The sequence below is a fragment of the Lissotriton vulgaris genome, chromosome 1_1 (assembly GCF_964263255.1).
Source record: "Lissotriton vulgaris chromosome 1_1, aLisVul1.2, whole genome shotgun sequence".
NCBI lineage: Eukaryota > Metazoa > Chordata > Amphibia > Caudata > Salamandridae > Lissotriton > Lissotriton vulgaris.
In genome coordinates, this window is record NC_141685.1 from 1282975572 (window position 1) to 1283047660 (window position 72089).

A 72089-nucleotide genomic window follows, 5' to 3' on the forward strand; every position below is an offset into this window, starting at 1 on the left:
GCAATCATCACTCTGATACTCAAGAAACATAATGCGGATCCTAACAATATGAAAACTGTCCACCCCATCTCCCCGTTGCCAGCCCCCGCCAAGATCCTAGGAAAATGTATTAATCAAGAATTGGTCAAATTCATTGATAGCCATGATATCCTCAACCCATCTCAAAATGGGTTTAGGGGTGGCCACAGCACAGAGACTGCCCTTATTGTGGTGGCAGACAGTATCCGCCGCCAAGCTGATCAAGGTGGGGTGGCTATCTTGGTAATGCTCGATTTGTCTGCAGCATCCAATACCGTCTCACCCATGAGGATGGTCCAATGTCTGAAGCAAGCTGGTGTTGAGGGGTCAGCCCTGAAGCTAATCTCCACTCTTTTCTTTCTAATAGAGTACTTATTGTCAGCTATGGTGGTTTCAAGGCGAAGGAGTTCAGCCTTTCCAGTGGGGTGCCTCATGGCTCGTCTTTAAGCCCGACCCTCTTAAACCTGTATGTGGCCCCTCTGGCCGAATTGGTGTGTTTGTTTGGATTTCAAGTCCTATCATATGCTGACAACACATAAATTATTGTGTCTATTTTTAACAACCTGACATCTATGATGGAGAAGTTTAACCTGTGTATGTCGAGCATTAGTAGTTGGATGAGAGACAACTCCTTTAAAACCTTAATGTGGACAAGACTGAGGTATAACTGTTAGGTACTCAGCGTTCCATCTGAACCAATATTTGGTGGCTGGCTGCTTGTTGACCCCTCCCCATTACAGTCAAGTCAGCAAACAATCTTGGTGTCATCTTTGACAAGACCCTGAGTTTTGACACACAGGTCAGTCAAACTACTTGCTTCCACATTATAGGGACTCTGAAAAAGATTTTCCCTTTTACTCTCTTGAAACTACACCAATCAGGAATTATTGCTCGTCACCTTGCGTTTGGATAATTGCAGTGCATTGTATCTTAACATCAAAATCTCCTCCCTGAATAAACTACAGGTTGCACAGAATGTAGCTGCCTGTCTCATCCTTAACATCTCCAAAAGCCTCTCGGTCAGAGATGGGATCCACTCCCTTCACTGGCTCCCACTAAGAAAATGGAGCACCTTCAAGGCTCTGTGTATGGTCTTTTTATGTCTGCACCAGAAAGGCCCTAGTTAATTAAACACACTTTTCCACTGGTACGCTCCCAGCAAGATTCATAGATCTTCTTGTGACAAGGAGTTGATGATTACCAGATTCCGGGAGGCTATATGGGGAGGGTGCTCCATTTTGGTTGCTGCGGCCAAACTGTGAAAAACCTTGCCTACTCACATCTCAGAAGAGGACTCTTTCTAGTTTTTAAAAAACATCTGAAGATTTGGCTCTTTTCATTATAGATTCTTCCATTTATAGCCACACTGCCCCTGACTGACTTAGACTGTGTTGTTCCAGTGTTTGACACCTGTGGGTTTAGTGCGCACTACAAATTAGTTTAATTTCATTTAATTTTTCAGCAATAGGTTGTAATTGGTCCCATCGTCAGACTTATTTACATATTCACCATTAAATATCCGGGCCCCATGAGCACAATATTTTACAACCTCATCAGCATGTCGTTTGTCAATTGTCACATAGTCAGCTCAGCTTCTACGGGCCGAACGCGTCACAACTGCATTTTTGGTAGGCAATTACAATGCCTCCAACAATCTAATGACATGTGCTCCATTTCAAATAGGGGATCCTTATGACGTCATGATTCCTTCAAACCATAACTAACCAAAGTCAAGAACGACACCACAGCCATACTGACTATCAGCACTAATCATCACTTTCAGCTGTTCAGAAACACAGCAAGCTCCGGGATTAGCAATCAATGCAGCTCACTGTGCTGAAGACATCCCTTGAAGCCAAAAGGCTTCATTTACCCCCGTGACTGTGCAGATTGTGTAAGCTGCTCTTAGGGTTCCTCCATCATCTCTCTCGCAGGAGGACTTATCAAGAAACAGTCTTAAATCGGAATCTGTCATTGGCTCATCTTGTATATCTGGTCTTGCTTGGTGCATGGTTCAGTTTCATTGAGGTAGTCACGTTGTACTTTCCCTTCATCATTTGCCATTTCAGGTAAAGGTAACAGTGTAGCAGGATTCAAATAAGCAAGTTGCTTCAGTGTTATATTATCTGTAGCAAGTATAATCTGTTCATATTTAGTCAACCGACTTTTAGTCAAGTGTTGGGTGCATGTATGTGTCAACAAAATCTCTAGAATGGGGAACAAACACAGTAAGGGCATCTCCCATGACAATGCCTTCACATCGTTCTATGCTAACACCTACTTGCGCTATATCTTTGAGGTAACCAGGCAGTCCTGCGGCTACAGGGTCAAGAATAGCAGAAAAATAAGCCACAGGTCTTCGTGCATTCCCATGCATATGTGTAACCACTGAGAACACAGACCTCCCTCTCACAGAAGAAAAATGCAAATGTTGTGTTATAATCAGGCATTCCCAGTGCCAACGCATGACAGAGACTTTCTCTCAGCTTTAGGAAGGCAACAAAGCAATCATTATCTCATGGTACCAGATTCAAAACATCTTTGTGTCTCAGCCTCTGTAAAGGTTTGGTCACTAGGGAAAAGTTTGGCATCGACTGTCGAAAGTAGCCCACCATTCCCAAAAACATCCTGACTTCTCTCTGGGTGGTTGGTGGAATCATTTTCAGGATCACTGTGATTTTCTCTTGTGACACCTTCCTCGCTCCCTTTTCAATATGATGTCTGAGATACAGAACTTCTCTTTGACAATACTAAAACTTACCCAGGATACTTTATATCCATTCTCAACCAAGTGGTTTAACAATGCAATGTTGTTTTGTTTACAAACTTCCTGGGTATCTGATGCAACCAGCAGATCTTCTATATACTGCACCAGAACAGAGTTACAGGACATCATTAGGGACTTAAGGTTCTTTTTAAGGATCTCATTAAAGGTTGAGGGACTTTTTGTATACCCTTGTGGGACTCAGCACTATGCCAAAACACAGTTCTGGAACCGAAAAGCAAAGATGTACTGGCTGATCGATTTGTGCCAAGCCTTTTTCTCTATACCCTTGTATGAGGGCACAGTAAACCACTCAGTCTCACATGGAATTTGAAATAAAATCACAGGTGGATTCGGCACCACAGAACAACACGGAACAACAATGTTATTAATCTTTCTTAGGTCCTGCACTATGCTGTACTTACTGTTAGGCATCTGCCCATAATGGGTGAGTTACATGGACTCCCCATAATCTCTTTCAAAATGCCTTGTTACATCATTGACTCATTCACCGGTGTAATCCCAGCAATCATTTCAAGAGTCAAATTGCATTGAGGAGTTCTAGGGTACTCAGCATTGGGTTTAACAATTATACGGACAGACTCAGCTTCTTTTATGAGACCTATGTCCTTTCCTGAGAAGTCCCAGACATCAGGCTTCACTGTATCTCTAAGATTCAGTGGCAAATTATCAGTTGTCATCAAAGGGTATCATCCAGTGTTTCGCCCTTGACTCACAAATTTGAAATCAACTTCTTCATCATGGATCTGAAACTCCACTTCTTTCGGCATGCAATAAATGTTGCAATGTAGTTTGCACAGCAAATCACATCTCAAAAGATTTACAGGACTAGAATCCCACAACACCACAATCTGATGGCTCTCTTCAAAAGACCCTATTTTAACAGGCACTTCTTGTTTTACTGGGTTTGTAATTTGTTCATTTGCACCTTCTACAACTTAGATTCTTTTTGCCAAGAGGTGTAGGTTTGGAACTTCCGCTGTTCTAACAGTGGGATGCGTAGCACCACTTTTGATAAAAAATGAACTGTAGTGGCCATGCACCTCACCTTTTACGAATAGACCACTCTGGTGTACCTCTGAGACTGCGAAAACCATGCAAGCTTCCTCCCCCTCAGGCACCGTCATTGTGACAGATTTGAACCTTAACCCTCAAGTGCGTCTAACATTGGAAATTGCTGGAACAGGTTTTTATTCTGGAAGGAATTCTGAATAAATTTGGTACCTGGTTAGTGTTAAATCTGGGGCCATATGGATTCTGCTTTGGGATCCGGCTTGAGGAACTTGCATCACTAGAACTTGTACATTAGGTCTCAACACATTTGTGGCTGTTTGGGGTTATTAACCTGCTTTTTCATAAACCCTACATTCTGAACCTGATTCTCATTCTTTACTCTCATTACTCTTTATAACATTCATTACTCTAATTACTCTTCATACCGTTTCTGCATCCAATGGCCTAACTTGTTACAATATGGATGTAGATTCAATTTCTTCAACGTTGCCACATCAATACCAGTGCTCGAGTCAATCAGGACACCAAGTCCTCTACCCTGTAAATATTTCCACTTTGCATCTGTTGAAGCGCAGCCTCCTCTGAGTTGAAAGGTGAAGAGAGAATAGGCTTGCAAAAATACCATCCATTTATGTGTATTTTGGGTTTGATGACAGGTAGGTGCTGCTACTGGCATGGAGTGCAGAGTGGGAAGGGAAAATACTGGTCAGATGGCCACCTTGGAGAGAGGGAATTGTAGATGATATCATGTTGAGAAGGGTGCTGGTGCTGATATGTATCTTTAACAGATGATTTTGGCTTCTGTCATTATATTAGTGTGGATTCTGGCAAAACTACCTACGTTGCTGTACAAACCAGGGAAATGTTGGCACTTTCATTATATGCAACCACCTGGGCAATATGTCTTGTCAGTATGGCTTTGTATATCAGTGCAATGTGATTTCCTGCACAACAGATGTGCTTCATATAACCCCACTTTCTGGTTTCTGACATGGAAGTGGTGTTTTACATACTGAGGTAATATAGAAACTACCCTGGCAATGTATTCATATAAGAACTAGGTACACAGAATTAGGGGAGTGCTTAAAACCTAATATCTCTACTACCTGAGTCCTGAACTTGCCTGATAAGTAAGCCGCACAAGCTATAGTATGAGGAACAACCATGAGCACCCTTCCACACAGTTTGAAGTTAATTTTCTCAAGGAATAAAACAAACCTTCTTGAGCTTCAGAGATCATCCTTTATCTGCTTGAATGTTCGAAAATACTGCGGCATAACCGAGGAGCACCCCGGAAGGCTGGCAAGATAGCTTCATATTATTAGCAGCACAGAACGTTTTGGTGGAATCTTGAATGATGCAGAAACACAGCGACACAAAAGAATTTGAAACCGGTGTAACTTCTGTCGACATCGGATTTTGTATATATATTTATACAAAGGGGCATACTGTATCACAAAGCCTCTCAATCTCCTGTAATATAAATATATCCCTGAAGTGCATTTTCTTTTTGCCTGCACTTCATTTTCAGCTCTGGAACTCACAGATACACTGGGAGATCGGACTCGGAGAAAGTAAACTATTTATTCTCCCTTCACAATGTCTTGTTTTCACACGAACTGTGCTGTAAAATTAACTATTTTTTCTGCTTTTTAACTGGGTTGTTCGCATGCTAGCTCACATGGTGCATTGGAAATTGTGCTAAGGCTTATTTTGTTTCTCAACCTTTTCACCAGAAACATAATAGGATACACGTTTCGGTGTAGAGGAGAGAGGAGCCAGCACATGATCAGAGCAAATACTTGTCCTCACCTAAGATAAAATATGGTACGTCTCTTTGCAGAGGCAGATCACACAGGAGTGCATTGAAGGAGAGCACAATGTCCACTGATTCTCCGTTTAAAATTTGAAGCAAGAAGCAAGACACCTGTCCCCGATAGCTTTCCCCTCAATCACTACCTGAGGTTTTGCACTGTGCTGCCCCCATTCTTGTTCTGGCTTTATACTGAAGTGGCAGAGTGGTGAGCATTGCTGCCTGGACTAGAGTGAGCCTCGATATTGGTTATCCCTAAAGCAGGACACCCTCCTGAAAAGTGCCCATTGTACAGACCCATATCCTTAATCCACATGGAAATGAAGATCTACGCTAAAATCCTAGCTAATAAGCTGCAACCCACTTTACCATATCTAATTCACCTCAATCAATGTGGCTTTATGCCTGGGTGCAAATTGCAAAAAACACAGTTGATGGACAGAATGTAGAACAATGTCATACATTCACCCCAGTACAAGGATCTGGGCCTAAATCCATCGTTTTTTTGCACTCCACACCACCCTGGGTTAGACACTGGCTATATGCAAATCAGCTCTGACCCTGTGCCTCATGGGAACAGTCCAGTCCGAACTACCAAGCCATGTCTTTCCCAGACCGTAATCAAGCATCCAAGGACCGGTTTCTGGCTATCAGCCTTCATCAGCCTGGATAGCTTGACTCCAGTGGTGTGGAGAGCCTGGGACTCACGTCTGAGTATACCCAGCACACTCGGGGTGAAAATTGCAAAAAACACAGTTGATGGACAGAATGTAGAACAATGTCATACATTCACCCCAGTACAAGGATCTGGGCCTAAATCCATCGTTTTATTGCACTCCACACCACCCTGGGTTAGACACTGGCTATATGCAAATCAGCTCTGACCCTGTGCCTCATGGGAACAGTCCAGTCCGAACTACCAAGCCATGTCTTTCCCAGACCGGAATCAAGCATCCAAGGACCGGTTTCTGGCTATCAGCCTTCATCAGCCTGGATAGCTTGACTCCAGTGGTGTGGAGAGCCTGGGACTCACGTCTGAGTATACCCAGCACACTCGGGGCGAAAATTGCAAAAAACACAGTTGATGGACAGAATGTAGAACAATGTCATACATTCACCCCAGTACAAGGATCTGGGCCTAAATCCATCGTTTTTTTGCACTCCACACCACCCTGGGTTAGACACTGGCTATATGCAAATCAGCTCTGACCCTGTGCCTCATGGGAACAGTCCAGTCCGAACTACCAAGCCATGTCTTTCCCAGACTGGAATCAAGCCCTTTGCACAGGTCTGGGTCATATTGGACTTCTTCCCTGTTTGTAGTAACACGCATCAGGGCTGTCCCCTGTCTCCATTACAATTCGCCCTTGTGATTGAACTCCTAGCGCGGGAGAGGAGGCAAGATGGCGGCCGCTTAGTTGTGGCTGAAACGGTGGAAGCGATGAGGACGGGTGTTTCTGAGAAGCCTGATGGAGCTCTAACCACAGCCCACATGTTGCTGAATTTTTAAAGTACGTTTGTGTACTGGAGGAGTAAGAAATATTTGGCAATACCGGATTTTGAGGGCATGCTGACGACTTTCGCCTGTCGGGGAACGGCGAGGCATCTGTCGTGGGAGCTGGCGTCCGCGCTTGCAGCTCTCACTCCCGGCTCGAAGCTCCGAAGGCCCGCAGGAGGGCGGGGTCAGGGCCGAAAGCCGCAGCAGCTGAGCTCGGGTCTCAGCGGAGTAGCGGTCACGGAGGAGGTGTACGGCTACAATCAGCGAGGATCACTTCTGTTGAAGGGATGGCCCCGAAGGTAAACCCAGCAGCAAAGCTGCTGCAGGGAAGAAGAAAGCACAACGAGAAGAACCGGCTTTGGAGGCACCGGGGGATCAAACGCCCCCGGCTGATCAAGCAAAAAAGAAGCAGCAGACGGTAGCCAGAACACACCTGGCCACTGCCTCAATTGCCGATTTGTTTGCTAAGACTGGTAAGGGGAAGGGGGCAGGACTGGTGTTGAAGGAGCCGGGGGGCACATGTTTACCGCTAGAAAGGGAGGTGGTGGCCCATTTGGATTTGGATATGGATATTGATGCTATTGACGGGTCAGTGCCCCCCCGCCCCCCTCTTGTGAACATCTCCTTAACTCCTAAATCTACGATGCACGTAGAAGTGGAGGGCTTACCTGAAGGAGTGTCCTCGGGGGTCCGGATGTAGCTTTGGAGAGGAAGGATGTGCTTCCTGAGTGCTCGAATGTTGGCGTGGGCGCTGATGGACCCAATATAGTCTTGGATTTGCGGAGTATGAAACTCCCAGAGCATGTGGCGCAGGGAATCTCTGCCGAGATCGAGACCTAAGCCTTGACTGGCTTGCTGACTGGCGCAGCCGGGGGTGGTCCCGCTGATGGTAAAGAGAGTGCCCCTAGTGAAGCCTTCTACTCGGCCTCAGACGGGGTTGGGTGGTCGGAGGAAGATGAGGTCTGCAGTTCTTATGTTGACTCCGATTGCGACCTGGAAAAAGACGTGCCCGCAACAGCATTAAAAGCCCCAGGTGCAGCGGCAGCTAAGGTGCAGGCGCAGACACAGCATGAATGGAACGGGGGTCATTATTCCTCTATGCCCTTGCAAGGTAGCCCCGATATTGAGATGGCTCAAATGTCGCTCCTGGAAATTATTCATCAGGAAATTATTGCCCACAGGGAAGAGACACGTCAGGACAATCATAAGTCTCAGGCGGCCATGAAGAAGATGCAGGGCGTGGTCAGAAATCTGTCAAAGGCCTGTGCTAACACGGGGGATAGAGTCTCAAACCTAGAAGAGAGAATAATGTCAACCGAGACCGAAGTGGCTGAGGCTGTCTCCAAAGTTAATGCGCAACACTCTCAGGTGATAGACAGACAATGGAAGCTTGAGGAGATGGAGAACAGGCTTCGGCAGAATAACCTGAGGGTATTGGGAATTCCGGAGGGAGCGGAGGGATCCGACATAAGGGCGTACATGATCAAGCTTTTTGAACAGGCATTCCCTGAGCTGTCCAGCTGGAATTGGGCTATAGAGGTACAGAGGGTGCATCGCACGCCCTTTAAGATCCGGAGGAATATGAAGGAGAGTGATAAACCGAGGGCAGTTTTGATTTTTTTGGTAACTTTAATTTGAGACAGGCTATATAGGATCTTCCCAGGCCAAATACTAAACGAAGCTGTGAAGGAGTGACATTCTTTGTCCGGCCGGACTTCTGCCACTCGACGGTCGAAAGGCGTTGGCGATTAAGGAGTATGATCAAGCCCTTTGAGGACAAAAAGTTGCAGGTTTTCCTGATTAACCCGGCACAATTAAAAATTATCAATGATGGGAGGACTCTGTTTTTTTCCTCAGAAGTTAAGGCTAAGGACTACCTGGACTCATTAGATGGTTAGGTTACTGGAATTGAAGATCCGGCTGGCAAGTTGTGGTGGGACTGTGGCAGGGGGCTAACTGTTGGATTTGTTTTGCTTTTGGCTATTTGGGATTTACTAGTGCTTTGTTTGTGTATATCTGTTGGTATTTTTTTAAGTCTTCACCGCTATCATCGTGTTTCCATCATACGCACAGACTAGGTCTGAGCGCCTCACATAGTAGGGTGGGGGGAGTTCACGGGGGGCTGGGCTCAGGGTGGAAGGGGTGCTGGAGGGAAGGAGGGGGGGAGGAGGGTCAAGGTTGGGTTGGGGAGAAAATCAGGAAAAAAGTGGAATTGGTGCATTATCGGATTAGATATAAGGTTGATTAAGAAGCAGATGATGAAAGATCAGGTTTTTGTTGAAGGAGGTTTAAGGTGGCTAAATGGCGAGCATTAGAATTTGCACAATTAATGTGGGAGGCATGAATGACTGGAAGAAAAGACAAAGATTGGCATATTTTGTGAAGTTTAATAGAATAGATGTTCTTTGTATCCAAGAGACCCATCTCCCGTGGGCCAAGAGGAATCTGCTGCTCCTTAACGGATTTGAGTTAGTGGCATGTTCATCGCAAACCTCAACCTTCAGGGGGGTTGCTATCCTTGTACGTTCGTCCCTGGGAAAGGCGAGAAGGGTTAAAGTGGATAGTAACGGTAGGTGGGCAATAGCAGATCTAGAAATGGGGTTTACGCTCAGCGTAATTTATGGTTCTATCGTTCAAATAAAGAGGACCCTGAGACTTTTGATTTCCTTGAAGCCGAGTTGGTTAGCTGGCCTACCCCCTTAGTAGTAGTGGGAGACCTCAATATCTCAGAGGATTAGAGTAATGCAGTACGGTATGTTGGTAGGAAACCTAGAGTTTTTAGTGCAGGACAGGCTGTTATTAACTCGCATGGGCTCCAGGACGTCTGGGGTGCTAAAGAACCTCACAATTATGGCTTTACATAGTTTTCAAACCTCACTCAGCGGTATACAAAGTTGGATTATGTATTTATCTCACGGTCCGAGATTGGTAGAGTAGGTATCACTAAACTCCCTAGAGTAGTCTCGGACCACAATCCTCTGGTAGTGAAGTATGATATAGGAAGGGTGGAAAGGAAAAGGACAACCGGGACCTTCGAAAGAAGGTTACTAGCAGATAAAATGTTCACGGAACATCTTACCAAATGGGTAGATGGATTCTTTTCAGCGAATAGATACAGTACTTCTCGAAATGGGGTTTGGGAGGCATTTAAAGCTGCTTTAAGGGGCGAGACCATAAGCTGTTCAGCTAGACTCAGAAGAGAAGATAGGTCTGAGGTAGAGAAGCTGATGGGGAATCTAGGCAAAGCAGAAGAACGGCATGTCAGAGATATTTCTTTAGGTGAAGATAGTAATGAAAGCCAAAATGTGTTATTAGCATTGAAGGCAGAATTACAAAAGGAGATAACTCAGAAGGTGATCAGCGAGTATCAAGCATCTAGGGCCAAAAGATATGAAACTGGAGAGCAAGCCGGAAGAGCCTTAGCTTTACGGCTAAGGCAGGAGAAAGCCAAGAATGCAATCTCCCATATAGAAGGGGGGGGGGGAGTGAGTATACGGAAGTCGAGGACATATTGAGGGTTTTTGAGACCTTTTACCAGAAGCTTTATGATTCTGAAAGTTCAGGGAATAATCAGCGGGAGGAGTTCTTGGACAGGGGTCCGTGCTTGGATGACGCAGGCAGACAAGAGCTTGATAAAGACATCACATTAAGCGAGGTTATAGGGACGTTGAGGGAATTAGCCCCGGGCAAGGCATCCGGACCAGATGGGATCCCCCTGGAAGTCTATAAAGCCTTGAAGTCTGAGATCGCCCCTCTTTTGGTTGATCTGTTTAATGGGGTTATGTATTCAGGGGTGGTCCCCGACTCCTGGAAAGAAACTAACATTGTAGTCTTTCATAAAAAGGGGAAACCCAGTGAGAAACCAGGCTCCTACCGCCCGACATCTCTGATCAACGCGGACACTAAACTATATTCCAAGATATGGGCTAAAAGACTGGGCGGGGTCATTGGTGGTCTTGTTTCCCCGTGGCAGCATGGGTTTGTCCCCGGTCGGGGTACGACGGACCATACAAGCAGAGGAATCACATTGTTTGATGCCCATGCTGCTACGGGGGGTGGAGATCGCCATGATACTGCTCGATGCGGAGAAAGCTTTTGACCGCGTTGATTGGAGATATCTCTGGGGAATTTTGGCGGGGAGAGGTTTTGGGGAGAGAACTATTAGGGCTCTTAAAGCTATGTATTTAGATCCGGTAGCAAGGGTGACGGTAATGGGCGATAAATCAGATAAAATTAACATCAGGAGAGGTACTCGCCAGGGCTGTCCCTGCTCCCCTATTCTTTTCTCCCTATATATTGATCCCCTTATCCAGAAAATACTAGAATGCGCTAAGATAATGCCTGTGATATTTAATGGCTATCCGAATAAAATTCTGGCGTATGCCGATGATTTGGCTGTTATCACCACCAACCCACAGCAGACGCTTCCTATCCTGGTTCAGATGGCCAAGGCTTTTGGTTGTGGTTCAGGGTATATACTAAATGAATCAAAAACCCAAATAATATGCTCCAAAAATATTGTTAAATCTGATTCTAGATATGTGGACTCTGCCACCTATCTGGGGGTGAAGATTAATGCGTCAGTGGATAGAATTGTTGCGGAAAATTATCTCCCCCTTATTAAGTTTATGGAGGCAGAATTGAAGAGAATAGATGTTTTGCATCTCTCATTGGTAGGGTGGATAAATGCGGTAAAAATGGTAATGTTTCAAAGAGTATTGTACTAATTTCGGGCCATTCCTTTATTTATTGAGGAAAAAATTATGAAACATTTGGAGTCTGTACTTATAAGATTCATATGGCAATACGGTAAGGTTAGGCATTCCACAAACCTAATGTCGTTACCCAGGGAAAGGGGTGGGATGGCATTTCCCAATCTTAGATTGCATCACTGGCCGTGCCTCTTGATTCAAATGTCTATCTTTTTCCAATGTGAGCAAGGGGCTGGGGTGGATAGCCCAAGGATACAGGGCCTTCCCCTGATCTTTAAGATGCTGTTGGGGGGAAAGGCAACTGGCTTACTGCTGTGTGAAGTGGAACGGAGATATTACTAAAAGGCTCGACTTAAAACTGTACTAGGGCCTTGGATGTTGTGGAAATCTATCCTGAAAAGTTCTAATGCCCCTAAACTGAATCGCTACCTACATTTGAGCAACTCTAGCCTTTTTACCCAGCTAAGAGCTGACAGTAACCTGAAAGCCTGGAAGGGATTGGGGGTTAAGATTCTTGGAGACATTATGGAGGGGGACAGGATATTGGGGGTTGATGTTGTGCAGGGAAGATTTGATATTCCTGCTAGTAATTGGCTTCTCTATGGGCAAATAACCCGAACTCTTCAGGCCTTAAAACCAAAGTTGTCCTCTACGGTGGGTCTTCCTCTGATTGAGGTATTAGCTAGAGGATGTAAAAAGATTAAAATAGACTATAATCTCCTGGTAGATAGGATCGAGGACGACATGGAGAAGATGGAACGTAAGTGGGCTACAAAATTGGGGAATGCCTATGTCGACCTTGACCAGGCCCTTAGTATGAATAAAAAGATTTTTCGGGCCTAGAATCTTCGGGCCCAGCATTATAAGACGATTTTTGATCTTTATCACCCACCGGCCAAGTTATTTGTTTGGGGTGTAAGGGGAAATGATAGCTTCCCCAGATGTAATATTGGCCAAGCTGACATAGTACACATGTTTTTTCATTGTAACTTGTACCCCAATAAAGAATGAGATAATGACGTTTTGGGAGGGGCTGCTAGGTCATAAGATCGATCTATCCCCTACCCTGATGCTGCTTGGCACGGATTCTACACTGAACCTTGTGAAGGATGAGGCGGCCTTAGTCTTTTTATCTGTTGCTGTACTTCAGGTTTTAATTTCGGCAGGCTGGAAGGATACTGCTGCTCCCTCCTTTCAGATGTGGCTTACTAGATTATTGGGTATCCATAACATTGAATCTTGTTTATATGAATTGAAGGGTGTAATAAAACGGGAGATGGGAAGATGTATATGGGCCCCGATTACAGGTTGGAGAGAAGCTAGAGTATGATTTAGTATGGATTATGATAATGATAATTATATGCTTGTTAATGTAGTAGGGGTGGCCCACGGGAATCGGCCTGTCTGCAATGCATTTTTACTTTTAATTGTGTATTTATTTTACTGATTGTTACTGCTGATTTTCTTGTATTGGTACTAAGCTTTGTTGCGCATGAGCTATGGCTCTGCTTGTTTGTATCTAATGAATTATAATGTCCTTTTAATGCACCATTTTCCAATAAAAAGAGGTAAAAAAAAATGAACTCCTAGCGCGGATGGGGGGGGGGGGTGCAGAGGCGAGGATTGCTCTCTATGCAGATGATGTTCTATTATTCTTGGCCGACGCTCAGACTGTGGGCCCGATGTCTTGGAATCCTCGCATTATTCGGGGAGGCCTCTGGCCTCCAGGCGAATATATCCAAATCGTACTGGTCCAGATCAGAGCTGACGCAAGCACCCACACATGGCAGTCTGATATCCTGACGAGGCATCTCTCCTTTAAGTACCTGGGGTTTCACATCTTTCTGCTCCCCAAACTCACAAGACCCTAACCTGACCATGTCAGTGTCGAAGATGAAAAGTGATATCCAGTAGTAGTCACAGCTTTCCCTGCATATGATGGGCTGTATCATCCTCTTCAAAATGATGATTCTCCCTTGCTTTCTGTATGTATTCCAACACTTCCCACTCCCAATTCCCCTGAGATGGTGCCACACACTCAATTCCACTCCTCGATCCTTTCTCCGGTCGGGTGGTTGCTCCCGAATTGCATTTCGCAAAGGTAGGCAAAACCCTGTAAGATGGCTGGCTAGAGATGGTGGACGTCTAATGCTACTATCTGGCATCTAAACTAATTGCATTAATGATTGGCTTAGCGTTGGGTGGGACAATCCAACCTACAGAGAAGAGCTTTCCTCCATGGAATTTGACCACATCTTAGAATGACTATACTGCGAACCAATATCCCATTTCCTACTTGACATCACTCGAGTGGTTTTCCTTTGTTGGAGATCCGTGTTAAGATTTCTGAGATGGAACCACAAATTGACTGGTATAACCACCTTTGGAGTGGGCGATGGCTCCACCACTCAGCCAGACTAGAGGGCTTCCATAAGTGGGACATGATAAGCGTTACAGCCTTTGGAGATCTGGCCGATTGGTGCCTGGGCGAGGAAACACATTATGACCTTTAGAGACTTACAGGATCACTATAATCTTAACCAAACACAGTTCCAAAAATATCTACAACTACGCCACGCCTTCACACCCAACAGCCCAACCTGACATAGAGTTCGATGAATTTAGCCTCCTAGATACTAAACTACTAACGGCCCGCATTGGTAAAGGCGCTTTATCCTAAATCTCTCAAATGTCAGAAACGTGTGTGCACGGCTCTTCTACACAATATGTAGCAACTCTTAATATTGATATGAAACATTTGAGAAATACAGCGTTTGTTGAAGAAAAATGACTTTGTCAGAGTGGAATGTACAGAAGAATACAAGATTACGTGGTGTAGATTAGATGGCTTTCAGTGAGTAACCAAATAAAATGTAGTGTGCTGTGCCTTACCTACAAGGCCTTGCATGACTCTGGTCCTTGCCATCTTAAGCAATCTCTTACCTGGTATGTACTCAGCAGAGACTTATGATCTAAGAGCACCATGATGGTCTTCCACCCCAGTTTTAAGAAACTCAAATGAGGGGCAGTTGTTTCTTCTCAGAAGCCCCCGCACTTTGGAACGGTCTGCCTATAATTATCAAAGCAGCTCCCACCTTATTGACTTTTAGGAAACTGCTCAAAACTTGGCTCTTTAACACCTAGTCCTTCTTTTCCTTGTCAAACTGCCACACCTGTCAGTGCCAAGACACCCACGGGTATTTGTGCGCTTTAGAACTTTCTTAACATAACATTACTGCATCTGCTAATAAAGTGTAGTTCTATTTAAACTCAATCCTTACAGTTTGGAATCTATATTATTATGTGACACTAAATGACACTATATGAGTGCTTTTCTTTTGTATATACATTGTGTACAGTTGGGGTCCTTTGACCTAATTTGTAAGCAGCACCGGGCTAGTAGGGTGTTGATATAGCACCATTTCCTTGGTGATTAATACTGTTACTTATAATGAACCCACAAAAAATATGCGTTTTTAATCGAGGTGCGAAAACTAAACCACTACTACTCGCTTTCATTGATTAAAATTTGAAAACATATAGGCCCAAAGAAAGCAATTGTTGAACAAATATCATATATTAATAGTAATTGAATGACAATTAATCATTTAGTAGAACCATAATGTGCTTCATAAGTGTTGAGTGCAAAAGTGCTAGTGCAGTGCAACAAAAAGTGACGGTCCATATACATAAAATCACAAGTAATTCTTTTAGCGAGCCTGCCCGTTATATCACAATTTATATTGTCTCTTCAATGGGCTGATAATCATAAGTTCATAAGTGGCCAACAAGGAAAAGTTACAATGCAGGCGACATATAGCATTGTCGACATTTCGATCCTCTTAAAGAACGCGTAATTTGATTACATCTAATAGGGTCTTCCTTATGACTGGATATGGAACAACCTGTATGCAAAGATATGTAATGTCAGGCCTCATGTATAAACAATAGACAGATGATCATGCAGAACTGTGATTCATCGGTATGACACCTAAGGTCGAAGAAGGGCGTTCTTGCAGAAACCACAGCATATCCCTCAAATGTGAACAGATGATAGCTTCCACCGAGGTCAGGAAATGATGGTAGAATATGCTTGTTTCATGTAAGGATCCCCTCAAGGGTGACTCCTACTGAAATAAAGGAACTAGTTTGCCAAAAGTATCATAACCACTAAAGATGTGTGAACACAGGATTAGAAATGACTACCAAACTCACCTAAATTCAAAGCTGGATGCGCATATGTTACATTTCTTGCAACCCGGGTGGAATTCATGAACTAAAAATAATTAGTGGGGAAGAATCTGTGGATAAGAAATAAATTATTCCCATACAGTGACGAAGTGATGGAGGTCTCACAGTGTTACCTTCAAAAGGTTTGATGTGCTTCCTCTTAGTGGGAATCTGCGTGTGCCGCGTGGCATCATCAATCCGATGGATAATGGAGTAGCAACACTCTGACATGTACGTGCTCTCTTCCCGCAGGGGCAACATATCCCACCAAAATGACGACTTGGAAGTCAGTGTTTTATGTTCCACAAGGCCACTCATTCTATTGGAAACAACGTAGCCAGCCAGAAACCAAGCGTGTGTGGATTTAGGTGGGAGCTGGTTTACTGTGCAGTGCTTTTTTGGTGGTAACAAAATATAGCTGTGGGAAGAGTTTCTCTTGGAGACATACTTCATCCATCTGTGGTTGTCAGTTCTGACTTCTGATACATTGGTCTTTACCACCAGAAAAGTGTAGATGAGAGACTGTAAAACTGATGGGACAGTCAATCTATGCAAGATCCTCTTTCAGGGTCAGTATTTGTTTGGTTCCCATTCACTGAAACTGTTGACTAAGTGATTTAAGGACACGTAGCACACTCTGCTGCTTTTGACTAGGCATCAAGTTACCTCTTGGAGAATTCAAACCTAATACAAGTATGGGGCACAAAACTCAAATTATTTAATCTAGTCATAAGAGTACAAACATTTGAATATCCTTTGCCAACCCTTAAACACCCAAGTCCTAATTATGCCAGGCTTTTAGATTGTCCCCTTTAACCAGTCAAGAGCAGAATAAACACTTATTTAAAAGATGGGAGGGGATGTAGATCAGAATGTTCCTGTTTAGTGCAGAAAAAGGGCTAATATATTGAGGTCATATGAGCTCATCCAATGTCAACCAATGCCAATTCCCTGGTCCAGGTTAAATCTTTCAAACATCAGGCAATGGATGAGGAAATATTGAAGTTAAATACTGTTAGTATGTTAGTGTCCTCTAGAAGATGGGAGCAGCAGTTTCTTCTTTATTACAGAAAAAAATGGTAAACGAAAATATCCTTTATGGGAGGGATCCAGGTTCTGGCCAGTAAAGTAGAGAGACACTCTGGTTTAAAGCAGCAGTGCATACTTGCGCCCCTTCTTTTCTCCCTTCACATCCAATGATTTACCTAGCAGAGTTGTACAGAGTAAGGGGGACCCACATGAACTAAGAATAATTAATGTTGGTTGTTTTCTCTACGCTGATGATGTTATTTAACCCCGATCGAACTACAGAAGCATCTTTCTGAGCTGGGAAAGTATGCTGATGAACATTTTAAAAAAATGAACATCTCTAAGAGCAAAGAGATGGTTTTTAGGTCTCGGGGTGCAGAGTTAGGAAGTATTTGCCATGGTTTTGGGGGAAAGACCAGCTGGAGGGGGTGAAGCTGTACCCATATCGAGGTAGAATTGTTTCTAGTAATTGCTTAAATAGTGATCATATCAGTCAGTGTTGAAGTAAGGCATTATCCCTGGCTTCAGCCATTTGCAGACTATATATGTGTTTCTGCCAAAGGCATTTTGCCCACGTTTTGGCGGAATACAAGATTCAAATTCTGCCTTCATTGAGCTATGCCTGTGAAGTAAGGGAAGAGAAAAGCCATATTGGTCCATTTTTTAGAAGGTTGAAGGGCACATCTGGTGCCAAAAATGTAATTCAAATTTTTCAGCTTTTCTTTCGGTCCTCAGGCTTGAATTTGGGTTCCTCTCTACAAATGTGTTTGCCATGGCAGCAATTCTAAGGTGGGAGAATAACATACTGAATAGTGACTCGGGTTCTGTCCGGGCTGCATGAAAATATGAAACATTTTATTGCTTGAAGGTAAGAAGTGCTGTCTCAAATTGTATGAAAGACCTGGATACGTTTGAAATTGGTCAGAGTGAGGTGGCACCCCTCCCAAAGCTTATTTTGAAAAATTTGATAAAAAAATACATGTTTGAAGTTAGTCGAAAAAGGGAACTTGTACTGTGTTTTCTGCATGCCCGTAATGAAATAGTACTGGAGAGCAGTATTTGTAAAAAAAAACAAAAAACTGTATGTTCTATGGAACCTTCCCCATGGTGTGCGTAGAACTTTTTTGTTTAAAAGGCTGAATTTGCTTCCACTACGAATTGTCACTGGAGTCTTGGAAGGATTACTTACAGACAGGCGGCTTTGTTACCTTTGCTGGAATTATGTCTAAGATCTAATTAATGTGTTAGTTGTCTGTCGTCTCCTCGATCCATTGCAACATCAACATGTTAAGACAATTGTTTTTAAAATATAATATTACATCAGTAGCGGAGACCCGGAAATGTTTTTTGCACCACCTTCGTAAATACTCTGATCAAAAATGTTTAAATTTTTTTTTAACAATTCTTAAACATTTTCTAGATATGTTTGTATATTGTAACTCTATATTACCTACACTCAGCTCCACATTTGGGGAATAGGGCTTTTAAGGTCATAAGATCTTGCAAAGTATAAATAGATTACAGTATTGGTATGATTCTGTAAATCTGATTGTGCTGCATTAAATAGAAGTACTGTATTAGCGTTGCACTATAAAACATTTTTGCAATATTTACCGTCTCCATTTTTTATGTTTGGACAGTTTACTGTATTATCTACAAATTGTTTTGTAATGTCTCATTGATTCAATTGCGCACATTAAACTGGATAAGGCGCAATCGGGATTTAATGGCCACTTCCCTGGGGTGCATTAGGACCATCTCCCAATCTATATCTTCCATGTCTCCCACCTCACTTTCCCACTGTTTCCTAAGTTTCTCTAGGTCTGCACCATGTTGTTCATCAGAGTTCTAATACGTAAGCGACACCGCTTTTTCCTGAATCTGTTCCTGCAACAATCTACCATCCAAAGGTGCGTATTCCTGTAGATCAGTCAGCTGTATCTTTTCCGCTCGCCAGGGATGTTTTAATTGAGCATATATTAAGAACTGCGTGAGTCCGAACTCCGACCTCAGAGCAGCGAAGGTTTTCCGGTCCCCTCTTGCCACTATGTCTCCCAAGGTGGAGATACCAATGTCGTCCCACCTCTGGAACCCTCTCAATTTGTTCAGTTCTGGGAGCCATCCGCAATGCCATATCGGCGTCTGTCGTGTGGGCTTCTTTCCCCAGCCCGTACGGCTCATCGCTTTGTTCCACAATTGTAAAGTAATGCTCGTAGCAGGGGAAGCTGTGGTCTTCGAGCGCCCCCATATAAATAGGACAGCAGTGGCTTAGGTGAGAGTTTATATTTCTCAAGAGCGTAGGTGGGATGGTTCGCTGGTGCATGCAGCCAGTCGTTGATCGGGACTATGTGTTCCGCCCAATAGTATTCTTCAAGATTCGGGAGTGAAATCCCACCGCTGTATTGGTGGCGCTGAAGTGTGTTCAATGCCACCCTGGGGTGTTTACCCAGCCACAGGAAGGACCGATGTTCCGCGTGTATTTTCCTAAAAACGACGTCCGAGAGGGGATAGTACTCGTCCTGGAGGGCATATAGGAATTTGGGCAACATGATCATCTTGAACATAGCCGCCCGGCCTAGGAGGGTGAGCGGGAGCTGCCTCCATCGGGCTGCGTCTTCCACGAAGTTCAGGAGTATTCATTCTACATTGCGTTGGTAGGATTGTGTGCGATCCAGGGTGACGTAAACTCCAAGGTATTTAAACCCCTCCACCGTAGTCAGCAACCGTCCCGGGAGGTCCGGCCAGCTCCCCTGTCCCTTAGGATCATAGAAGACTGACTTGTGCCAATTCACCTGGTAACCTGCGTGCCTACCATAACGCTCCAGTTCCCAAAAGATCTCCAGGGTCATGGTTTCCGGCCGTGTAATGTAAAGGAAAATGTCATCAGCGTAAAGCAATATTTTTTCCTCCGTGGAGTCCAGCTCACTCGGCCCAAACCCCCTGATGGCCCCATTCTGCCTTATCTTAGCTACTAGTACCTGTATCGTGAGTGCAAAGAGGAGGGGGGACAACGAGCAGCCCTGTCGGGTCCCCCTTTGGACTGGGAAGTCTCTTGACGTAGCCCCATTCGCTCTCACTTTCGCTCTGGTTTCAGTATAAAGCAACCGGACCCAATTACAGAATTTTGGGCCGAAGCCAAACTTCTACAGGACCCCCTCAAGGAATGGCCAATGGACCGCATCGAAAGCTTTCTCTGCGTCAAGGGAAAGAAACCAGTGTGGGTCTTCCCTGCCACTTACTTCTTGCAACCAATTATGGGTAGGCCGGAGGTTTAATCTTGTGGCCCTACTCGGGAGGAACCCTGATTGATCCAGATGTATCAGGTCAGAGATCACCGTGCGGAGGCGCAATGCAAGGATGGTTGCCAGGAGTTTCGTCTCTATATTCAGAAGCGAGATGGGGCGGTACAACGCACAATCCTCGTGTGGCTTCACTTCCTTATGGATCGGGACAATTATCGCCATACGCAGGTCTGGGGGCAGTTTCCCCTCTTGGAGTGCCTCTTCGAATAGTCCCTTCAGATGACGTGTCAGGAGGATCGCCGTGCGTTTAAAAAATTCGGCCGGGAACCCGTTCGGACCCGGAGTCTTACCCGGTCTAAGCCGAGCAAGAGCTTCAGTGACGTCGTCCAGGGTGATGTCCGCCTCTAGGCCCTGTTGGGCTTCAGGAGGCAGGAACGGTAGGTCAATCGCGTCCATATATTGTAGCGCCTCCTCAGAGGTTCCTAAATCCCTAGCCCGATAAAAGCTTTCATAATGCTTCACAAATGCCTCAGCAATGGCAGCATCCGTTCTCATCAGTGTTCCCATAGGGTCTCTGATGTGCTCCACCCATTGTGCCGCAAGCTCCTTTTTACTAAGCCACGCCAGTAGTTTGCCCGACTTATCCCCCACATCATACAGCCTGTGTAATGTGGCTAGTGCCTGGGTTTTGGCCTCCCCCGTGACCAGTTCTCGGTACCGTCTTTGTGTGTCTGTCAGTCTCCGGAGAGTTCCCGGCTGCTTCGAAGCCTGATATTCCCTCCTCAGGTCCAGAATGTTAGTTTCTAGTGCCATTGTATCCACTAGGAGTTTCCTCCTGTCCTCCGCTAGTCTATTTTGTATCCTGTCTCGCATTACCATTTTGAGAGCCTCCCAGAACATAACTTTAGATTGGACCGTCCCTTCATTTTCAGCGACATAGACCTTCAAGTCCTCCCTTAGAGCCTTCACTACATTTACGTTTTGTAAACCCCACTCCGTCAGTCTCCAGGACCCTGTGGTCCCCTTTCTTCCAAACCCCAATCTCATGAGGAGTGGGGAATGATCGGAGATCCCCGTTGCCTTATAGTCCGCCGTATCATCTATGGCCAAGTGTTGCCTGGACATAAAAATGTAATCCTGTCTCGAGTACACTTTATGGGAGCCAGAGAAGAAAGAGTAGGCCTGCTGGTCTGCGTGCAACCACCGCCATACATCCTTGAGTCCCATAGTGGCAACCATTCGCGATAGGGGGTTTGAGTCCGATCTCTGATCGTCGCCCCCGTCCGGTCCCGCCCTGAGTCCATCACATCATTGAAGTCCCCGCCTAGAATCTGTATAGTGTCTGCTGTGTCGAGGAGTATTTCTATCACCTTCTTATGTGTGTTGGCGTTCAGTTTCAGGGGGGCATACCCTGAGAGTATCGTGTACTCACGCCTATTCCAAGTCCCCTTCACCCCCACGTACGTTCCCTGTATGTCCGTCCACGTTTGAGCTATGCAGAAAGGCGTTGTCTTCTTCATAATTATGGCTACTCCCCTCAATCCTGTAGTGTACCCCGCATGCGCCAATACCCTGTACTGTCCTCTAGCTAGGAAGGTACATTTTGTCCCCTTAAGATGCGTTTCCTGGAGTAGTGTTATGTCGGGGCTCATCCTTTTAATGTAGGAATTGACCAACCCCCTTTTTAATCTTGCTGCCCAACCCATTGACATTCCATGTTAGGACGCTAAGTCCCCTTTGGTCCCTGTGAGTACCTGTATCGTCATCCGGCATCCTGGTGTATGCGTACCTTAGTGTAGTCAGATTCCTGTGTGGAGGTGTCTCCCGAAGAACCTGGGCGTGTGCTTAACATGACATGCATTGTCCCCTCCCTCCCCCCTCCCTCCTCTGCCCCCGTCTGCATTTACTCAAGGAACTGCCCCAACTTTTCCCCACTCCCCCCACCCCACCTTCCTCCCCCATCAGTCCCACCATCTTCCTCCCTCCTATGGCAGGACTTATTGGCTGGAAAAGGTCTTTCGCCCCCCCTGAGTTCTCCCGTCTATGTCAAGCTACCCCAAGTTGTTACTCCCACAATGACCAAATAACAAAAGGATATGGTCCATAGAGTCCACAATAGTGTTCGGTAGTTCGGTGCAAGAAAGGAGAAGAACTAGAACAAACAAAGAATTACTATATACCAATAAAATAACATAGGAGGCATGTAAGCCACTTGCGTGTCACCATGCGGCATGGCCGATATCTCCTCCATCCAGCTTGTGTCCTTCTCAGGTGTTCGAGTCCTAACCTTCCCCCTGAGTGGGGACTTTGTCAGCCGCGATTCACTCTCCATCTCCTGTATGGCTGCGACCAGCGGGTGGAGTGACTGGTCCTCCTCATCTTCACCTCCCGTTGCGTCATCTCCCATGTCATTCTCCCCCTCGGTGCGGTTTCCGTCTGCCAAGGCCCGGTATCGAGATCTTGCCTGAGTGTCCCGTTGTGGAGATCCGGGGTCTTGTTGTCTCCTTAGGGACCCCTTCAACGAATGGTACAGTGTCAGCTGCGTCTTCCTTGCTCCCCGCTGCCGTCGTCTCCGCTGTGGCTACACCACCTCCCAGAGGCTGCCAGCCAGAGGACCCTCCATTGTCATGCTAAGCACAGCCTCCTCTCTACTCCGGAAGGGCGGGCGCTCCTGCAGCCATTGCCATGTGTCGTCCGGGTGCGTGAAGAAATGCGTTTTGTCCTTATAAATTACTTTCAATTTGGCTGGGAAGAGGAGCATATATTGGATCTTTAAGTCCCGGAGTTTAGCCTTGACCGCGTCAAATTACCGTCTCATTTTCTGCACCTCCTGACTGTAATCAGGGAAGATCATTATTGGCGAGTTCTCGGTCCTTATGTCACCCAGCTTCCTGGCTTTGCGAAGGATGAGATCTCTGTCGGCAAAGTTGAGGAACCTCGCGTTGATCGGTCTCGGTCTTCCGCCCACCAGTAGCTTAGCCATGAGTGCCCTATGCCCCCTCTTGATGATAAAGCAATTTGAACATTTCGCCTGGGGGAGCGTTTCAAGGAGCCAGGCGCGCAGGAAGTCAGCCACATTGGATCCCTCAATCCCTTCTCTAAATCCTACAAAGCGGAGGTTATTACGTCTCGCTCTGTTTTCTGCGTCATCCACCTTCCACTGCAATTGCTTGTGGGAGTCCTTCAACTCCTTAACGTCTTTCCGCAGGGCCTGTATGACATCCTCCGTCTCGCCCAGCCGCATCTCCGCAGTGGTGACTCTCTCCGTGAGATTGCGGAAGTCCTGTCGCAGAAGGTTGACCTCCACCCCCACCTCTCCTATCTTCACCTCCAGGGCCGCTCTGGATGCCTGGATGTCCGCCCTCGAGCCTGTATCACAGCCATTAGGAGGGCCGCGTCCGAGCTTGCTCCCGCTCCCTCCGTACCTCCGGTGTGCGGCGCCACCGCAAACTTGTCCATAGGGCCTTGTTTCGGGGCTTTAGGAGCCGGATCCTTCTTGCCCATGGCGCCCTGGATCTTCCGCTGTGAAGGGGGGGCAGGGCAGCGTCCGCAGCCCCTGGAGTGGTCCTTCGCCCACTACGGCTCTCCACCTTGCCGTCCCAGCTCCAGCCTCACCGGTATCCCCCCGTCATGTGCTGGTCGGCGATTGATGTGGGCCTCGGTCTTCAGGATAACAGACTCTCACTGACGCCCTCAGGGAGGCAAAGCTCGGCGTCACCACCAGGCCCCAGAGGCCTATCAGGCCGTGTCGCAGTTCAGAGGCCCAGTGCCGCGGGGGGACCCCGCGGAGGCGGTGATGTATCTTGGCACCTCCCGATCGCCTCAGGTAAGCCCGTCGGTGCAGGTGGCAGCGCGACTCACGGCTATCCGCCCCGCCAGGCCCAACATCTCTCCCCCTGTGTTGCAGGATGTCAGAGCCGGCCCCTCTCGCCACCACCATTCCAAGTCCTTCAGGATCAGTCGCTGTTGGGGCCGCGGGGAGCGGGTGGCACCCAGGGGCGTCCTCCCTGCTCCTCCTAGCACTCACTTCCCATATTGCGGCGGGCCTATGGTCACCCGGCCCAGCTGCCACTCGCAGTGCTCCCTTGCTTATCGCAGCTACGGGCCCCTGGGCGCCTCTCACCCTCGGTCTTCAAAAGGGGAACGCCGCCTCTCACCCACGATCCGTAGCAGCGGCCGGCAAGCAATCGGCACAGGCCATCAGTGTCCCCTCGTAGCTCACAACGTCACCAGGTCACTCCCGGGGCTCCACACAATATTCCGGAGCGGGCGGCCAGCTGCAATCTACGTTCCCCCCCTCCTCAGTTGGTGCCAGGGGTCATCGTCCGCTTCACAGTGCTCCAAATCCACTCTGTGGGAGGAGATGGGGGTAGACAGCTCTCGACCCTCCGATCCGCTCCCCACTCAGTGCCACCACCCGACCGGGGCCACCCGCCGTTCCCCCCAGACTCAGATCACGGATGGAGCCTGGGACGGCGGGGGCGGTGCTCCGGTGCTTCTGGGCAGCCCGCAGTGTTCTCCTCCGGATCTCTCCTCACTGCATCACGGGCGCCGCCATCTTGTTCCGGCCTTGGGCTCCGGGGTCTCCAGGAGTTTCTGCGGTATCCCTGCCGTGCCGCCGCCAACGGAGGGGATCAAAAGCGGCCGTCGGGGTCCAGCAGGTATCCGGCGCCGTTTTGGGGGAATTAGAAGGCACTAGATGTAAAGACAGCACGGCGGATCATGTCGGCCTGCCGGAGCTGGCACTGAGTACGTCCTACTCGGCCATGCTGCAAGCCACGCCCCCTGCCTGCTCCCATTCTTTGTCTGTGAATTGTCAGCCCAAGTCATGTTTCTATTTGTGTCTGAGGGGATCTAGATTTACCGCTGCCGCAACGAGGCTACGAACCACAGCATCAGGTGTCTACCTCGTCCCAGACATGTATGTATTGCACGGTGAAGTGCGTTTGCGGCTCAGTTGCAAGGTCTCCCCATTTCACTGAGAGTGTAGTCATCAATGATCGATGGAGAAGGAATTGCCCTGCAGGGCCCTCATTGTCCACTAGTGTAGTGTAGGGAATAAGCGAGCCTTCACGATAAAGATCTCCTAGGGTTTGTATACCCGCATTGTGCCAGTGGTGCAGTTCGTCAGCTGTCAGTGTTGCCTGTTCCTTAGGGGCACCCTCCAAGGGGGAACGCAGGGGCAAAGGACGTTGTGCCCCGGGTTAAGTAGAGGCTTCTGGGGTAGCACCTGTACGCCACGTTCAGGAACTGGGGCTCAGGAGGCCGTACCCGGGTGCCGGAATGGAAAAGCGCAAGGACCTGGGGGAGTGTATACGATGGGCGTGTGATCGCCATGTCATCACACTGATGGTCTGCCATCCATCTGGCGATCCATTGAAGTTGGGCTACCAGGTAGTAGTGCTTGAAGCAAGGCACTGCCAGGCCTCCCTGGTCGAAGGGTAAATGTCGTTTTTTAATCGCCATCCTTGTCATTTGGGGCCCCAGATGAAGTCTTTGGTTATCTTTTACAGCATGGTAAAAAGGAGGCGGGCAAATAAAGGGGCATATTGGCGAAGTAATACAGGAATCTCGGCAGAGCCACCATTTTGACGAGCGCCACTCTACCCACCACAGCAAGGGGTAGTGTACTCTTGAATTGCATTTGGGATCTCATAGCCGTCAGCGCTCTGCCTAGGTTACAGTTGAAGAGGTCTAGAGGTTTGCGATACCCACACGTATGCCCAGGTAGCGGAATGTATAAGTGCTCCACTGCACTATCACTTCATTGGGTATAAGGCCTGGGTCACGGCTCTCCTCTTTAAGGGCATATAGTTTAGATTTAACAACATTAACTTTTAACCGTGATACAGTTGCGAATTCCCGGAGTCGTTCTGCCACTTGAGTGATGTCCCTTAGGTAGATTAACAGATTGTCGGCGTACAGTGACACCACTTGTGTGCCATCGCCCAGTGGTGAGCCATCATGCAATTGTGTTCTTAGTGACTCCGCCAGTCATGTCCTCCTGGCAGGGAAAAAAAGCACCTCTAAATTCACCTACAAAATAGGGAGCCACATTTTGGAAGAGGTTAAAACATTCCTATACCTTGGTGTTACATTTGATGGTGCCTTGCGGTTTGACACCTTGGTAGTGGAACGCTGTGGCAAAATGGTATCTTCTAATGGGGCAATTGCCAGTTATGGCAGGAGGCTAGGAAGATGGTCCCCGGAACAGGTGTTAAACCTGTATAGCTCTGTATCCTGCTCCAAGGTAATCTATGGGGCAGAGGTATGGGGCTTTGTTAATACCACTAGCATACAAAGAGAAGAAAACAAATACCTGAAATCAGTTCTGAGGACCCCACAATGTACTGCTGGTTTGATTGTCCACAGTGAGCTAGGGAGACCATATATAGAAGATCTGATAAAACTGAGGCCAATCATAGCATGGTTAAAAATTTGGGTGAACCCGGAGGCGGCACTAAGTAGAGAAATTTTATCAGATTGTCTGAAGAGGGACAAATGTATGCGCATCCCCTGGCTCCTTTATGTAAAGAATAGCTTAGATGAGCTAGGTTTTGGGAACCTCTTCTTTCACCCTGCATCGATTGTAGCCCAGGATAAACAGCAAGTGGGGAGAATATTCCTGGAAAAGAAAACTACGTGCAGAGAGGAGGTTGAAGGATGTAAAAAGACTGTGAGGGCCCATTGCCAAGTAAAAAGCGTTCAAGGTATGGAGCCATACTTGTTTCTCATGCACAATGCCCAGGATAGGTTCCTGATGTGCCGATTTAGGCTAAACTTACTCCCATTCATGTTGGCATCACCAGCGGGGTTTGTCACAACAATAGACCAGAAGGGGCCCTGCGGCTGCGACAATAGGTCTCCGCAGGATTCCCTTCACCTGGTCTTACTTTGCCCCCTCTACTCTATGCCCCGGTGTAAATACCTAGTGAATATTTTGAAAAAAGCTAATCTGGTCCACGCTAGGGAGGCATTAGTCTTCTTACAGAAAGCCGAGGACCCTTTGACACTGTGTAGCATCATGAATTTTATTAAAGTTGCCCTAAGACTAAGGCTCACTAGAGATGTAGATTGAAACTTTTTATTCTCTCTTTTTAATGTTAAATATGGTCATACTGCTGCAGCTATGTCTGTTAATATTTTGTACAAAGAATTCTGAAATGTTTAATGCTTTTTATTGTGTAAATTTAAATGTGCTTTTATGGTGTTTTTTAATCACCGAATAAAGATTCTTTGAATTGAATTGAATTGACTCCGCCAGTGGCTCCATTACAAACGCAAAAAGGAGAGGGGACAATGGGCAGCCTTGTTTTGCCCTCGTCGCACTGGGATCACAGCTGACATGTACGGTCCCACCTTCACTCTCACCACAGGTGTTGTGTAAAGTAGGCGGGTCCACTGTAAAAAATTGGGGCCTAATTTGTACTTTTCGTGAGTTTCAAACATATAATTCCATTTGATAGAATCAAATGCTTTCTCGGGGTCAAGAATGAGGCAGCCTGCTTTTGGCCATTCGCATATGGAGTAGGTTGCTATTCGAAAAAAGCGAAGCAGATTGAGTGAGGTGTTTCTGGACAGCACAAAGCCATTTTGGTCTACGTGCAACAGGGTGGGGACTGCCTGTGCTGATCTGTCCACTAGGAATTTCGCTAAGATTTTGTAGTCAGTGTTAAGCAGGGCAAGGGGTCTGTATGAACCTATGTCTGTCGGGTCTCTTTATGGGTTTGGGCAGTGAAATCAGGTGTGCTTCGCATAGTGAGGGAAGGAGCCATACCTCATCGGCTACATCGGCTGGATATAGGGTTTGCAGTCGTGGCACCAATGACACTTGATACACCTTGTAATATTCTGCCAGGAGTCTGCTTGGTCCCAGAGTCTTCTCCATAGCCAGGGCCATAATTGCTTCCCTAATCTGCTCTGGCGAAATCTGCGCGCCTTGTATCCCATTGTGCGCACGCGTCGCCTCAGGCAGTTGCACCTGATCCAGGAAAGCTGGAAGGGCGTGCGGTTCATAGGGGCTTTGGGATTGGTACAGCCGTTGGTAGCGTTGCGTCAGGGCTGCGTAGATGTCCTGTTGCGTGTGCACTAGAAGCCCTGCGCCATCGCCTAGCGCAACTATCGGAGTGCGGGCGTGTTCTTGACGGATCAGGCAGGCTAGGAGTTGGTCTGCACGATCAGCAGTGGTATGAGTGCAGGCTGTGTGCGCGGTGTAGTTGTGACTGCTGAGGCGTTCCATCAACTCCGCGTGCTGTGTGTGCAGTGTCTCTAGACGGTGTCTGCCCCTACCCTCACCCTCTCCCTCTGTCTCATATCGCAGTAGCTCTAGTCCTATTTTGCTCAGGCAGGAGGTGAGAGTCCTACGTATATTCCAAGTCGCTCCAATATAGTGTCCCCTTGTCATAACTTTGAAAGCTTCCAATTCCACTAGTGTGTCCCCTGCTGCTTCTTTGTTAAGTTCAAAGTATTCAAGGATCACCGTGCCCAGGGAGGAGCGAAATGGTGGATCTTCGAGTGCGGCTGTTTGGAGTCTCCACGTGGGGGCAGGGGGGGCTTAAGGGTCCCAGGTGAGTTTCAGTATTTGGGGATTGTGATCAGAGTGTGTCCGGCCTAGGTACTCTATTCGGTGGACCGGAGGGAGCAGCGCAGGGGATCCTACTATTCTATCTAAGCGTACATGTAGTCTGTGTACCGCTGAGTAGTGTGAGTAGATCCGAGCATCCGGATTGATAGCACGCCCAGTGTGCCAGCCAGTCTGTGAGAACCTGCACATTGGACATTGCTGCAGCCTTGGACAAGGGCGGGAACGATCTGTCCAAGTCTACATTAAGCACAGAATTAAAGTCCCCTCCCAGGATCCAGGGGACTCCGCTCGACCTTGCTAAAATTCTTGTTAGGCCTTCTAAAAATGTGGGTTGGCTGACATTCGGGGCATAGATAGACCCAAGGAGGATCAGTTGGCCATTGAGCCGTCCGCTCACGAGCGCATATCTGCCTTCAGTGTCAACCAGCGCCTCCATGCTTGTAAATGGGAGCTCTGCTCTCACCTAGATGAGGGCTCCTTGCACGTGTGCTGAGTAGCTGGTGCCGTGTATTTAGCCTCTCCATCTGTGTCGGAGGCGCCCCAGGACATGTGCGTTTCTTGGAGCAGCACTATGTCAGCGGCTCTGTGTTGTAGATAGGCATAGATCGAGTATCTACATGACGGCATGTGTATACCGCACACATTCCATGTGACTACGTTGACCTGTACCATGTTTCCTTCTTGCATTTACCAGGTCGGCGTAGAGGGGGCAAGTTGCTGCGACTCCTGACCCGTGGGGGCGTGCTCCAGCTCAGTGCTATTACATGCATGTATGCATGTACTGAACTATGCATAACCATGAAGGCGAGTTCTGAGTGGAAATTCATCCAAATTGTGTTGCCCAACTTAACGCTAAACTTTGTCAAACTGACGTGTGACGTGGATTGATGTGGTGTGCTGGTGGCTGGGAATGATTTGCCCCTTAATGTCACGTTGCAATTGTATATCCCCCCCAGCCAGTTCACAGCGCGGGGGAGGGGTGTGAGACGCACATGTCTCTCAACATAATGTTAGGTATGTGCTGTGCATGGCAGTGCGCAGAGCAGCGAGACGTTTTGCAAAGAACAATTATGTAATCAACATAATATTTAACACAACATTCTGCCTGCACGGCGGGTACTTTCGTGGGTTATGTTCAACAGTTCACAGGAGGCCTTGGAAAGAGTCATATGATGTCATTGGCTGTTTGTGGCTTAACTTCTGGCAGGGACGCAGTGCGCTCTTTTGACAATAAAGTGGGGAGACAGGGTGCCAGTGGGAAGCAAATCTCCAATCCAGCGCTCTGCATATTCCTCTGGCTTTCATCCTTCTTCAATCTCCGGAAGTCCCCCGACCCAGATATTGTTGCGGCGCGAGCGCCCTTCTGCATCTTCTACTTTGTCTTCTAGGTCGTACACACAGGCTGTTAGTCTTGCAGGGCTGCAGTGTGGCTTTGTGTAACTGGTTTTAGCTCTGCGAGTTTTAAGTTTAAGTTTATTATGTTTTTGGCTCTCAAATGAGGGCCACATAAAATAAACACACAATTATACAACATTAATTACAATAAAATCACAAGAAACAGAACAAAAAGGAAACACTTCATATCCACTGGTCGAACAGTCGTCTAACATTTCTCTATGTATCATTAATAAATATCTAAAAACCCTTTAAAAAAGTTAAAAATTCTGAAGCAGAACATTTCATTTGGTGGACAATAAAGTGCATGGAAAAAAGTTTTTACATTTAGGATTCCTAATTGTAGACAAATAGGTTTTAACCATTTATAGCGTAATGGGCGTAGTGCGGGACAAATAAACAAGACGTGATTACGATCCTGTACAGCATTATAACAGAGATTACATATTGGAGGCACACCATACCACTTTGCAAAAAGGAGATTTAGTGGGAGCAAATCTTGTCTTAAAAGGTACCATAACCTACGGACTCTATGGGGGATATTCCAGGTGAGGTATTGTTGGGCCAGCTTTGGTGTATATGTGTTTAACAATGATTGACTTTCTTTTTTTCCTTGTTGGGCAATCATATCCAATTTATAACAGAGTTCCCAAGATGCACATTTTAATTTAGACTTTAGTTCAGAGGGAGTAAGTAAAAACAAAGTGCTTGCATCCAACTCTAACAGAGTTACTGCTTTTCTAAAGTTTTTTACTAACAGGGAAAACTCGTTAAAATTGCCCAGGAGTTCATTTTTGATGGCTTCCCGTAAGGAACCCGATTTACCTCTAGCCAAGCAGGCTACCCACCTTACGAGGGCAATCAACCCCTGTACCCAACAACTTCGGAGTCCGAATTCCAGCCTGCATGAATATACAGAGCAAGCTGTATTAAGGGAAGAAATTCTTCTTAGTACCTTTCCTTCCATTTTTTGCAAGAATCCCCAGTGTTTTAACTCCACTAATTCTATTCCGTACAGTAGAGTTGCAGGGATCTTTGCTCTAAATACATCCAAAAATAGTGTAAAGTGTCTCTTCCCTGTAGCATTGTACAAGGAACATAACCCCATACCATGAGCCGATGCTTTACGCGAATTGTGCTCAATGTGGGGTTTCTCACTTAGGTTTGCTGAAATTACTTTACCTAAGAAGGTGTAGATTTTAACCACCTCTAGTTTCTGTTCTCCTATAGCCCATATAAAGTTTTCAGACCTACATTTTTTCTTTCCAAAAATGCACATTATTTTACTTTTCGAAGCATTGATCTTCATGTAATGTGCTTCTGCGAAATGATTTAATGCATGTAGGCGGTTAGACAAGCCCTTTGGGGTTAAATCTAAGATGAGAATATCATCTGCATACATTAGAACCGATATAGATGACCCTCCAATTATCGGGGCTAGCCCACCACAAGCTGCAATGGAAGTAGGTAAGTCTGCCGTATATAGTGAAAACAATATAGGGGCCAGTATACACCCTTGTTTCAACCCATTCGGAGAAGGGATAGATTGAGAAAGACCCCTTTCTCCGCCTTGTAGTACCTTACACCAGGTGTTCGAGTGAAGAGACTTTACAAGTTCGAGTAACTGTATTGGCATGCCTAATGCGGCAAGCTTTCTCCACAGCGTTGGACGATCTACCTTGTCAAACGCTGTGGAGAAGTCTATAAATGCTGCGTATATTCCACCACCTCGAACACATACGTATTTGTCAACAATCACCTGTAATGCTGTTAAATTATCAAGTGTGCCATGCTCTTTGCGAAATCCAGTTTGTTCCAAGGGTAAAATACCATTTAATTCTACCCATTCAGTAATTAATATTAAAAGACATTTAGCAAAAATTTTCCCTATTGAGTCCAATAGAGCTATTAAACGATAATTCGTAGGATTATCCCGCTCTCCCTTTTTAAATATGGGAATTAATATACTTCCCCTCCAAGAGTTAGGGACTGATCTCGATAGGAAGCATGCAAGAAACACTGGGAGAAGAATCCTACTCCAAGAGGTGACATCTTGCTTCATTATTGACATGGGCAACTCGTCCGGACCCATAGCTCCGGAAGAGCGCATACTCTTTATCACGGAAGCTATGGATTTCTCGGTTAGGAGCTCTATTTTATACTCACTATTCGGGGCTAGGTCCCAGTTATCACCTTCTACACCGTTAGATGCGTACAAACCAGATATAAATAATATCCAGACATCTTCAGCAATAGAGATGGGGATGGGGGTGGTTCTTGCACCACATCCCTTCCCTATTATGGACCAGAATTCTCTAGATTTATTAAAGGCCGATGCCTCTCTTAACCTAATCCAGAGGGAATCTTCTTTTTCTCTTTTTAATTTTGTTCTCAGTCTGGCCCTCCTTCTTCTTAGTAAGGCTAACTTATGCTCATTTTTCCTAGATCTACTAAGGTACTGTTGCCTCACAAGTTTATTTATTTCCTTATTTAAAGGTAGTAATATACTAGGAGGGAAGTGCAACTTCTTAGGATTTCTTGATTTCTTTGCTGTCGTGGTAAGCTTCTTCATAAAGATTTCGAAGTGTAAGAATTCCCTACTCTGCCATTGATCTAATTCTAATAAAGTTTGGGCAAGAATATTTTGTACATCCTTCATAGTGGTAGGGTCCCAGAAGCACCTTCCAGACTTACAATGAATAGAAACTCCTTTATTGATTAAAGACCAAGAGTCAGTATCTGGAGGTTGTAGTGAGACAGTTATATTGATCACATTATGGTCGCTCAAGGCAGATTGAGAGATCATTATGTCTCGAATAAAAGAGAACGTATCATAGTCCGTAATTACATAATCCAGGATGGATTCACCCCTAAATGACCTATGTGTAAAATTAGCGGGAATGTCAGAAGGCATCCTACCATTTACGATTAGCCCCTCTTAATGGCTAAGTTCTTCAAGCAATATCTTTCCTCTTTTATTAGTTTTTATTTTACTAGGAAAGATTGCTTGGGGTATATTATATGCTTCTTCCTTGGATTTATTTCTAAACATGTCTGTACTTGAATTAGACACTTTGCTATTTAAGTCACCCATAAGTAAGATATATGGGGGCTGATCAAGCTCTAATAATTGTTTTACATAGGAAAACATTCGCTTCAAAACAATGTTAAAAGTATCTTCAGGTGGAATGTATGCATTTAAAATTACAAGAGAAGACCGTCTACCTACAGACGCTAGATTATTGATAGTTATTGATTGAAAAAGATTACTAGTGTCCGTGTAATGAGAAAATTGCCATTGTAATGAATTAGATAAGAAACAGGCAATTCCACCTTTCGCATGACCTTTTTTTGAAGCTGTAGCGGCGGCCTCAAGAACAAAATAATCTTTCCCCCGTATAGGATATTTTTACACCATGTTTCCTGAATACATATCACATCTGCGTTCAAAGAGAATAGAAAATCAAGCTTCTCTGGGCAATTATGTAGTCCTGCTGCATTCCAGGATATGACTTTTAATTGTCTGTTAAAGATGTTGAAACAGTCTTGGATTGTTCGATGTGTTATTAGATAAAACTCCTGGTAGCCAATTCCACAGCTGATTATCTTCTGTTAGAGGAATATCCAAATTCTCAGGGATAGGGAGTACCTGAGAAACCATGTGTTTACCTCTAGAGACCCAGATTTTTAGATCTTTATTGTGGGTGGGCGGGTCTTCCTGCCTAAAGCCCAACTTTGAAGCTCCTTCTCTGGAGAAAATACGCTTTCCATTATTAAAAAAGGGTAACACGTCAATCCCTCTACATTGGAATGCTTCCGCTTGTTGGAGGACAAGATTAGCAATTATTTTTGAACAAAATTTTACCCGTGCTCGTTGCCCATTTTCAAACCTTATTACTGAAACCAAGTCAATATCACTTGACAAAATAAGTTTTAAGCTTTCAATATCCTTAAAGTAATTAAGCAACCATGACCTGTTCAAATTTAGGTCAGAATCAAATAAGGGAAGAAAATCCAATGTCAAGGTATCCACACATGGGTTAGGAACTTTTAAAGGTGCAATGGTTAAATTCGTGGTCACATCAGCTGGAGGCCGAAAAATAGGTGCAGATGGATTAAGTACCCTTGTTACAGTAGGCATATTTCTTGTGACTTCATCCACTGGTGACAGGGGCTCTATCTCATTAACCTCAGAGCATAGAACTCCCCCATTCATAGTGCTGTCATCAAGGGGACCTTCTACTACAGGGTTAGTGATACAAACAACAGCCTCATTAGAGGAAGTATCCAATAATGAACTATCTGCAATTTCTATAACATCAAGCGCTTCTGTATTTATTGGGCGGAAAATCCGTTCCGCTCGCGGATTTTGCGGATTTTCGGGAAATCCGCAATCCGCGAGATTTGCGAATTTCCCGCAAAATCCGCAAATCCGCGAGCAGCGGATTTTGCTCGCACTGCTCGCACTGTTCGCGTGAGTTCGCGCCCCGCGAATAAGTGCAAAATTGCAGAAATACGATTTTAGCAAAACTGAAAGTAACTACTTACCAGGTTCAAAAGTTCAGGCTCATCATTAGTAGCCATTTCCTGGAGTGCTTCCTGAGGGGCCCCTCCAGAGTTCAGTTGCCAGTTGAAACTAGTATGTGACCCTGCTCTGAACCTCAGAATAGTTACACATATGCCACAAAGGTCCTGAATTACAGCTAAGGGAGACAAGCAGGAGCCAGGCTGGAAGTTAAAATCCATTAATCAGCCCCTAATTCATTATTGTCAGTTGGGGCAGGGCAGGTGTTGTAACTAATTTTGCAACAATGAAAGCACTTAGCAAGTGCAAAAGATCACTAATCAGGGCGCACTAAGGAAGCAGGTGCCAGCTAAAAAAATATTCTGTGACACATGAATCAGCCCCAAATTAATTCAGGTCACTTGAGGCAGGGAAGGTGTGCTTTGCTTTGCCGAAAATAATGTACACTGGACAACCAGAGGGTGTGGTGATGAAACAGAGGGTGGCATGGGTGGGCCAGAGGGTGGCATGAGTAGTCAGAGAGTGGCAGTGGTGACAGAGAGTGGCAGTGATGAAGAAGAGTGTCCCAAACAGGCTGGACACGTAGAAACAACAAGTTCGCGAAACTTGCGACCCGACAGGTAAGTTCGCAATTTGCGAAAGTGTACAAAACCCTCGCGAACTGGCAGAAACACGGGCGAACACAAAAAAAAAAAAAATCCGCAAATTCGCGGGAATTCGCGGATTTTGCGGATTGCGAATCCGCAAATCCGCAAAATTCGCGAACGCGAGATCCGCAAAATTCGCTCATGCTTATATTTATGTGCTTTTTTATAAAAATAATTTGCCTCTGTCTTTTCTTATACTTGCGAACAGGTTTCCTATTTTTCCCTTTGTTCTTTCTACTTTTTTCTTTTACTATCCCCTTTGTCACTAAAGTTCCTTCAGGTTCTTTTTTATCCTGATTAAAAATGGGAAAAAGTTCATTTCCAGCGGTTTGGTTAACCTCTACCAAACTTTCTTCCTTCAAAGTTGGTTCCGATTCTTTCCTCCGGTTTAAGGAAAATGGGGTAGGGGTCTTAGAGGGCTCGTGAATATCTACCTTTAATGGCATCCCCTCTGGTGCATTTTTTCTCAATGAATTATTGCTGTCTAGGACATTCTGGACAACAGATTCAGTAGGGGAAATAGACCCATTCTCAGTATTTTTAGCCAGTAATACTTTCAATATCTCAGTAACTGAGTCCAAAATGCAATCAGAACTCCCAACAAATTTACCTAATAAAAATAGTATGGAAGCCAGTAAATGTTCAAGTGCTATCAGAGAATTTGAAATCGGTTTATCATTTTTTGGGTATCCAGATGCAATAAGAGAGCAGATACCTGATAGATTAAGTTGCGGAGATTTCAAATCACTCTGCATTGAGGGGATGTCATTGGATGTTATAGAAGGAGTGCTACTATATAGCAATAATCCTGATGGCGTTGCTCCATTTGGAGTTTTACTAGGATCAGGCTGTTTCAAAATTCTCTCATCCATATAGCGACCACACAATTCAAGATCGATACTGGACGGAATAGAGTCTTCTTTTATATCCACCTCCTGATTTTCTGTGTCCTTAAGAATGTTAAGCTGAAGAACTTTCGAATTTGCTTTCATAGGATCCGACTGGTCTCCTTTAGATAAACATACTGGGAGGATTGCATCAGTAGTCGGAGACCGGGTAGGCGAGTTTTTTTCCGCAGTTAGCTCAAGATTAAAATCTTTCACTACTTCAAACTGCGGTTCCGTCCGTATTATCATCTCATCATCAGTGATTATTGGAACTTCCATAGATCTGTTCACTGGTTTTTTCCATAGTTTCAATAACTGCATCTGTCCCTTAAGTTGTACGCCATTTTCATATTTATTCCTTGAAAATAACAGGGCCCTGCCCGGCCTACCTCGGCCACTGAGGGCCACAGAGGGCCCGCCCTTTGCCCGGGCTTCGCCCGGCGTCCCGCGAGATGGGGGTGACGCTGTATTTCTGCGCCTCCTGGCGCGCAAATGTCGCGGCGGATGCCGCTAGGAATGCTGGGTAGTGTAGTTTTTGCCCTTCACACCGCGCTCCACTCGGCGGCCGAACCCCGAGCTGGTAAAGGGGGTCAGGCGGCGGGAGGCAGGAGGGCAGGAAAGCAGCCTTTGGCAATCCTCGTCAGGCAAAAGGATCCAAGGGTCAGCAGCGAGGTACAGCAGAGTCAGCAGCCAGAAAGATGCTCTGCGAGCGTTTGTTCCTGGAGGCGCACCTTGTCCCCGAGTTTTTGATGGTCGGCTCTCAGAAGGGTAAAATCCAAGGTGACCTTGTCAATTTTCTACTCCAACGAGGAGCGGCTCTGGTCGAACGTAGATCCTATCTTCTCCACCACTGCCAGAACAGAGTCCAGTTTGGCAGCGAGTGTTGCACGTGGCATCTCTGTGGCTATGTTGCCATCCGCCGTTGCCGATTTCGAGCTGCCAGTGCGTGCATTTAGCTGTTGAGTGTTTTTGCGTAGGCGGCCCATTACTAATTGGTGCACTGTCGGCATTCGTCACCAGTACGTGTGGTTGTTATCAGGGCAGGATAGCGCCCTGGCTTGTACAGTAGGCCCAATCACGTGGAAGAACTGCCCACTCGCTATATGAGGCTGAACATTACCGGGATGTGCGTGTGTAACTTTACGCACCGTGCTTTATCTTCTGGTTACTGCCTCGGCCTTGTGTGGGCGTGGCTGGGGCCTGATCAAGTCTACTCTTTTAAAGTGAGGTAGGTCTTCTCTGGTGCCTGACTTCCCCGTGTCTCAGAGATGGGCTTGCTGGCGTGCGTTTAGGTGTCTCTGGGCACTATCCGGCGGTCTGTGCTTCAGTGTGGGGGGAGGGCGCTCTTGCTTTTTACGCTAGTTAACTGCGTCTTCTTCACCTTAACGCGATGCGGATCAGCGCAGAGCAGGCATGTGTCGCCTCCTCACGTCCCTGCTTTAATGCTGCAGGGTTATTGCGCCTCTCACCGCCGTATGTAGATGGCCTAGGCCCAATCGGGCCTCCGGGCAAGTCTGTGTCTTGTCAGATGTTGCGCTGTTTACCACCGTGCCTGCACAGCCTAGGCCCAGGTCAACCACGGGGCCCAGCTCTGGCGGTGGCTAACTGTTACTGCACTGTCTTGTGTGGCTGCCCCAGTGCGGTCCAGGATATGGCAGCGACCTAGTCACACAATACATGGCACCAGTCTAGGCAGGGGGTAGGGGGGACAGGGGTAGGCCGCTCACCTCTGCACAAGTGCGACAGCCTCTCTCAATGGCTCCACAACACAGTTCTGATATACTTGTTGTACTCCACAGGGGTCGCTGAGCCGATTCAGTGTCCTTCCTTCCCCACCTTCGCTGTGCCGTTCGGGTGTTGTAGGTACACGCCAGTGGCGGGCGTCCACTGTCTCCGTTCAGCAGGGGGGCACTTTAGCTCCTACGTCGGAAAGAGGTGGTAGCTCATTGTCACTTCCCATTCTCTCTGGCGGTCTTATACGTGCTAGCCCGCACCTCGTGGGCAGCGTCTGTAGGCCTCAGTATTTTGCTGTTTGTGCGCCTGTCACTACTGGGCCTTTCAAGGGTTCTTGGTAGTCTCGGTGGCCTGTGAATATTTTTGGGATGCGCACAGGCAACGGTTGTCTGCAGTTTCCCCCAGCGGCTACCACTGCAGTTTCTCACTGGCCGGGGTAGCTTGGCATCTATGGATTGTTATTTGCGCTTCTGAGTGTGCTCGGCGGCTCGCTCCTCGTCATCGGGTCCTGCGGGCTCGCAATCGTGGCTTTCCTCAACTCCTCCACTTTCCTCGGCCCACGAACGTGGGCTGCCACTGCACAGGCACTTTTGTGTCTCTGATTGTGCCCGGATGGCGGGGGATACTAATATTTAGCAGGATAATCAGGGGTGCGAGGACGGAGGTCTAGCAACTCATGTACGCCATGTTTGGCTGGCTGGCCACACCTCACCCTTCTAACTTTTTTCATCACCTATGCCTCCTTTGACCCATGCCAAACTCATGTTACTGCCATGATAATAGAGATTCTTCCCTCCTCCATCTCTCCTTATGCTCATCCCCAACCTCATCTTACTAATATGATCTCCCAATAAAAAGTTCCTAGACTCTTCCCTCTTCTATCCCCCATTATCCGTTTCAATCCAACTAACAGACTCACATGTCCACTGGTCTAATGAACTCAAATTTCACTATACTAGTCCACCACTAATCCATTTTTGTGCAGGAGTACCGTGCTACTCGTGAAAAGTGCTCCGACGCCTCGTCAGGGGTATTAAGAACTAACCCCCACATGCATCAACCTATTTAGGAAGTGCAAACGGTGCGAATCGGTAAATTCGGCCGTTTGCGCTTCCTAAATACGTTTTTGGGATGCATGAAACATTTTTTCAAAATTCGTTTTTTTTTTGCATTTCCTAAAAATGCGAATGCATTTAAGGAATCGCATTTGTGCGATTCCTTAAATGCAATGCATCATTTTTAAAAAAAATGCAAATTTTGAAATAGGAAGTGCAAATTAACACGAGGTTGACCCTCGTGTTAATTTGCGAAATTGTTTCAAAAAGCACAAAAATGCATTTTGAAAAGTGTCATGTTACAGACACACATGTCCTTAGGACATGTGTGTGTGAAACATGCACTTTAAAATACATTTCAGGGGTGCAGGGGGGGGTCCTTTGGACCCCTCTGCACCCTTGCAATGCATCAACAAATTGCGATTTCCTAAAAAAAGAAATGCAAAACGGCATTGATTCCTATGGGCCTCTAGGCCCATAGGAATCAATGTAATGCCATTCCTTAATTGCGATTCGCAATTAAGGAATCGCAAATTCCGAAATTTAAGAAATCCTAAAAAATTTTAGGATTTCTTGATGCTTAGGATTTTGCAATTCCTAAATAGCGATTCCTTAATTTTCGCTATTTAGGAAATGCAAAATCCTAGATTGATGCATGTGGCCGTATATAAATACAATTACAATACAATACAAGGATAGATACTTCTTTTTAAAGTGGGCAGTATCATCTGCCCTCTGTTAAAAATAAGGACCTCTATCTTCCTTCATCTTCCTCTCTGTCATATCTGAGAGGCCCAGCTAAGGTGTCCCCTCAGCTTCAAGTTTACTCTCTCTTGGGCCATTGGTCCATGGCCCAAAGGAACACTGGCAAAACAAGGGTGCACTAGGCCCTAATGCAAGCGAGGAACACTAGTAAAACAGCCATAATTGAGGTTTAGTTGGCCCATCTCACTGCTGCGTCCCGGTGCCACTGCACCTTCAGAGCCAATGGTAACTACAGCACTGCAAAGCAGGTTGCCTCCTCTGTCCATTCCACTGGCTCATCACTCCTAGGCCTGGGACCCAAAGCAGCGTTTCTGCTCCTTTGTGTAAAATAAAAATGGAAAAAATCCCCATGTTTTCCCCCACTGCTTGGGCCTTCTCCCTCCACTGCAAGGTGGCCAGGGCCCTAACGCATGCAAGATAATTAGGTATCACTGCCGTTTTGCTAAAAAGGCAGCCATAATTTGGGTACAGTTGCCCGTCACACTGCACCTGCTGCACTAATAGCACAGCTTTCCCTATAGAAAAAGTGAATCGCCAGTATACACCCCCCTTCCTAAAGGTGTCTCTCTGAGGAAGCTGAATTTGTCCATTTGTAAACGAAAAATGTGCCTCTTATAGCGTCCCTTCCTATGGGCCATTTCTTTGGCTCTGTGGTCAAATTCTTCCCTTTTCCTCTTTCTCCTGGGACATTACTCTGAGGCCACCGGCGTCTGAATAATCAGGCCTTTGGGTCTAAATGCAGCCCTGCTGGGCACCTTTCTGACTCACCTAAAAGAACAACAGAATAAAAGCCAAAGTAGATGAAATCTTTGGGGAACGACTTGCCATGGTTTTTTTTACTAACATTGGGGCCCATTCGGATGGCTGGCGGATCGCCACCCGCCCGCCATATTAGTATGGCTGGTGGGTCCACGGCTGACGGAAAGACCGTCCACCGCTTTTCAGCCCCGGTCGCCTTGCGACCGTGGCGGAAAAGGGTTTCTATGGTGGCGGTGTCTGTCAGACACCGCCAGCCATATCAGGATGTTTTTTTTTAATGCCTTTTCGTGGCGGCACTGTCGCCACGGAAAGGCATGCGGAGTCTGCATTGGGGGCCCGATGCGGGCCCCCATGGACTCTGGGGGGTGCACATGGGGGGTACCTGTGGTACCCCCCAGCAGTTCCATGCTGTGCATGGAAGTTCACTGCATGCCTTCCTGCGATTGTGTGCGGGCGTTGCTGAGTGCACTACCCGCCACAATAGTAGGAATGCTGGATGCGCCCGCCACTGTGGCGGGCGCATCCTAATGCCATGCACGGGACCCCCACCCTTATGGCGGGCGGTCCCTAGTACCGTGAGGATGGCGGACGGGCAAAGTCCGCCTGCCATCCTAATGGGGGCCATAGTTCCCATAATCTTTGTTAATTAACCTTCCCTTAATAGTTCATGCGAACCTTGAGTTGCCTCTGGGTGAAAGTTAAGCGAGGGAGAGGGTTTGAGTGTCCCCTGTGCTACGAATCCAAAGAAGGATAGATAGAGAGCTAAAGAATAAACTGCCCTTCTCACCAAGGTGCCCGCTACCTGAAATAATTTAAATATGTGCATTTGGTTAGTACCAAAGTGTTACGGTTGCCTTGGAGCCAGTATAACCTTTAATAATGGAGTCACCTGAATTTTTATTGGTACAAATATTTATTCTTTTTTAGAGCTGAAAGGGGTGTTATCAGCTGAGTTCTGGAGAGCGTACTTTTAATGGACACATAAAACGTTTACACTAGGTAGTATACCTATAGCTAAAATATATACTTTGGAAGCATTTGTTTTTATCTTAAAAACTATATTATTTTACAGCAGCCTTTCATATAGTAAGTGTAATGCAATTTTAAAATAATGACATATAGTCACAGTGCTTTTTGTTATGGAGTGGGACCACACAACTGTATAAATATGCAAGTCACTATTCCCCATTGTGCCAATGTGGTTTCATTTCTGTGACTCTGAGCACATTCATTTATCTGCAGTGATCACATTAGGCATCCGAGGTTTCATAGTATAAAATACGGCATTTCCCACTGATCAGTTTACCTCACATTTATTTAGCATTTAAGGTTTGTGCGTTTTTTTTATTTGCAGTTACCTGAAGGTGAGAAAAACAACATGACAATATTTGGTTCTTTTTAGCTACATCTTTTACTCTGGCACAGATTACTGTTATACACTTTCTTAAGCACAGCACACACTGCATGTAAATAAAAGCAGCCTGGAAACGCGCCAGAATATCAACGTCACGCTTCCAACCCATCTTCATTTACATCTACTTGAAGATGCATTTGCACCCGCCCCGGATTGCGGGCGTGGAGGCAAGATGGAGGAAATCAGCAGTTAGGGTACATCATCTGCAGCATTTAGCTTCAACTATAAGCCCTAGGTACTACATACCCTATGGTGTATAATATATTCTATGTAAGAACTTTACATGAAATAGACCAAGTTTGTAGCTGGGCAAGAGATTACCTGTTTTGTCACTACACGGTATCCATTGTTCATCGGATAAGGGTGCTGCTATTTTTACAAACCATTTTATATGGCTCTAAGGGTGCAGCTGGGCTGGGCACCATGTCCTGCATCATAACATAGAATCTGAAAAGCAGCTGTCTAGGGGGTGAGGACACAAGCAGTAGCACCCGAGTAGGAAGTGTAGGCAATACCTTAGGGAAATTGCAGTCAATGGTTTTGCAAATATCACGGAGACAAGAAAAACAAGCATTAGAAATGCAATAGGTCTCGCAGCATTAGAGTTAGTGCATTTAGAATTGTTTATGGTTTTTTTTGTAAATCTTTAGCATGAGGTTGAGGGTGAGTGAGGGTGAGGGGTTGAGGGTGAGTGAGGGGTTGAGGGTGAGGGTGAGTGAGGGTGAGTGAGGGGTTGAGGGTGGGTGAGGGGTTGAGGGTGAGTGAGGGTGAGGGGTTGAGGGTGAGTGAGGGTGAGTGAGGGTGAGGGTGAGTGAGGGTGAGTGAGGGTGAGGGTGAGTGAGGGTGAGGGTGAGTGAGGGGGGGTGAGTGAGGGTGAGTGAGGGTGAGTGAGGGTGAGTGAGGGTGAGTGAGTGAGGGTGAGTGAGGGTGAGTGAGTGAGGGTGGGTGAGTGAGTGAGTGAGGGTGAGTGAGTGAGTGAGGGTGAGTGAGGGTGAGTGAGGGTGAGTGAGGGTGAGTGAGGGTGAGTGAGGGTGAGTGAGGGTGAGTGAGGGTGAGTGAGGGTGAGTGAGTGAGAGTGAGTGAGGGTGAGTGAGGGTGAGTGAGGGTGAGTGAGGGTGAGTGAGGGTGAGTGAGGGTGAGTGAGGGTGAGGGGTTGAGGGTGAGGGGTTGAGGGTGAGGGGTTGAGGGTGAGGGGTTGAGGGTGAGGGGTTGAGGGTGAGGCGAGACCTAATAATCCAGGGTAATACCGATTGTTGGCTGTTGAAACAGGAGACCAGGGGCGGACAAACTGTGTGATCCTGTATGGGGCTAGAAATATCAGTCTTTCAAGCATGCAGATGTCTGCAGAAACACATGAAAATATGGCAGCAGTGTGCTGATTCCCGCTGACTTATCCTAGAACATTCAACGTTAATCGCCAATACCATAGATACCGAAGTACAGACATACAACCCTGTAGGGTGATCTATCTCGTGAAACACCACTCAAGGGAACATGGACATTTTCTGGGGGTAACATTGTAAGATACAGACAAGTAACATCGCAGCAGATTACACTGTTTTAGTTTAGTTATCAAAAATCTGTAATGAAATATTACTTCATGAACAAATGTCTATATATATGTTGCTCATTGTGCTGTATGATGACAATAAATGCAATAAAATTTGTTGTGAATAAAAAAAATATTCCACAAGAGAGCGATAGAGCCCCCTCCCCACGGTGGAATCCATCTGTCAACAGTGAAAAGAGCAGAAATGAATTTCCCAACTGACACTGTTTTCTGCCAACCAAAAAATGAAAATAACAATAAAGAGTTTAACTAGTACCACTGACTTCAGGCTCTGCAACAGTAGTTCAGTCTAAAAGGTCAGAACCAGTGGATTATTTCATATTTCTCTGCCATTAACAACACACCTGTGTGCCTAGACTTCTTTCCTTTCGAATTCGACCTCATTACGTTTGATACCTTAAAATCTGAAGTTCATTTGTATTCTGAAAACGAATAATAGTGATGAAAGTAAAACTATTAGTTTGCATCGTGAAAACGGCAGTTCGACAGCTAAGTAAGCGTAGAATGAGAAAGCAGCTCTTGGCTTCGGCAAGATCTAGTTGCCAAGATGTAGTTGGCAGGCGGACAGTGCCAAGACACGATGGCGTTATTCGATAAGTAAAACAAGCTTGTGACAGAAAAGATATTCGCTAGGAAGAAAAAAACACACACACACACCATACAGACAGCACGTGACGCCACACGTAGGGTCCGCATTCCCTATGTAGGATGTATACGGACGTCCACGTTAGGATCAGGCGCACACAGCGGTAAAACAAAGCTGCGGCACGAAATGGAAACGAAGGGGGAAGGAAATGTGTGGCAGCTAATGCGACGTATTGAGGCACATGGCGCAGCCTCAGACCTATGATTTTAGACGTCTGGTGCCTCAATTACAGGGAGGGTGACTTCAATGAACTACCAATAAGGCGTCGTCGTGATAATAAGCAGAGCCTGTAGACTGAAGCCGCTCCTCCAAAGGCAAATACATTTTTCTGCCATAACTTTTCTGAATAACGTTTTTTGAATAACGTTTTAAAAGGAAGACCAAAGATGTTTACTGTTTGAATTCTATACTGTAAGCTATTCTTCGTTTTAAAAACAACCCCGTTCCAAATAAACCACTGCTGTGAGAGAGACTGAAGTCCCTTTTCCGTTTTACTGCCGTTGTTTTGAAACTCAGTGATAGGACCGTAGCACTTCTACGGGATTGGACGAATTGTTTCTACTTCGTATGAGCAACCAACAAATGGCCCAGTTCATTGAAAACTCGATTGTTATTGGCTGACTGGTCGCTCCCCCTCACCCCCTTTAGCTTCTGTCACTCCAAGCAGGATGCAGTGGATGTGGCTGGAACAATACCAGACAACACGAGACTTTAGAGCTAGATAAATCCTTATACAGCAACAGCGACTTGCCAAATTATAAACGACGGCGAGCAGAATAAAAACAAGCAGGATTAGATTGCAGCAAAGCAAATAGAGGAAAACAAGACGGACGGACGGAAGAGAGGGGAGGGGGGAGGAGAAATGCGACACGGAGGGAAGGGGAGGGGGCGGAGCGGGTTAAATTATACAAACAACAAGCTGGAGGGAAGAGAGGGGAGGGGGGAGGAGAAATGCGACACGGCGGGAAGGGGAGGGGGCGGAGCGGGTAAACAAAGACGGACATGCACGCGCCCGTGACTTTTAAGGTCAATGCGCATGCGCATAAGCTTAATGCGCATGCGCATTGACCTTAAAAGTCACGGGCACTGCAAGGAATCGCCACGATTCCTTGCAGCGTGGATAAAGAGTGGATAACTCGCAATAGTCTCGCTTGCTCGATGCGCATGCGCATCGACAGGCGAGACCTAAAAAATGAATGAAAAAGGTCAAGAGCGGTGTGGCCGTTGAGAGTGCATATATTCTCTAAGGTGAGGAATTTGTCCTCCGGATATAGGTCAGTAAGCTAACTCAATTGCAAGTGTGCTAGCTGTGTATTAGCCTTTTGTTTGGAAGTGAGTGGAAGCATAGGATTATGGGCCGCTGGAATGCCTGGTGTGCATATATGCTCCAGGTGCACTCTAGCTCAAAGGTTGTCACTGGCCCCGACAATGCATTATACCATTACCTCCTCGACCGTCTTCCCATCCCATTCCTTGCATATGAGCAGCTCGTCTGCTCCACAGAAACCTATTACCTCGCAGAGGTCAAACACTTCTTCCAATATGGCACTGTGTACCCGACGTTCATACAGGGGGAAGTGCGTCACCATGACACTGTTCTTTTTTTCTGAGGCTGCTCACCAGTTTGCCTAGCGAGGTCGGTATGTTGTTTTATTTTTCTTTCTTCTGGTTTCTTGGTTTGGGTTAACAGTCACACTGTTTTTCTGTAGGCTTGTCTGCCCTGCTCAGCGGGCATTGGTCTTCAATGTGGGTGGCAGAATTGAGCGTCCTTGTGCCGTTTCAGCCCTTGCTGTTCCTGGTTCTTTCTGTCTATGGCCCCTGCCCGACAGGGCTGTTTTGTGTTTACAGGGGATTCCTGCATGCCAGTAGCTCCCACAAGAGGTCAGGCCTACAAGACGTAATTTCCTTAGAAACAAGTCAGATGCAGGAAGCGCCCATGTTCAACCCACTGCAGTCATTGAGTCGGCTGCTTCTTGTAGCTCTGCGGGGTTTCTACAGTGGATGCACTGCGCCTCTTGATTAAGGAGGCTGTGGAGGCAGCGTTCAGGGCAAGGGAGACTGATGATCCTCCTACTTAGGTTCCTAGACCTAATTCCTGGCTGATTTGGATGATCCTGATGAGGAGGAAGGAATGAGGGGTCGGTTTGTGCAGGGGATTGAGCTCTTCGACTTATTTGCCCATATCTGAAGGAGACACGTTAGTGATAGATTCCTTACCTTAGAATAATCCCCAAGTGCAGACTGGATCCGGAAAATTTTTGCTTAGCAGGACCCCTGTGCATCAGTAGGTGGCGTCGTGGGGCTCTGCGTCCTTCACTGGCTTTGTGAGCGCTGAGATGACGTCACGGAGACTACTTCGCTCAGCATAATCTCCTACGCCGACGACACCCAGCTGATCCTCTCCCTGACCAACGACCCCGCCGCCGCCAGAGCCAACCTGCACGAAGGGATGAAAGAGGTAGCCGAGTGGATGACGACCAGCCGCCTGAAACTGAACTCAGACAAGACGGAGGTCCTCTTCCTGGGCTCTTCACCCTCCGCCTGGGACGACTCCTGGTGGCCTCCCGCCCTGGGCACCGCACCCAAACCGACAGACCACGCACGCAACCTGGGCTTCATCCTGGACTCCTCCCTCTCCATGACCAGGCAAGTCAACAACGTCTCCTCGGCGTGCTTCAACATCCTACGCATGCTACGGAAGATCTTCTGGTGGATCCCCACCGAAACCAGGAAGACCGTCACCCAGGCCCTCGTCACTAGTCGACTGGACTACGGCAACGCCCTCTACGCCGGTACCACCGCCAAGCTCCAGAAGAGACTCCAGCGGATCCAGAACGCCTCAGCCAGACTCATCCTCGACATCCCACGAACCAGCCACATCTCCGGACATCTGAGAGACCTGCATTGACTCCCCGTCAACAAAAGAATCACCTTCCGCCTCCTCACCCACGCACACAAAGCCCTACACGACCAAGGCCCGAGCTACCTCAACAACCGTATCAACTTCTACGCTCCCAACCGCCACCTCCGATCAGCCAACCACGCCCTCACCGCCGTCCCCCGCATCCGAAGAGCGACTGCAGAAGGAAGGTCCTTCTCCTACCTGGCCGCCAAGACCTGGAACTCCCTCCCGACCGACCTGCGCCTGACCCAAGACCACCTCTCCTTCAGGAAGAAGCTGAAGACCTGGCTGTTCGAGCAGTAGCGGCACCCCCCCTCCCCCCAGCGCCTTGAGACCCTACGGGTAAGTAGTGCGCTCTATAAATGTCTTTGATTGATTGATTGATTGACTTAGGCGCCACCCATGCTCACTGACGTCAGTTCTTTCTTTTTCCGCGCCGAAAGCGCAGACCCGATTGAGCACGTACCTCAGTCATTTTTTTACTACTTTTTTAGACTTTTTGTCTCCTCCTCTTGTCTCCTGGTGCACATAGGGATGCCCATCTTTAAGTCTTGTTGGTCGTGCTGCCGTAACATGTCGGTGGCAGACCCCCACAATGTGTGCCTCTACGGCCTGGAGACCGATCATGACTCCCGGGACTGGTGAGACTGTCAGGCCATGACCACGAAGGCCTTGCTGGAGTGGCGCCAGAAGTTGCTGGAGGTCCGGTACTCCTCTCACTACCGCTCTGGGTCTAGGGGCTGTTTGTGAGACTGCTCGCAGGACCGGAGCTGTCGCTCCTCGGGCTCTAAGTCTTCGCCTTCAGATTCTGGTAATCGACGCCATAAGAAAAAGTCGAAGCGTGTTTGCTCTCTGACGCCCCCCGTTGGTCCCCGGAGGCGGATGAGGGGGAGAGGGGCTCCGCCCCTGCGGTTCCTCTGGAGCCGGGGAGTCCCCCGGCCTACCAGCTATACCCGGGTCCGTCAGCGACTCCCGAACTGCCATGCTGCCATGCCTTGCTGCCATGGACCGTCTCTTTAGGCCCCAGGCTCCCGCTAGTGCGCCTTCTGGCCCCGCGGTCCCGTGTCCAGATCCTGTTGGCCTGGCTGCTCCGCCACTGGCGCCACAGGATCCTGCACTGCCGGCTCCGGCGCCGCGAGGTGCAGCGCTGCTGGCTCTGGCCCCGGCGCTGCCCTTGCTTACGGCCCCTGCACCGCACTTGGCTCCTCCACAGGCGCTGCACTGGGTGCCGTTTATCCCACCCCCTCCCCGGTTCTCGGACTATTTCGTTCTGGCCTGGGATCACATTGGGTTCCGGCCCCGACTGGCGTCGTTTTCGGCGCCGTTCCCGGCGCCACTTGCTCCTTCTCCGGATCCGGCTTTGCCGCCACAGCTGGCTCCCTCTACTCCGGAGCCAGACGAGGACTGGGACGGTTTGGAGGACCCCCTTGCTCGGCAAAGTGATTCCAAGCAGGATTGGGTGGAGGACCTTCAAGATGAGAGCGAGCTTAATGTGGCTTCTGACCGAGGGTTTGCCTCTCCTCCGCCTACAATGGAGGAGAGCGCTTCCTATACCGTGGTGCTGCGTTGGGCTGCGGAGGCTCTCCATCTCGACCTCCGTACGGTGGCCCTTAAGACCAACCTCCTTACGGAGGTGCTCCAGATGGCGTGTACGTCGTCGGAGCCGCTGCTCCCTTTCAATGAGGCTCTCACCGAAATCCTCTTGGGCACTTGGTAGCGACCGGCCTTAGGGGCGCCGGTGGATAAAAACGTCGCCAGGCGACCCCACCTTCTTGACCACTCATCCCACCCCTGAGAGCCTGGTCATTCAGGCCTCAACGTCATAGAGTGCCTTTTCCATGGCTCCGCCGGATAAGGGCTCTAAAAGGCTAAACCAATTTGGAAAGAGGTTGCTCTCCTCAGCCAGCTTGGGGTTGCGGTCTGTTTATTGGTCTGTTACTCTAACGCAGTGTGGGTTTCGGTAGCTGAGGTCTTGCCTCAGTGTTTTGAGGAGGTCCAGGCTGTCCTTTCCCAGGCGTTTGCGGTGGGCAAAGAAGCTGTAAAGTTTGCCATCAGGTGTGGTTTGGACACCGCTGATTTGTTGGGCAGGGCAATTTCCACTACTGTGGCACTGCGGCACCATGCCTGTTTGCGTTCCACTGGGTTCTTTCCCGATGTCCAGAGCTCGCTCATGGAAATGCCCTTTGATGGCTCCCACCTCTTTGGCGATAAGGCCGACAATGCCCTGAAGCGTTTTAAAGACTCTCGGGTCACAGCCAAGTCTTTGGGTCTTTCCACAAAGAACCCTGCCACGCCTGGGTTTCATTCCTTTTGTGGCCAGGGCAGGGGCACCCAGGCACGCTCTTCCAGCAAGCCTGAGCAGAACCAGCCTCAGCGCAGCCATGGCTGTGGATTCCGCAGGGGCGGGTCTGGTAACCAGCGTGTGGGTCAGTCCACTTCCGCCCCCGCTGCTTTCGCCTCTAAGCCTTCCTAATCCGAGCTTCAGGGAGCACCCCACGCTCGTGAGTGGCAGGATCCGCCACCACCTCCACCACTGGCACGAAATTACATCGGACAAGTGGGTGCTGCAGATAATATGCCACGGTTACGCCCTTCCCTTTCAGTCCACCCCTCCAGCCATGCCACCTCAGTACCACCGCATGTCGGTGGAACACTTGGCACTTTGCCAGCAGGAAGTTGCGACCCTCTTGGCCAAGGGGGCCATCGAGTGCGTCCCTGGGCCAGAAATAGGGAGTGGTTGTTATTCCCACTACTTTCTGGTTCCCAAGAAGGACAAAGGAGGTCTGCGTCCTATCTTGGACCTCCTAACAACAATCGCTTCCTCCAGAAGGAGAAGTTCAAGATGCTGACTATTGCTCAGGTCTTGGCTGCCCTCAACCTTGGAGACTGGATGGTAGCGTTGGACTTGCAGGACGCATATTTTCACATCCCCGTCCTCTCGGCCCACCGGCGTTACCTGTGGTTCACTGTAGGCCAAGAGCATTTTCAGTTTACTGTGCTCTCCTTCGGCCTTACCAGTGCCCCTCGGGTGTTCACAAAAGTGATGGCAGTAGTCGCAGCTCATCTGCGAAGGTCAGGGGTATAAGTCTTCCCCTACCTCGACGACTGGTTGTTGAAGGCAGCCTCGCCCGTGGCAGTCGTCGACCACCTTCAGACTACGGCCGACCTCCTGCATTTGCTGGGGTTCTCCATCAATGTGCCAAAGTCACACATGAGTCCCTCTCAGAAGCTCCCCTTCATCGGAGCGGTTCTGGATTCGACGCGGTTTCGGGTTTATCCTCCCGAGCAGCGAGTCTGGGATATTCAGGCTATGATTCCGATCTTTCAGCCTCTATCCCGGGTGTCAGTCAGGATGACCCTCCGGCTCCTGGGCCTGATGGCCTCTTGCATCCTGCTAGTGCAACATGCCAGATGGCATATGCGGGCTCTGCAGTGGGACCTGAAGTTCCGGTGGGCACAGCATCAGGGCAACCTGTCCGATCATGTCCAGATCTCCGAGGGAACTGCATGACACTTGCAGTGGTGGCTCACGAATTGCGATTGGGTCAATGGCAGATCCCTCTCCCTTCCCCAACCGGAGCACACATTAGTGACGGTTGCGTCCCTCCTGGGATGGGGAGGCCACTTGGGAGAGCCGGAGATCAGAGGCCTCTGGTCTCTGGCGGATCCCGGCTCCATATCAACCTTCTGGAGCTGCGGGCGATCTGACTTGCACTGAAGGCATTCCTTCCCTCTGTCCGGGGAAGTGTTGTGCAGGTGTTTACGGACAACACCACCGCCATGTGGTATTGCAACAAACAGTGCGGGGTGGGGTCCTGGACCCTATGTCAGGAGGCTCTGCACCTCTGTACATGGCTGTAACATCAAGGCATTACCTTGGTGGTTCAACACCTGGCAGGTTCTCCGAACGCCAGGGTGGACAAACTCAGCCGCCGGTACTTCATGGATCACGAATGGCATCTGAACTCGGATGTGGCGCAAGGTCTCTTTCAGCAGTGGAAAGAACCTTGGTTAGATCTATTCGCCACCGAAGAGAACGCACAATGTCATCAGTTCTGCGCGTTGGAATTACCAAAGCGGCACTAGCTCGGAGACGCTTATCATCTCGAGTGGAACTGTGGTCTACTGTATGCTTTTCCGCCTATACCACTTCTGTCCAGAGTGCTGAAGAAGATCAGGCGCAACCAAGCCCAAGTTATTCATGTGGCCCCGGACTGGGCTCGAAAAGTATGGTATCCCGAGCTACTCAGTATGAGCATTGATCTCCTGATACGTCTGCCCCTTCGGGAGGATCTTCTGTCGCAGCAGCAGGGGACAGTCCTCCACCAGAACCTGTCCAGCCTCCACCTCCATGCGTGGAGATTGAGCGGCAACAGTTGACAGCTTTCGACCTTCTTCCCGAGGTCTGTAATGTCAATCTGGCAGCCAGGCGTCCCTCCACTAAAATGGTATATGCCTGCAGATGGAACAAATTTGTGGCGTGGTGCACAGCAAAGGCTGTGGATCCTCTTTCTGAGGTTCTTCTGTTTCTTCTATCTTTGACCCAGCGGGGCTCTGCTGTGGGCACTATCAAAGGTCATCTTTTTGTCATTTCTGCCTTCCTGAGGCTTCCTGATCAGCCTTCCCTTTTTAAGTCCCCGGTTGTTAACCGTTTCCTCAAAGGCATTACACACACATTCCCTCCCATGCCTTTCATAATGCCTCAATGGGACTTAAATCTTGTCTTGACTTTTCTGATGTGCGCTCCCTTTGACCCCCTTCATAACTGTCCTTTATGTCTTCTCACAATCAAGACGGCTTTCCTGGTAGCTATCACCTCTGCCAGAAGAGTGAGTGAGCTCCAGGCTCTTTCTTCTAAACCTCCTTTTCTTTCTGTTCATCTGGACAAGGTGGTTTTAAGGACCCGTCCTTCTTTCTTGCCAAAGGTTGTCACGCCCTTCCACATCGGGCAGACCATCACTTTGCCCACCTTCTTTCCGCCTCCGCATCCTTCCAGGGAAGAGGAGAGGCTCCGTTGTCTGGACCCAAAACGTGCGCTTGCTTTCTATCTGCAGCGTACACAACAGTTCCGAGTGGATGATCAGCTCTTTGTTGGTGCCAAAAAAGGTTGGGCTGTGCACAAACGGACCATTTCCCGGTGGGTCGTTCTGTGCATCAAAGCATGTTACTCCTTGGCCAAGAAGGAGCCTCCTGTGGGGTTGCGTACTCATTCGACCAGGGCAACTGCAGCCACTACTGCCTTGGGACGCGGCATTCCCTTGCAGGACATTTGTCAGGCAGCTACGTGGGCCTCACTGCACACCTTTACAAAGCACTACTGCCTTGACAGTCAAGTCTGGAGAGATGGCTTCTTTCACCGTTCTGTTCTCTGTGACTTCCTGGTGTAATTTTGTTCGCAGACCCATCACCAGGGTTAGTATTGCTGGGGTATCTAGTCTAGTCTAGGGCACGCGCTCTTTGATTTCCGAATTGCTGTCATCTCTGCTGCTCTTTTTACCGTGTTGCTGTTGGGCTGCCCAGGGACCGTGGGACCTCGGTGGTGGAATCCAGAGATTACCAATTGTTTGCTGCCTTTCTCGCGGACCGCGGACTGCCGGGGAAATTCATCCCCCAGAAGGCAGTGCGGTCTCGCGAGACAACCCGCAAGAGGACCCGCGAGAGGACCCGTGCCACTGTTGAAAACTCCTCAGAGCACCCACGGCGCAGGACGCGCTCTTTGATTTCTGAATTGCTGTCATCTCTGCTGCCCTTTTTACCGTGTTGCTGTCAGGCTGCCCAGGGACCGTGGGACCTCATGGTGGAATCCAGAGATTACCAATTGTTTGCTGCCTTTCTCGCGGGCCGTGGACTGCCGGGGAACTACATCCCCCAGAAGGCAGTGCGGTCTCGCGAGACAACCCGCAAGAGGACCCGCGAGAGGACCAGCGCCACTGTTAAAAACTCCTGAGAGCACCCGCGTCGCGGGACGCGCTCTTTGATTTTCGAATTGCTGTCATCTCTGCTGCCCTTTTTACCTTGTTGCTGTCGGGCTGCCCAGGGACCGTGGGACCTCGGTGCTGGAATCCAGAGATTACCAAATGTTTGCTGCCTTTCTCGCGGACTGCCGGGGAACTACATCCCTCAGAAGGCAGAGCAGTCTCGAGAGAAAACCCGCGAGAGGACTGGCGCCACTGTTAAAAACTCCTGAGAGCACCTGCGGCGTGGGACGCGTGTGGGCCAAGGGCGGGCCCGTCCTTGCCCGTTGAAGCCGGGAGGAGGCAGGGCAGGGCCACCCCTTTTCATCAGCCCACTTGGATTGCCAAGGACCTGGTTAGTAACTGAGTCTGCTTTATTTAATTCTCATAATTAAATTGTTGGGAATTCGAGACTCAAGGCTAACAATGAGTAAGACTAACCAGATGGGCCAGGGGGGCCCGGGAGTTGTTGGAACTCTTGACGCTTTTTTGGTTAGAGCAGAGTCTGTTCTTAGGAAAGAGATTGCGCTCACTGAAAGGAGGTTGACTTTAGAACCCCGTAGGATCTCTATTGGGGTTCCACCATTAGGACCACAGTTGAATAAGGAGTCTATTACAACTCCAATAGCCGTCTCCACTTTAGTCAGTGACTCTTCGGATATTAGTTTGTCCCCAGAAGGAGTACTTACTCGCCAACAGCGCCATACTCAGTCAAATAAGGGAGAGACTGTGGCCATAACTGTCTCCAAGAAAAGGAAGGCGGGGGTGTGCCACCTACTGGACATCAGGCCAGTAAAGTGGCCAAAACTAGAGGGGGGGTCCGGGGGAAGAAAGGGTGTGTCCATGAGATTAATACCACAAAGGTTGCTAATCCAGTGGCAAGTAGTTCACTGGCCCATCACAATTCGTGATCTACTGAAGTTGAGGACAGGCTTTTGGGTAAACTTGAAGCCAAGCTAAAGGTGGCCTTGGAACCCCTAGTAACAAAGCTTGATGACATTGTACAAAAATGTATCAAAATTGAACAACAAATATCTGTGTCAAAATGTAATGCAGCTGGTAGCATGACAAGTAGCTCAGTTAATGCTGCAGGTGCGTCTGTTCCCAAGTCAATTTTGTCAAACCCGACCCCCACAGATTTACATAGGGTTGCAAGTATTGCCACTCAACCACCCCCACTGAATTAAAGAAGTATTGAAGCCTCCGTTGATAGAGTTCCATGTGCGACAAATCAAATGGGGAGCTCTGGTAGAAGAATGTTACAGGGAGCTATGGGCATACACACTAGTAATGACAATTTAAACTTGCTCCCTGAGGCTACGCCTCATACCATTGTTCTGATGAATGTACCCCCACCGCAACCCGACCAAGAGGAAAATTGGGTTTCTTTAAAAAACAAGGCTCTTCATTTGATAAATGCTAAAATTGGCCTGGGTGGACATTATTTAGGGGGTTTAAAATGATACGTAGAGTTCCTTGGGTAGGAAAATCAAGGAAACTAAACTGTGGTGACTGTGTGGTGGTGAACTTTGGGTCTCCCCAGATTGTAAAGATCATTTTAGGTAGAGCAGGATCAAGGCAATTAAACAGTGAAGGTATTAACATCCTACCCCTAGTTTTTTTTACCAAAAGCCTCCTAATTTGAGAAGGAATGGGCTGGATAACTCGACAGTAGCTCATGCCCAGGGAATGTATGAGTACTCGGTACCAACCCATAATAGATTTGAATCAATCATGAACCTAGAGGATATTGATTGACTCGAACCTGTAAGTATAGATGATAATACCTCATCAGGTTTGGGTGTTTACTGTGGTGAATCCAGGGGTTTGAATCTTTGTGGCAGCGGTGATGGAGTCCCATGTGTCTTCAAGCCCAGGAAGTCAATTGATAATTCGAGTCTTTCTGTACTTGATACCCTACGGGTGTCAGGTAAGGCCTGTAAGTCTAAAATTACGGATAAAGCCCTAGTGCCTTGTATGTTAAACCCTTTAAAAGGAGATTTAAACCAAAGTAGAGGACCTACTGACCCATGTACTGTTCTAAAATTAGTCTCCTGGAATATTGCAGGACTTAGTAGCAACATGGCTTCCAGTGAAAAGCTCCAATATATTGAGAATATGGATATAATATGCTTCCAAGAGACTTGGGCAGCTGAACAGGTTTTTTGTGAAGGATATATCAATTATTCCAAACCTGCCATAAGGGGTGATCATGGCAGACCGAAGGGGGGCTTGACATTGTGGATCAGGCAGACTGTGGAATTTAAGACAGAAGAGATTGCCAACGATTCTGAAGACATTATTATCGTAAGGATAACTCAGGGTAGCACCCTCAATGTATATTCGAGGGGTCTCCAAGGCGGCAAGGCTTCGAACATTGTAGCTCAACTCAATGTTTTTTTAACTAATCAAAGAGGTCACAGCAACATTTTATTTGCCGGAGATTTTAATTGCACTTATGAACCCCTTGATTGTGAAGACATGAGTTTTACTATTGAGGAGAATGATCAATGGGCAATTCCACCCCTGGAACTTCCTCCCATAAAAAAATGGACCAGTGCTGCAATTCAATTGAAAGTATTTTGCTTGGAGCATGGGTTGAGGGCGGAAAATGGTCGTACAGTATCTGATAAATTGGGGATGTCAACATATATTAGTGGACATCGATCTAGTCGAATTGATTATTTTATCTTAAGTAAGGAGTTTTGGCCAAAATTGTTAGACATGGTGGTAGAAGTACGGCCAGAAAGTGACCATAATCCACTCCCGGTCACCTTACGGATTTTGGAGATAAAGTATGCTGACGCACTGCCACCCCATGATGATTTCGTAGTAGGCCAATTGTCTAACGACACAAGACACCTTAATTGGGCCAAGGATGCCATGAACCCTGAGAAACTGCTAGATTTGAGCAATCTGGTAGTTAATACACTAGCTGTTCTCAAGGACGATACTGCACGGGGGTCCATCTAGATAGAGTTGGTCGGGCACACAAGCATCTTTTTAACCAACTTAAAGAATTGTTTATAACTAAGAGTAAAAAAGGTCCTGCCACGTCTAACCAAAAGGCAGCAGCCTGGTATAACACGAATTGCCGTAAGGCCTACAAGTCTTTGGCAGTGGCAATCAGGAATAAAGAACAGATATTTATAAAAGAGAAGAGGCAGGCTTATAAGGCAATAAAATTACAGGTTAAACGGGAGTGGGATGAAGCACACTGGGCAGATTTGCTTAGTGCCTGCAATGGGAGAGATATGATGACATTTTGGCAACTGGTAAAATGGGGGAGTGGGGACCCGAGGAAAGTGCCAACAAACCATGTGGAACCGGATCTGTGGGTCCGTCATTTCAAAAGTCAGTTTGAAAAGGGTTCGGGCCCCAGGTTATTTTTACAATGCCTCCCTCTCCCCCCGCTCTCAATATCACTAAGCAAGAGATAGTAAATGCTCTCCGACAGGTCCCAAAAGGTAGGGCTCCAGGACTTGATTGCATTCCTGCAGATCTCTTTATACAAGATATAGATTCATGGGCAACGTATATTCAAGTGCTAATGAATGCTATTGATAAGGGAGTTGCGATTCCTAGTTCCTGGGCAGGTGCTGTAATTCTCCCCATTTTTTAAAAAGGGAGGTCGTTCCCAGCCAGGCAGTTACAGGCCTATAAGCCTGATTGATTGCATTCAAAAGGTATCGGTCGGGGTAATCTTAGCCAGAATGCAGATTTGGTTAGAAGAATGCAGCATACTTTCTGATTTACAAGCAGGGTTTCGACAGGGCGTTGGCACAATGGATCAGGTTTTGAGGTTCGTCCTCATCTACTGGCGCACTGTCACATTGGATAAAGGCTCAATTTATGCTGCCTTCGTGGACATAAGGTCCGCGTTTGATTTAGTCCCCCGTACGAAACTTTAGCACTGCCTTTTAAAACTGGGGATGCCTATGGACATTTTGGCATTTGTTATCAAACTCCTTACGGATAACTTTGCCCAAGTCGGACATGGCAGGTAGTACAACAGAGAAGTTCCCTGAAGAGAAGGGCATAAGGCAGGGCTGTGTATTGGCTCCTACCTTATTTTCAATATACATAAATGGGGTATTGAAATATTTTGAAAATTACCCTACGGATGCCCCGACCTTGGTAGGAAGTAAGATCCCTCTTCTAATGTTTGCCGATGACACCCTTATTCTATCTAAAACAAGACAGGGACTGCAACGTGCATTATTGAGATTTGAGGAGTTCTGTGCAGACCATGATCTTGTCGTTAATGTAGCCAAAACAATATTTATGGTTCTCCAGAACACAAACAAATCCATCGGTGAAGTTAGAATGTCGGAGGGCCCGTTAGAGCAAGCCGAGACATTTTTATATTTAGGGATACACATTGATATAAAGTTAAGTTGGAAGCCGCAAATAGACAGCCTATCGGTGAGACATGCTCAACTATCTGGTGCGCTCCTTAAAGAGCATAGATGTTCGTACACTAAACCTGTAGCTCCCATTCTCCAAATCTATAATTCCAGAATGAGTGCCTCTATCCTATATGGAGTAGAATTATGGGGGTATGCAAATTTGGAATCTCTAGTGGTGGGTCAAAAAAAGTTTTTAAGATCAGTAATTGGCCTCCCGCAATCAACCTCATTGCTCCCCTTATATTTAGATCTGGGTTGTCAGTCCATTAGGGATGTTGCACATTATAGGCTACTGATATCCTGGAGGAGGCTCTGGGTGACCACAGAGCTGGCCAGATATGCTTTGGTCCTGATGGAAGTTCGGGAGCTGGATGTAAACAAAACAATTGCATGGTTTAGTTGCGTTAAAAACATTCTCTGTGAACTGGGGCTAAGACATTTGTGGACTGATCCAGTGGTCAGCACATTTCCAAGTAAAGTTGAGCTAAAGGCTGCCTACTGGCATATGATCAATTTTAAACGGTATACTGTTCCCCCTAAATCCACCTTGTCTAGCATCTTCCTGGGGATTAAACATGAACCAAAATTGGAGATGTATTAGGACCAAATCATGTGTACATGGGACAGAAAACTATTCCATCAGTTCAGAGTAGGAACTCTACCCACCAATGCCTTTACTTCAAAATGGCTCAATGTAGATAGCAGTGGTAGCAACTGCCCTTTCTGCCTAGATAAGGAAGAATCAGTGCCTCACATTCTTTTTGCATGCCCTGCTTACAGCAACCCGAGGCAACGCTGGTTAACCCCCATTTGTATTGCCCTGGGTACCAGGTCAAATATTGATGCTTTTAGATTATTTAAAACATCAGTAGAGGGTCCCATTATGATAGCGATAGCTAACTTTTTGGGACGGGTATGGGTAACTTGATGGACAGACAAGATAAAGCCAACTCTATGTCTACCAACTGAGACCATCCATTTGTTTACTGTTCTTTCCCTTTTATTATAATATGTGATGAATTTAATTTGTGATTAGATGCTCTTTTTATGTATTTTTATAGGTGCTTTTTATTATGCATGTTCCTTTCAATCAAATGAGGATATTTCAGTGTATTATCTATTATTTATTTTTATAATTGGTATATGTCTTGTACAACTAATTCAAAAAAACCTAGACTATATAGGCACTTATAAAATTTACCTTTGTTTTAGATATACCATTTTGTTGCATTGTTTTTGCAGACTTGACTCCCCTTTCAATTATTAACGGGGTAGTTGGTATATCTAGTGATTGTGCCTCCTTTAAACATTCAACTGGTTTCCCAATAGCTAAAAGACAGTTGTGAGACCACTCATACAACACACACTTTCATGTCAAATCGTGATGTGCTAAAACGAAAAAAGTGTGTGAGAGCAAGATGGCACCTCACGGGCGCACCACCAACGGGAACCTGGCTGGTTCTCGCCAGGATAGCCCTGTTCTCATCATTGGCACCATCAAGCTCGGAAAGAAAAAGAATAGTGTCCAAGAACTCAACAAGAAGAGTGTGTGAAAAGATCCAGTGAAAGCAGACAAAAAGAAGTGACCAAAACAGTGTCAAACAACATATAAAACACACACGCCAACACAGATATGTAATTTTATTCTGTCTCTTGTGTTGGGTATGGGGTATAAAAAGGAAAAAGTAGTTCTGGTTGTCACCTATATAACCAATACTACTTCACTTGCCGACATGTTTCATTGCCAAACGAATTTTAGTCAATTTCTTCAGGGCGTCATGTATATTAAAGCCACTGCATACGGACCGTTAAGTCTTCACAACCTCATACGGCCATAGGTGCTCCTACCTATGGCCGTATGAGGTTGTGTCTTGTACAAACAAGTATGGTTACAAAGTGACAATTTGGTATGTTTAACCCGGATTTGATGTTCGTCTGTGAAAACTTTTGTGATTTCGTTTAAATCGAAATAAAGTTTGTGTAACGATATATCTGTAAGAGACATTAGTTACTGATAGATTCCTTACCGCCCCACCCATCCTCCCGGCTCTGCGAACTGATTACTAGGGTTAAGGTCATCCCCTTTTAGGGCCCTAGTTTTATGCACCAATGATCAGTATCCTGTATGGCTCTGCGTTTCGGCGCCAAAAGTCATGTACAGAACTGACGTCAGAGCGCATGGGTGTAGCGCCTAAGTAGTCTCTGTGACGTTATGACTGTGCTCACGACGCCAGTGACGGACGCGGAGCCGCACAACTCCACCTACCAACGCACAGGGGTACTGCTAAGCAAAAACTTTACGGATCCAGTCTGACGCCTGGGGATTATTCTAAGGTAAGGAATCTATCACTAACTAATGTCTCTTATGAATATATCGTTACACAAGTAGTAACTTGTGCGTCAGGGGCAATCTGGGTTTTACTTCTTCTGTGGTGAATTAGTTGGAGGATGATTGTTTTACCCAGTACCACCAACCTGATCAAGACTCTTTTTCCTTTGCACGGTGCAGTCCGCAAGGTGCTGGCCCATGAATGGCGGGATGTTGATAAGTCTGATTTTCCTCACTTTTTGGGAAAACTTTTCACTGTGGAAGGGTTTTCAGGAGCATTCCCACAGTCTGTCAAGGTGGATAATTTGATGGCTTGCCTTCCTTCCAGGTGCTTCCTTTCAGACTTTGATCAGCGCAAAGGGTTTTTACCCTGGTGGGTATTCTCCTTTCTAGGGGTATTCAGGTGTATCCTTACCTTGATGATTGGCTGATTGTTTCTCCTTCTTTCTCTCAGACTTCGGAGGATTTTCGTCAGGTTTGTTATCTGCTGAGTTCTTTTGGGTTCCTCATAAATCACGGAAAGTCATGCCTTCAGCCCTCCCAGTCTCTGAGGTTTCTCTGGGCCCTCTTCAGGATGGATCTGGGGATGGTGTTCCTTTCTCCCGAAAGACAATTGACTCAGTTCCAGCATTTGTCTTTGGTTCTCTTCCAGTCTCAGGTGTCTGCTTGGCTCTGGCTGCAGATTCAGGGGGAGATGGCCTCCACACTGCATGCCCTTCCATGGGCCGATCTCCATTTGTATCACCTCTTGCATCACCTACTGCACCACTGGGATTCTGCTTCTCAGGCCTTCGAGGTTCTCATTCTGGTGTCTCCAGAGGTTCAGGAATCCCTCCATTGCTGGTTGTCCCCTCTCAAACTCTCAAGAGGTTTTGGTCTTTTCCTCCTCTTTCCTTGGTGTTCTTGTCAACCGATAGGAGTACCATGGGGTGGGGAGCAGTTCTGGGGGATTCTGAGACCCAGGGTCGGTGGTCTCGTTTTGAGGCTCTCCAATCCTCAAACTGGAGAGAATTGATGGTGGTTTGGCAGGCTCTTCTTTGTTCGCTCCCCTCCTTCAGAACCGGGCTGTTTGCATTCAGACCGACAACCAGGTTGTTCGTGCCTATGTCAAGCGGCAGGGGGGATGTGCTGGTCTCTGTTTCTCCTTTCCCAGAAATTTGGCCTGTGGGCCGAGAGGAATCTCCTTTCTCTCTCTACCGTCTATCTTCTGGGAAGGAGACTGGATATGCGGATTCTTTGAGCCAGGTGCTCCCCTCATCTGTGACAATGTGTCTGTCTCCTCCTCTTGTTTGGGAAATCCTCTTCAGATTCAGCCTTTCCTGGCTCTTAGATTTATAACTGGCCTCCATTCTTTGTCCTTCTTTTGTACCAAAAAGAGAGTGCTTATAAACTTCCTCGCACTCTCTTCTGTTTTATTTCTCCTTTCTGTAACATAGCCTCTATCTCTGAATCTACAATCAACTCTTGTTACTTTGACAAACATACCTCCCTCTGTTCCTTCACCTGTTGTGGATGCTCCTTACACTCTTTTTTGAAACCCTGTACTTTCCTTATGACCCACAGGTCTTTGAAAATCTTTTCCCACTCTTAAACAAAATTCCTTAACCGTCCTCCTGCCCTGCCTGCAATAAATACCAGAAATAGTTCCCAAGGCTCACCTTGGGATCTTTAGTAAGTCTGACCCCGTCTTGAACTTCTTCTTCTTCCTAGGCGTCCACCTTTATCTCTGCTCAGGTAAAATCCTGTTGAGGCCTGAAAACCTCTACCATATCCTCCATACAGGTTGTAATAATGGGGCCTCTGTATTCCCTGGCCAGTCAAAAGTCCCTGTCTACTGGTCCCTGTCTAGTGGAAATACCACTTCCAAACACTTTTCTCATACTCACCTATGCTTTATCTAACACAGTGAATGTTGCCACATATTTTTCCAGGCTTTTAACTAAGCCTTCACCAGACAATAAACCTTTTTCGTCTGCGCCTGTTTCTATTTCTGCCATGTCACCCAAATTAGGGCTTATCTTTATTAAAATAGCCTTTCTCCTCTCTGCCATGAATCCAGCATTAGCATTGTCTACAAGGATTATCTCCCTCTGTCTCCATCCTTGAAGTAACTGTAGGTCCAATTCTGAACTATTAATGTGGGCCTCCTCCTCTATAGCTAAAGTCTTAGCAATTGGGCCTAGGATGTCCAACACCTTATCCTGGCGCTATTTCGTTGACCGTTCTAGACCTTTCCATGGGGCTCTGCTCAACCTAAATAAAAAAACTGATTGTCTCAGGATCCAAATTACGTGTTACGTATACCTTTTCATCTATTACTGGCCTTAAACACTCTGCCTTTAGCACCCTTCTCACCTCCTTGTCAAAGGGTTTTCTCAACCATTCCTTAATAAATTTCCCTACATGCTCCATAGGCCACCATTCACCGTGGGTGTGTTATCTTAAAAATTAGAGAGAATCTCTTCTCCTAAGGGGTTCCTCAACACCTCCTCAAAGGCTGAACCCACATTTTCCTCCTATTCTTCTTCAAAGTCATCATCCTGTATATTGTCAAAGCACATTCGTCCAAATCTTTATTTTCATTTGTCAATGACACCATATCTAAGTCATTAAACTCCTCATCTTGAGCGTCACTCAGGATACTTACCTTCCTTTCTGTGTTGCTTAGGACACCTTTCTTTTTCATGGAGTTAAATACATCTTTCTCTCTTTAACTCATTCTATTTCCATCCAAATGCTCAGCCGTCTTCACCCTCGTACCGCTTTTCTCTCTCTTTTCTTCCTCCCCTGATGAAAAGCAAAACCAATTGCTTGACTCCATAGCCTTCCTCTTTTTATCCTTTACTATATCTCCTTAACCTGAACTCTCATTTCTTTCTGAATAAGCTTTTAAATGATCTCCTCATTAACTCATGATCCAGTTATCTCCACACTACTTCCTTGCTCTAAATCCATAATCCAACCTCTCAACCAAATGGCCATCAAATATCCAATTCTACCCTAATTTTCCCTGAAAGATCCTCAAATATACACATCATTACCTTCAAAATCCTCCTCTCTGCTTCACAACCTGTTAAAGTGAAAACGTTGTTACCTCTAATGGTATATGTGATGCGTGCTTCTGTATTTCCTATCTTATTTAATATACTTAGCTCAATTCAAGAGAGCCGCCGTAATCTCGCAAGATCTCGGCGAGCCAATCCTGAAAGTCCTTTGCGTCTGGTCAGTGTAGCGGTCTAGTTGTTCTGCCTGTTGGCAGAGATCCGGAAGCACCCCCAAACTATGTAACACTCTCTGGCCAGGTGTGGCCAGAGGGCTTAAAAAAACAGGCCGGGATCGCTTGTGGCTTCCGGTCCAGCCCAGTAGCATACTGTGTGGTTGCCATTTATTCATCCTCTCCCAGGTCGAGTGATAGCCCCTATTAAGCAGCCTTGCCTAACCTGACCAGTGCCCTGCTACTGGACCCCCACACTGGCGATGAGGGTGGGATCTCTCAGTGAATTGGGTGAAGAACCCTGAGCCCCGTGAGCTGCTCCGTTGAGGGAGGAAGAAGTCTGCGCCGGAGTGCTGCGACGAGCTGATGGCGCCTACCTCAATCTGAGGAGAAGGAGAGACATCCTGCGTGCGGCTGAAGCAGCGGAGGAGGAGACGGTGAGCAGCGCCACGAAAAGGAGAAGCAGGGGCCCGCCGAAGCTTCCAGCGTGTCTCCCGTCCCGGCAGCAAGGCCCGCAACACGCAGGAGGTGCGCGCGCATGCGCAGTGCGAGCGTGACACTGCACGTGTGCTGGGAGGCCGCGAGACAGCATGGAGATCCAGCGGCTCACCCAATGGAGGCAGGCAAGAGTGGGGAGTCGACACAGCACCGGGAGAAGCACACATGGGCACCAAATAAGGCCAGAAACACAACAAGCATTGGCAAAGATAGCAGGAAATAACATTTAAGCCAAATAAGTACAAACAAGCATTGGCAGAGACAGCAGAAAGCAGACCCCACAAGCCTGCTAAACCAACAGTGGCAAAGGTGACAGGAAAAGCAGAGGAAGCTGCATCACCAGGACTGATAGAAGTAATAACACACAGGTTGCAACACGGAAAAAGAGTGAACAACCTGCCAACAAGCATTGGCAAATGCAACAGAAGTAATAACTGAGCGAACCATGTCAAATCAACAAGCACAGAATGTGCCTCAGCAACAGGCAGCCGCGCTAGCCCAACTGCAGGCAACAGCGCCAGCCCAACCACCTCCACCGCCAGCACATTCACAGATTCAGGCGTTACCCCCGTTCAGTGAGCTGATCGAGCCGTCTACTGCAGCGCCGAGGTGGGCCATGTGGATTGGGCGTCTGAATAATTACTTCATCGCCACTCGAGAGACTGATGGGGCGGTTAAAAGGTCGTTGCTATTGCACTTTGGGTGGGACGAAATTTATAAGCTATTCACGCATCTCCCAAACACGGGTGCATCACATGACTACGATGCTGGTGTCAGGGCACTGAATGCCCACTTTGATCCCCAGCTCAATCCTCATTATGAACGTTTCAAATTTCGGCAATCCAGGCAAATAGAAGGGGAGTCAATGGATGCTTTTCACGCCTGGCTCAGAGAACTAGCGAGCAAGTGTCCGGGAGATGATCAAACGAAGGAGGTCACAGCACAACTGATCCAGGGGTGTTGCAACAAAACATTGAGGACACTCATACTCCGCCAACCACGCTTCACATTAGAGGAGATTCTGATTCTGGCACGCTCATATGAGCTATCTGATGTTCGGTCGATGGCGATAGAGGCCGCGCTCAACCAGCCAGCGAACATGCAGGTCAGCGTAAAGACGGAAAGAGTTGATGACGTCCGCACACCGACACGGAGTGGCCAAGGAAGGTGGCCTGCAAAGACGACGCGACGTACCCCGTGTTGATAATGTGACTGAGAGGAACACAACCCAGATGGTTGCCCAGCGAGGGGGAAGACATGTTCCAAGTGCGGAATCCCAAATCACTTTGCGAGTGTGTGTCGATGGGGATTTCTAGGTAAGAATACCACTGGGAGGAAGTCTGGAGCGGGCGCCGTGAGGCATCTCTCACTAGAAGAACCAACGACGTCACACACGGTGAAGACATCGTCTCGCAGTTATCAGCGACTGGATGATTCATCAACGGAGGAGGACGAGGAGTGCTACTTCGTGTCATTTGCAAGTGATCTGAAGAGGAGTTGGAGGCCGCAGCCAAAATGCAACATCGAGATTGACGGATCCTTGGTAACAGGTCTGATTGACACAGGGGCCACAGTCAATGTGATGGGACTCCAACATTACAAGAGGCTAAACCCAAGACTGCAACTAACTCCATCCAAAATCCGCATCCTGATGTATGGAAGTCAGGACCCCCTTCCACTCCGAGGGAAAATGGTAGTTCACGTCAAAGTGGAAGACAAAGAGGTCACTACCACGTTTCATGTGGTCGACAGGGAGGCAGACCTACTGGTGGGAAGCCACACCGCCGAAGACCTCCAGCTGATAGCATTTGCAAATGCAGCGAAGATGATCCAGACCGAAGATATATTGGAGTTGTTCCCACAACTGTTCAAAGGGTTAGGAACTGTTAAGAGGCCACCAGTAAAGCTCCACATTGACACGGCCGTACAGCCGATAGCGCTGCGGCACCGAAGGATTCCACTCCATTTAAGGCCACTAGTTGAGCAGGAACTGTTGAAGTTGGAACAGCAAGGGGTGATTGAAAAGGTGTCAGGCCTGACCCCGTGGGTGTCACCCATGGTAATAGCTGAAAAACCGAAGCAGCCGGGCAAGATCAGAATCTGCATAGACTTGAGGATGCCGAATCGAGCAATTAAAAGGGAAAGACATCTCACCCCAACCATTGATGATATACTTGCCGACCTGACCGGCTCGCAATGGTTCTCAAAACTGGATATCAATGCCGGTTATCACCAGCTGAGATTAGCGGAGGAGAGTAGATACATAACAACATTTTCAACGCACCTAGGACTTCGTCGTTATAAGAGACTTCGTTTTGGCATATCGTCAGCTGCGGAAATCTTTCAGAACCCGTCAAGGAAATACTGTCAGGGCTTCAAGGAGTACTTAACGTAAGTGACGATATCCTGATCCACTCCAAAACTATCGAAGAACATCATCGGCGTCTCAGAGCCACATTACAACGGCTGGCAGAACAGGGAGTGACACTCCACAAAGAGAAGTGCCAATTCTTTCAGAAAACAATCGATTTCTTTGGATACGTATTCAGCTCCGAGGGAGTCAAAGTGGATCCCCGAAAATCACAGGCTATTCAGGGTGCCACTGCCCCAACTAGTGCATCCAAAGCTTCTTGGGGATGGCAACTTATTGCGCGAGGTTCATTCCGAACTTGGCAACCATCGTTGAACCTCTACGAAACCTCACGAAAAAGGAGACCCTGTGGAAATGGACATCTGTTGAAAGCAAGGCGTTTGAGCAGGTGAAAACAGCGTTATTATACAGCACCACGATGGCCTACTTTGACACGACCAGATCAACCGAGATATTAATTGATGCCAGTCCAGTTGGACTAGGGGCACTGCTCACCCAAGAGACTTAGCTAGGAACCTGGGCGCCCTTATCATTTGCCAGCAAAGCTCTTACTGCCACGGAGTCACGATACTCACAAATTGAGAGGGAGGCACTAGCCTTAAAATGGGCTTGTAACCATTTCCATCTATACGTAAGCGGACACCCATTCCGAGTGGTGACTGATCATCAACCGCTCCTTCCTTTGTTCAAAGGCACGGCTCCACATCCACCGCCCAGGATAGAGAGGTGGGCCATACAAGTGCAACAATATCAAATGGACCTGGTATATCGGCCAGGGGGCCAAGAATCCGGCTGACTTTTTATCTCGCCATCCTGCGGGGATAGCAGGGCCTGATGGTGACCAGAAATCGACAACTGAGGAGTTCATCAACATGATCTCACAATGGTCCTGCCCTCGAGCCATGTCGATTGACGTGATTAAAGAACAGATGAACGCGGATACAGTCCTCCAAAAAGTAGCCCAAGCTCTGAGAAGTGGATCGTGGGAAGGTTTCCTCAAAGTTGCTCACGGCTGGTGTGAAGCGGACCACATTCGTTTAGGTTAATTCTGGAAAGTCCATGATGAGCTCAGCATTGCAGACAACGGCGTTGTCCTGAGAGGATCACGGATTGTCATTCCGAAGGACTTGCAGGAACAAGCTACCATCCTTGCACATGAAGGCCATCAAGGCACGAGGAGAATGAAATCCCGAATGAGGGAGAAAGCATGGTTCCCCAACCTTGAAGAAAATGTGGACACTGTGGTTCGCAACTGTCGGTCTTGCCAGCTCACCAGCACGTCGGAAGCCCCAGCTGCTATCATTACGGAAGAGCCAGCACCGTCACCATAGTCGTGGGTCAGCCTCGATTTTGGGAGTTTTCCTGACCGGAGGATCACCGTTGTCATGGTGGACAGTTACACCAAATACCCCATAGTGGAGGTAGCCCCGTCGACTAGTTTTGCCAACGTGCAGCCCATTTTGAACAAATCCTTTGCATTGTTTGGGCTGCCTCAAGTCATCAAGATGGATAACGGACCTCCATTCCAAGGGTGCGAGTTCAAAGAATTCCTGGAAAAGCTCGGAATCAAACACCGGCGAATCACGCCACAGTGGCCGCAAGCTAATGGGGAGTTCGAGCAGTTCATGCGAACCATCAACAAAATACTGCGCATCGCAACGGCAGAAGATATGGACCCCGAGGCAGCTCTCCAACATTTCTTGCGAGAATATAGGAGTACCCCACACTGCACCACGCACCGCTCTCCCTGGTCGCTCATGTTGACCGGTCCTCGGCGAGACATGCTACCCATGGCAGAAACCTGGGTTCCTGAGTCATACGACCCACGAGCAACACAAGAGAAGAGGCGAACCACCAATGACAAGGCCAGCCGGCAGCGGAGGGCTCGATCCCGGATGCTGGCTCCTGGAGACTCCGTGCTGATACGAAACAGGCGGCCTGGTGGAAAGTTCCGAACTCCCTATGAAGTGGGGCCGTGGGTGGTTAAGTCAACCAGAGGCACCGCCGTCACTGCTGAAAGGGATGGTGAACTCGTAACACGCAACGTGTTGTGGTTCAAGCAAGTGCCGCCAGTGATTAATGCACCTCAGTGCTTAGAGTCAACCAGAGCAGCAGATCCCAATGTAAGCACAGTAGAAACTGGCTCGTGCGGATCGCCAGTGGCCAGCCCAGTACTGCCAGGGCCTGATGATGAGATAGAGTTCTGGACACGATACAGAAGTCAATCACCGGCCATACAACCTTAGGCCGAACCCTCGGCCTAGCCAGAGACTGGCAAACTTTATGTGTTGAACAATTTTGATAAAGAACTTACTTGGGATGGGATGTAGCAGTCTAGTTGTTCTGCCTGTTGGCAGAGATCCGGAAGCACCCCCAAACTATGTAACACTCTCTGGCCACTCTCTGGCCAGGCGTGGCCAGAGGGCTTAAATAAACGGGCCGGGGTCGCTCGTGGCTTCCGATCCAGCCCAGTAGCATACTGTGTGGTTGCCCCTTATTCATCCTCTCCCAGGTCTAGTGCTAGCCCCTATCAAGCAGCCTTGCCTAACCTGACCAGTGCCCTGCTACTGGACCCCCACAGTCAGTGCGCATGTGGTCACCAGCTGACTCTTAACAGGCAACTGATCCGTTTGCAGACCGCACACAGGCATGCACTTGTGCTTGCCTGTATCTGTCCTTTTAAAATATGCACACAGGCGAGCGCAGACAGTCGCACTGATCTGCAGCTCTAAAACTGTATCCGTATGATTTGCTCTCATTTATTGTCAGACCCGAAATCTTCTGTAGTGGCTCATGTTTGTCATTTAAGTCATTACGGTATAGTATAATATCGTCCGCATACGCTGAGTTTATATGATTATTCATGCCTACGGTTATGCCCTTATGACCCGCCACTTTACGAATAGTATACGACTCCAATGCCAGAATAAATAATAATGGGGATAGAGGATACCCCTGCCTCGTGCCCCGTGCGACGGAGTATTGCTTGGACACATGAAAACCTGTACGAGTTCTAGCCGTCGGATTAGTGTAGAGTAGCTTCACCCATTTAATATATTCTACCTGGATATCACAATTTTTAAGTGCGTACAGCATATAACTCCAGTGCAAGGAGTCGAAAGCCTGGCGAAGGTCCAGTGAGATACAACCCTGTCTGTCCTCCAATGTAGATGCACTTTGCATTATCTGATGCAGCCTCATAATGTTCATAGCAGTGCTCCTCCCTGGCACAAAACCACATTGATCTATGTGTATTAGTTTGAGGATCAAAGAAGTCAAACGATGCGCCTAGGGACGTGTGGTATAGCTGTTGCAACCATGGGGCCAGCCCATCAATATATTCTGCATAAAATTCAACAGGTAGCCCGTCGCTATCCGGCGCTTTATTCCGTGGAAGTGATTTTATTGCAACTCGGATCTCTTGCACAGTTATCTGCTTTTTCACGCCCTCTTTATACTCATCCATCAGTTGCAGTAATTGCATTTGGTCAAAAAATGAATCATAGGCTATACCATTTGGATCGCCCGGAGAGTCATACAATTGTTCATAATAATTTGGAAAAGCAGTATTTATCTCTAGCTGTGTACCCACAAAGTAAACCCTCCAGTGTTTTAACTTCAAGAATGGGGGAGGTTGTTGGGGCATCTTTTATTAATCTTGCCAACAAGAGGCCCGCTCTGTCAGTTGTCGCATGCTGTTTCTGTATGTACATAGCATGGTCAATTATTATTATTTTTTTTTTTTATTTCAAATCGTTTTTATTGAAGTAAGAAAACAAAAGCAAAAGACAATACAATAAATCTTCCATCAAAAGTGAATTGATACAGATGTTGTCAGACCAATACAGAAACTACAAATGATAAAAAAATAAAGAGAAAAATCACTCTTGCTTGTCACAAAGTTATTGATTAATTTGTCAAACACTCGACGTGTGGATGCAGTGGGTATAGCTCTAACATTCGGACGAGGTCACACCCATATATCAAAGGTATTATAACAAGGTCGTATTGCTTCAAGGCGGCTCAAAATGGGGGGAAGATCTGTCTAATGATTTCCATAACTTCTTATTGGATGGACACCACGTAGAAGACTGTAATGCCTGATTCGTGGCACCTCTTAGGAAAGACAGCCATTCCTGCCAAATCTTGAAATTTACTTCCTTTGCACATTTCCACTTACATAAAACAACCTTACATGCCAATGTCAACATTAAGTCCAAAAGTTGGCGATCTTGCTCATTTGCCAATCGCGGTTCCAGCCCCCCCTAGAATGACATATACAAATTCCTTCATTGGCTTTATCTTCAATACATGATGAATGCATACAAATATTTTCTCCCAATATTCTCTCAGTAGGGGACAGTTGAATAGCATGTGAGAAAGATCACCAGTCCCTCATTGGCAATTCCAGCACTCTGGAGAGTCACGTAATTTACATTTAAATAGCTTTTCCGGAGTCCAAAATGACCTATTTATGAGCATATACTTTTTCTGGAATAGGATGGGTGATATTTTATGGGCAAGTGCTGACTTATGAATCAATTCCCAATCCAACTCTATTCCTGTGGTGTTTGGTTCTGCTTCCCATTTCGCTTCCACCGTTCTGTGAGATTTACTGGGCAACGGTAGCAACAGTTTATACACCTTGGAAACGAAGTGACCTGTGTGCATAATGCGTGGGAGATGTGTTATCAGCCATGGAGTGTAGGGTGAGAAGTTACGGCTAGTTAGTGTCGCCTTGACTTTTAGGAAATTATAGAAGTCTATCGGGGGTAGGTCAAATTTCATCTGTAAGCTTGAGAACGGGATTGGTTCGCTATTGTCATACAAATCTCCGGCCAGATTAATACCTTTTCCAGATCATGACTTACAGAAAAGTTCCACACCCGCGTGTTTAAGGTAGGGGTTTCTCCATAATGACATACATGATGATTTAGAAAATGTCAATTTGGTTTTGTGCGTTTGGTCGAGTCTGAGTAGGGCCCTTCTGGTATTTAACATTATATATCTGGAGTGAGGCAGGTGTGACAGATCCATGGTGATTAAAGACTCAAGAGGAGCATTGCCCACTATTGATCTCTCAATGTCAATCCACACAGGAGTGTAAGTTGGTGATTTTATTAACCATTGAGCACCTTGCTTACAAAGAAAAGCTGTCTGGTAGTTCCTGAACGATGGCAGACCCAGGCCGCCTGTATCTTTCGCCAATTGTAGTTTCTTTAGAGATATCCTGGCTTTCTTACCCCGCCACAGGAAGTTACCAAACAGCTGGTCTACTTTCGAGACAAAATTATTAGAGAACGTCATAGGGAGCATGCTGGCCAGGTAGTTAACTAAGGGGGTCGACATCATTTTGAGAGTTTCAGCCCTGCCCCACCAAGAGAGAAATTTCGGGGACCAACTCTCTAGGAGAGTAGATATTTTTTTCAAAGTCGAATCTTCATTTATTTTTAGAGTGGACACTAAATCCTTATCGAAGTCCAACCCCAGGTACTTAAAGCATTTGGGCTGCCATGTAAGACCAGAATCCCCCAAGATCCCCTTGTCACCTATATTGTTCAGCAGTTTGACCTCCGTCTTGTCTTTATTGAGCTTGTAGCCCGATACCTTCGAGAAGTCTTCAATGTCCGACATGAGTGCAGACACTGCCTCATCCGCCCTTTCAGATAGGACAAGCACGTCATCTGCATACGCTGTCAATTTGACCGTGCAGACTTCCATATCTTCAAGTTTGCTAATCCTCGTTTCCGCCTCTAAAGGTTTTGCATTGGTGTCGCGGTTATCTTGTCTGATTGCTGCCACTTCTTCCTTGGTCGCTTTCGCCAGATCCCTGACTTCATCAAGTCTGCTAAGTATTAAATCTATTGGATCCGGGTTATCCTTCCTCCCTTTGCCAGGTGAGGGCAGATCAGACTTAAGTCTCTTTAGGCTTTTTGCTAGCTCTTTGTCTGACATGGTCACTCGTGGTGTAGACTGACTGCTCGTTGACAGTGGTTCCCCTGTTTTGTGCCTGACGGTTATGGCGCACTTTCTTTTCCAGCCTCCGGTATTTTGTTCCAATTTGTTCCTACAATTGACCACTGATAAAGC